General features: G+C 44.0%; 3 protein-coding genes across 3 annotated transcripts; 1 reads left to right on the top strand and 2 right to left on the bottom strand.

Moving 5' to 3' along the window:
* Positions 1-9,575: 9,575 nt before the first annotated feature.
* Positions 9,576-13,414, bottom strand: LOC139367706 (vesicular inhibitory amino acid transporter-like). Its single transcript, XM_071106004.1, has 2 exons — positions 12,572-13,414; positions 9,576-11,629 (listed from the first exon to the last, which is right to left on the bottom strand). Exons 1-2 carry the CDS (start codon positions 12,968-12,970, stop codon positions 10,442-10,444), a joined length of 1,587 nt encoding a protein of 528 aa, XP_070962105.1. The 5' UTR covers positions 12,971-13,414; the 3' UTR covers positions 9,576-10,441.
* Positions 13,415-18,806: 5,392 nt separating this feature from the next.
* LOC139367708 (actin-related protein 5-like) lies at positions 18,807-40,700 on the top strand. The gene is made up of 6 exons (XM_071106005.1): positions 18,807-19,120; positions 19,267-19,432; positions 20,017-20,171; positions 20,278-20,495; positions 37,580-37,741; positions 40,195-40,700. The coding sequence occupies exons 1-4, from the start codon at positions 19,025-19,027 to the stop codon at positions 20,368-20,370; spliced, it is 510 nt and encodes a 169-aa protein (XP_070962106.1). The 5' UTR covers positions 18,807-19,024; the 3' UTR covers positions 20,371-20,495; positions 37,580-37,741; positions 40,195-40,700.
* A 2,306-nt stretch (positions 40,701-43,006) lies between these two features.
* Positions 43,007-45,551, bottom strand: LOC139367709 (B-cell receptor CD22-like). Its single transcript, XM_071106006.1, has 3 exons — positions 45,497-45,551; positions 43,638-45,302; positions 43,007-43,577 (listed from the first exon to the last, which is right to left on the bottom strand). The coding sequence occupies exons 1-3, from the start codon at positions 45,549-45,551 to the stop codon at positions 43,357-43,359; spliced, it is 1,941 nt and encodes a 646-aa protein (XP_070962107.1). The 3' UTR covers positions 43,007-43,356.
* Positions 45,552-51,181: the final 5,630 nt, after the last annotated feature.

The following is a 51,181-nucleotide window of genomic DNA, read 5'->3' on the forward strand; positions in this document are numbered from 1 at the left end:
TGATGCCCTCAATCTCACACAAAATATCAATGAACCTAACAGGTACCACCCCAAAGCCGTAAACACGGGCACCTTCATAGATATCATCCTAACCAACTTGCCCTCTAAATACACCTCTGCTGTTTTCAACCAAGATCAGCGATCACTGCCTCATTGCCTGCATCCGTAATGGGTCAGCGGTCAAACGACGTCCACTCATCACTGTCAAACGCTCTCTAAAACACTTCAGCGAGCAGGCCTTTCTAATCGACCTGGCCAGGGTATCCTGGATGGAGATTGACCTCATCCCGTCAGTAGAGGATGCCTGGTTATTATTTTTTTAATGCCTTCCTCACCATCTTAAATAAGCATGCCCCATTCAAGAAATTTAGAACCAGGAACAGGTATAGCCCTTGGTTCTCTCCAGACCTGACTACCCTTAACCAACACAAAAACATCCTATGGCGTTCTGCATTAGCATCAAACAGCCCCCGTGATATGCAACTTTTCAGGGGAGCTAGAAACCAATACACACAGGCAGTTAGAAAAGCCAAGGCTAGCTTTTTCAAGCAGAAATTTGCTTCCTGCAACACAAACTCAGTAAAGTTCTGGGACACTGAAAAGTCCTTGGAGAATATGACCACCTCCTCCCAGCTGCCCACTGCACTGAGGATAGGAAACACTGTCACCACCGATAAATCCACTATAATTAAGAATTTCAATAAGCATTTTTCTATGGCTGGCCATGCTTTCCACCTGGCTACCCCTACCCCGGTCAACAGCACTGCACCCCCCACAGCAACTCGCCCAAGCCTTCCACATTTCTCCTTCTCCCAAATCCAGTCAGGTGATGTTCTGAAAGAGCTGCAAAATCTGGACCCCTACAAATCCGCCGGGCTAGACAATCTGGACCCTTTCTTTCTAAAATGATCTGCCGAAATTATTGCAACCCCTATTACTAGCCTGTTCAACCTCTCTTTTGTGTCTTCTGAGATTCCCAAAGATTGGAAAGCAGCTGCAGTCATCCCCCTCTTCAAAGGGGGGAACACTCTTGACCCAAACTGCTACAGACCTATATCTATCCTACCCTGCCTTTCTAACGTCTTTGAAAGCCAAGTCAACAAACAGATTACCGACCATTTCGAATCCCACCATACCTTCTCCGCTATGCAATCTGGTTTCAGAGCTGAAACCATACTGTGCAGCCGTATTCATTGACCTGGCCAAGGCTTTCGACTGTCAATCACCACATCCTCATCGGCAGACTCGATAGCCTTGGATTCTCAAATGATTGCCTCGCCTGGTTCTCTTTCCCTGATAGAGTTCAGTGTGTCAAATCGGAGGGCCTGTTGTCCGGGCCTCTGGCAGTCTCTATGGGGGTGCCACAGGGTTCAATTCTTGGACCGACTCTCTTCTCTGTATACATCAATGATGTCTCTCTTGCTGCTGGTGAGTCTCTGATCCACCTCTACGCAGACAACACCATTCTGTATACTTCTGGCCCTTCTTTGGACTCTGTTAACAACCCTCCAGACGAGCTCCAATGCCATACAACTCTCCTTACGTGGCCTCCAATTGCTCTTAAATACAAGTAAAACTAAATGCATGTCCTTCAACTGATCGTTGCCTGCACCTGCCTGCCCGTCCAACATCACTATTCTGGACGGTTCTGTCTTAGAATATGTGGACAACTACAAATACCTAGGTGTCTGGTTAGACTGTAACCTCTCCTTCAAGACTCAAATCAAACATCTCCAATCCAAAGTTAAATCTAGAATTGGCTTCCTATTTCGCAACAAAGCCTTCTTCACTCATGCTGCCAAACATACCCTTTTAAAACTGACCATCCTACCGATCCTCGACTTCGGCGATGTCATTTACAAAATAGCCTCCAATACCCTACTCAATAAATTGGATGCAGTCTATCACAGTGCCATCCGTTTTGTCACCAAAGCCCCATATACTACCCACCACTGCGACCTGTACGCTCTCGTTGGCTGGCCCTCGCTTCATACTCGTCGCCGAACCCACTGGCTCCAGGTCATCTACAAGACCCTGCTAGGTAAAGTCCCCCCTTATCTCATATCGCTGGTCACCATAGCAGCACCCACCTGTAGCACGCGCTCCAGCAGGTATATCTCTCTGGTCGCCCCCAAAACCAATTCTTACTTTGGCCGCCTCGCCTTCCAGTTCTCTGCTGCCAATGACTGGAACAAACTGCAAAAATCTCTGAAACTGGAAACACTTATTCCCCTCACTAGCTTTAAGCACCAGCTGTCAGAGCAGCTCACAGATTACTGCACCTGTACATAGCCCATCTATAATTTAGCCCAAACAACTACCTCTCCCCCTACTGTATTTATTTATTTTGCCCCCCATTATTTCTATCTCTACTTTGCACATTCTTCCACTGCAAATCTACCATTCCAGTGTTTATTTGTTATTTTATTTTTTACTTGCTTACTTCGCCACCTTACTTCGCCACCATGGCCTTTTTTGCCTTTACCTCCTGTTACGAATCCCTTTTTGGCCCGACAGTCTAGGGGGATGGTAGTGAGACGCGTAACATAACTCATGTAAAGTATAATTGTGACAAAGTACGTGTGAACGAAATAACCAGGACAACTGAAATAATACCGTCAAACTCAGGGTTTATTGTAAAACACACGGTAATGGGGGGAGCAGGAAAAGGGGCTGAGCTGGACCCAAGGAAAGAAACAAATATGCAAAAACACCCCTAAACTAGACTAGCCTACTTTAACAACAGCTAACTAACTAACCAAAATACAGTGGGTGGTCCGCCCAGTTCTAACTAGTGTGTGTTAACAAAGTTTACCCACGGGTAGTGTATGCCCATGGGCGACTTGTCTTGGTTTCCCCTTTTCCCACCAGCAACAAACAAACACCATAACCAAAACAATACTCACAGGTGATGACAAAGTGCTATGGAGGTGCTCAAACAAAAGAGAGGTTAATTAATACACAGAGAGCACGTGCAAAACAGAGGTCTATAAACATGGCATTTACAAAGAGATTAAGCTAGAAATCTATATAGAGCAGAGTTCTACCAACTTGGCATTACAAAGATTGAGCTCTCCTGAAATCTACAAGAACAGCGATCTACCAACATAGCATTACAAAGATTGAGCTCTTGAACAAACAAATGATGGGGTTTTTAAACCATGGGGAAGGAACTGTGATAGGGTAGGAAACAGGAGGAGGTGTGTCTTCTGATTGATGGGTTGATTGTTGACTGATTGGGGAGTAATGATTTTCACCTGTGAGGGGAGAAGGAGAGAAAAGAAACACACACAGGATACACACAGACACAGGATACCTGTATCCGTAACACCTCCCTTATCTCACCTCATTTGCTCACATTGTATATAGACTCATTTTTCTACTGTATTATTGACTGTATGTTTGTTTTACACCATGTGTGACTCTGTGTTGTTGTACGTGTCGAACTGCTTTGCTTTATCTTGGCCAGGTCGCAATTGTAAATGAGAACTTGTTCTCAACTTGCCTACCTGGTTAAATAAAGGTGAAATAAAAAACTCCTCGGGATGACTCCTTGGGATGACTCCTTGGGATGACTTCTTGGGATGACTCCTTGGGTATCCACTGCTGGCCCCTTATGAGACCATCAGAAGTCCACTTTAACAAGCAACATGTGGGATCCATATCAAAACATCGACATTCTGAGAAGAATTGTTATTTACTAGAACTTGAAAATCAGGAACTGAAAGAGGTGGGGCAGAATAATGCAGAATAAATACTTATTTTCCACCATAATTTGCAAATAAATTCATTACAAATCCTACAATGTGATTTTCTGGATTTTTTTTCTCATTTTGTCTGTCATAGTTGAAGTGTACCTATGATGAAAATTACAGGCCTCTCTCATCTTTTTAAGTGGGAGAATTTGCACAATTGGTGGCTGACTAAATACTTTTTTGCCCTACTGTATATACACATACATATATATATGTATATATATATATATACTGCTCAAAAAAATAAAGGGAACACTAAGATAACACATCCTAGATCTGAATGAATGAAATATTCGTATGAAATACTTTTTTCTTTACATAGTTGAATGTCCTGACAACAAAATCACACAAAAATGATCAATGGAAATCAAATTTATCAACCCATGGAGGTCAGGATTTGGAGTCACACTCAAAATTAAAGTGAAAAACCACACTACAGGCTGATCCAACTTTGATGTAATGTCCTTAAAACAAGTCAAAATAAGGCTCAGTAGTGTGTGTGGCCTCCACGTGCCTGTATGACCTCCCTACAACGCCTGGGCATGCTCCTGATGAGGTGGTGGATGGTCTCCTGAGGGATCTCCTCCCAGACCTGGACTAAAGCATCCGCCAACTCCTGGACAGTCTGTGGTGCAACGTGGCGTTGGTGGATGGAGCGAGACATGATGTCCCAGATGTGCTCAATTGGATTCAGGTCTGGGGAATGGGCGGGCCAGTCCATAGCATCAATCCCTTCCTCTTGCAGGAACTGCTGACACACTCCAGCCACATGAGGTCTAGCATTGTCTTGCATTAGGAGGAACCCAGGGCCAACCGCACCAGCATATGGTCTCACAAGGGGCTTGAGGATCTCATCTCGGTACCTAATGGCAGTCAGGCTACCTCTGGCGAGCACATGGAGGGCTATGCAGCCCCCCAAAGAAATGCCACCCCACACCATGACTGACCCACCGCCAAACCTGTCATGCTGGAGGATGTTGCAGGCAGCAGAACGTTCTCCACGGCGTCTCCAGACTGTCACGTCTGTCACATGTGCTCAGTGTGAACCTGCTTTCAACTGTGAAGAGCACAGGGCGCCAGTGGCGAATTTGCCAATCTTGGTGTTCTCTGGCAAATGAAAAACGTCCTGCACGGTGTTGGGCTGTAAGCACAACCCCCACCTGTGGACGTCGGGCCCTCATACCACCCTCATGGAGTCTGTTTCTGACCGTTTGAGCAGACACATGCACATTTGTGGCCTGCTGGAGGTCATTTTGCAGGGCTCTGGCAGTGCTCCTCCTGCTCCTCCTTGCACAAAGGCAGAAGTAGCGGTCCTGCTGCTGGGTTGTTGCCCTCCTACGGCCTCCTCCACATCTCCTGATGTACTGGTCTGTCTCCTGGTAGCGCCTCCATGCTCTGGACACTACGCTGACAGACACAGCAAACCTTCTTGCCACAACTTGCATTGATGTTCCATCCTGGATGAGCTGCACTACCTGAGCCACTTGTGTGGGTTGTAGACTCTGTCTCATGCTACCACTAGAGTGAAAGCACCGCCAGCATTCAAAAGTGACCAAAACATCAGCCAGGAAGCATAGGAACTGAGAAGTGGTCTGTGGTCACCACCTGCAGAACCACTCCTTTATTGGGGGTGTCTTGCTAATTGCCTATAATTTCCACCTGTTGTCTATTCCATTTGCACAACAGCATGTGAAATGTATTGTCAATCAGTGTTGCTTCCTAAGTGGACAGTTTGATTTCACAGAAGTGTGATTGACTTGGAGTTACATTGTGTTGTTTAAGTGTTCCCTTTATTTTTTTGAGCAGTGATATATATATATATATATATATATATATATATATATTTGTAATATATATATATACACACATACATACATACACATACACATATACACATACATACACACACACAGTACCAGTCAAAAGTTTGGACACACCTACTCATTCCAGGATTTTTCTCAATTTTTACTATTTTCTACATTGTAGAATAATAGTGAAGACATCAAACTATGAAATAACACATATGGAATTATGTAGTAACCAAAATAGTGTTAAACAAATAAAAATCCTTTGCCTTGATGACAGCTTTGCACACTCTTGGCATTCTCTCAACCAGCTTCATGAAGAATGCTTTTCCAACAGACTTGCAGAAGTTCCCACATATACTGAGCACTTGTTGTCTGCTTTTCCTTCACTCTGCAGTCCAACTCATCGCAAACCATCTCATTTGGTTTGAGGACAGGTGATGGTGGAGGTCAGGTCATCTGATGCAGTATTCCGTCCCTCTCCTTGGTCAAATAGCCCTTAGAAATCAAATCAAAATGTTATTTGTAACATGCGCCGAATACAACAGGTGTAGGTTGACCTTACATTGAAATGCTTACTTACAAGCCCTTAACCAACAATGCAGTTTTAAGAAAAATACCCCAAAAATATAAGAACAAAAGCAACAAATAACTAAAGAGCAGCAGTAAAATACCAATAGAGGCTATATACAGGGCAATGCAAATAGTCTGGGTAGCCATTTGATTAGACATTCAGGAGTCTTATGGCTTTGGGGTATGACCTGTTAAGAAGCCTCTTGAACCTAGCCTTGGCGCTCTGGTACCGCTTGCCATGCGGTAGCAGAGAGAACAGTCTATTACTAGGGTTGGAGTCTTTGACAATTTTTAGGGCCGTCCTCTGACACCGCCTGGTATAGAGGTCCTGGATGGCAGGAAGCTTGGCCCAGTGATGTACTGGGCAGTACGCACTACCCTCTACCGGAGGCCGAGCAGTTGCCATACCAGGCAGTGATGCAACCCGTCAGGATGCTTTCGAGGGTGCAGCTGTAGAACCTTTTGGGGATCTGAGGACCCATGCCAAATCTTTTCAGTCTCCTGAGGGTGAATAGGTTTTGTTGTGCCCTCTTCACGACTGTCTTGGTGTGCTTGGACCATGTTAATTTGTTGGTGATGTGGAAGGCAAGGAACTTGAAGCTCTCATCCTGCTCCACTACAGCCCAATTGAATGGGGGCGTGCTCGGTCCTCCTTTTCCTGTAGTCCACAATCATCTCCTTTGTCTTGATCACATTGAGGGAGAGGTTGCTGTCCTTGCACAACACGGTCAGGTGTCTGACCTCCTCCCTATAGGCTGTCTCAGCGTTGTCAATGATCAGGCCTACCACTGTTGTGTCATCGGCAAACTTAATGATGGTGTTGGATTCGTGCCTGGCCGTGCAGTCAGGAGTGAACAGGGAGTACAAGAGGGGACTGAGTACGCACCCCAGAGGGGCCCCCGTGATGAGGATCAGCGTGGCGGTTGTGTTGTTACCTACCCTTACCACCTGGGGGAGGCCCGTCAGGAAGTCCAGGATCCAGTTGCAGAGGGAGGAGTTTAGTCCCAGGGTTCTTAGCTTAGTGATGAGCTTTGATGGCACTATGGTGTTGAATGCTGAGCTGTAGTCAATGAATAGCATTCTCACATGGGTGTTCCTTTTGTCCAGGTGTGAAAGGGCAGTGTGGCGTGCAATAGAGATTGCATCATCTGTGGATCTGTTGGGGCGATATGCAAATGGGATTGGGTCTAGGGTTTCTGGGATAATGGTGTTGATGTGAGCCAAGACCAGCCTTTTCAAAGCACTTCATGGCTACATACGTGAGTGCTACAGTAGTCGGTAGTCAGTTAGGCAGGTTACCTTAGGGTTCTTGGGCACAGGGACTATGGTGGTCTGCTTGAAACATGTTGGTATTACAGACTCAGACAGGGAGAGGTTGAAAATGTCAGTGAAGACACTTGCCATTTGGTCAGCGCATGTTCGGACTACACGTCCTGGTAATTTGTCTGGTCCTGCGGCCTTGTGAATGTTGACCTGTTTAAAAGGTCTTACTCATATCGGCTGCGAAAAGTGTGACCACACATTCGTCCGGAACAGCTGATGCTCTCATGCATGTTTCAGTGTTACTTGCCTCGAAGCAAACATAGAAGTAATTTAGCTCGTCTGGTAGGCTTGTGTCACTGGGCAGCTCTCGGCGGTGTTTCCCTTTGTAGTCTGTAATAGTTTGCAAGCCCTGCCACATCCGACGAGCGTTGGAGCCGGTGTAGTACGATTTGATCTTAGTCCTGTATTGACGCTTTGCCTGTTTGAATGATCATTGGAGGGCATAGCGGGATTTCTTATAAACTTCCGGGTTAGAGTCCCATTCCTTGAAAGCGGCAGCTCTACCCTTTAGCTCAGTGCGGATGTTGCTGCCTGGAAGTGTGTTTTAGGTCCTTGTCCTGTTGAAAAACAAATTATACTCCCACTAAGCGCAAACCAGATGGGATGGTGTATCGCTACAGATTGTTGTGTTAGCCATGTTGGTTAAGTGTGCTTTGAATTCTAAATAAATCACAGACAGTGTCACCAGCAAAGCACCCCCACACCATCACACCTCCTACTCCATGTTTCACGTTGGGAACCAAACATGCGGAGATCATCCGTTCATCTACTCTGCATCTCACAAAGACACGGCAGTTGGAACCAAAAATCTCAAATTTGGACTCATCAGACCAATGGACAGATTTCCACCAGTCTAATGTCCATTGCTCTTGTTTCTTGACCCAAACAAGTCTCTTCTTTTTATTGGTGTCCTTTAGTAGTGGTTTCTTTGCAGCAATTTGACCATGAAGGCCTGATTCACGCATTCTCCTCTTAACAGTTGATGTTGAGATGTGTCTGTTACTTGAACTCTGTGAAGCATTTATTTGGGCTGCAATCTGAGGTGCAGTTAACTCTAATGAACTTATCCTCTGCAGCAGAGGTAACTCTGGGTCTTCCTTTCCTGTGGCAGTTCTCATGAGAGACAGTTTTTTCGACTGCACTTTTATATATATTTTTTAATTTAACTAGGCAAGTCAGTTAAGAACAAATTCTTATTTATAATAACAGCCTACCCCGGCCAATCCCTAACCCGGACGACATTGGACCAATTGTGCACCGCCCTAAGCTGGACGACGCTGGGCCGTTGTGCGACGCTGGGACGTTGTGCGCCGCCCCACTTTAAGAAACTTTCAAAGGTCTTGAAATGTTTTGGATAGACTGACCTACATGTCTTAAAGTGATGATGGACTGTCATTTCTATTTGCTTATTCGAGCTGTTCTTGACATAATATGGACTTAGCCCTATTTGTAAAAGACTATCTTGTCACAATACAACTGATTGGCTCAAACACATTAAGAAGGAAAGAAATTCCACAAATGAACTTTTAACAAGGCATACCTGTTAATTGAAATGCATTCCAGGTGACTACCTCATGACGCTGGTTGAGAGAATGCCAAGAGTGTGCAAAGCTGTCATCAAGGCAAAGGGTGGCTACTTTCAGGAATCTCAAATATATATAAAATATATTTTATTTAACACATTTTTGGTTACTACATGATTCCACATGTTTAATTTCATAGTTAAGATATATTCACTATTATTCTACAACGTAGAAAATAGTATAATAAAGAAAAACCCTGGAATGAGTGTGTGTCCAAACTTTTGACTGGTACTGTATCTCACTGGTACTGTATATATTATTTGTACCTTTATTTTGACAGTGCTCATATGTCTCTTGGGCTGGCTATATAATTATTAAGTTAATTGGGAATTAGAATGTATGTGGAGTCTAAATTTATAGGCAGATAATTCGGATATGCAGGTGAGGTGAGTAAATCTATGATAATTTGCATAATACTTGCACACCATATCCGCATTCCTCATCCAGATTTCTGCTTCCATTTTTCCTGAAAGACCCCCAAACAACCACTGACTATATATTCATCCATAAAAACCTACATTTTATTCACCCATAGATTATTTTTTTCGCACATACATGAGCGTTCACAAATTCCAGATAGACATTTATTCCTTGGACAATGATATGAACATAATGCATAAAATATTCGATTTTTTAAATCTATTAATTCAACACATACTCGTTTATTACACGTCATGATTAATTCCATAAAAGCACAATTAATACGTTCAACAGGTAGGGAGACTATACAGAAGACAGATGGTTTCATATAAACACATAGGAGCCACTTGCTTGCACGGCAATAATTCACATCATCCATAATGACACTTGAAACACCAAAAACCAAATGTGTCGACAAGGAGTACGGTTGAAAACGGATCGAAATGTTCTGATTAATCCACTATATATGAGTTCCTTGTATGTTTACCCTACAGCACCAACCAACGTGGTTGCCCGAAGCGTGATTTCTCTGGTATGTCGACAGAACCTGCGTGAGATTATCTAATTCTATAGCAGCTCGATAATAAAACATTCACTTACGTATTTAAAAAAAAAAATCTTCATAAGGAAGCCAATTATCAATGCAGATATCAAGACATCCACACACTAAATTAGGCCTTATACACAGCTCATTTTCACATGCCTGACTTTGCCTGATCAGACCATGCATCATATTCAACGCTTCAGAAATAATCATTTTTCAAAGGACACTGCATTGCCCACTTCCTAATTAACATAACATTTCATTACTAAATACTGTACACTATGATTGTAAAGTCTATTATTGCACATTATCACGAAGGCAAAAAAACAAAGTACAGTTACACAGTCTCCCTTTTGCTCTGTCAATCAGTCTGTCATTCAGCGCCAATGATTGATGAGATGATGACCTATGGGCTACAGAGGTAGAATGTATACATTCTTATTCCTCGACTCCATATTTGAATGCCTCAATGAGCCCCTCTACTGAGTGAATAAACCCAGAAATGCTGCATATGCCTCCTATAACGAATATGGCGACGTCGAAGAACACGTGGTGCCATAAGAGTTTCCTCCACATCAGTTTTAGATGAAAGAGAGCCGGGAGAAGGAAGCACAACCCGGCGCCGGTAAGACTCCCGGTTAGGCCCATGAGGAGTGCGAAGTGCGGGACAAAGATGGCCATGATCAACGTGAACACCACCAGGAGGCACCGGAGGCCCAGTCCCCAGGACTTAATCCGTCCTCCCGGCCCGTAACAGTCAGGGAAAATAGCGCGCCCTCCATCCTGGAAAAAAGACTTCTCCAGGACCTCTACAGCAGCGAAGAACGGCAACGGATACGAAAGCAAGGCCTTGGCCACCAGGAACAGGTTGACCACCGCTCTGATGGTGGACGGCAGGTTGTCCGTGATAACCTCTTTGGTGGCATCTGCCCAAGTCAAGTAGGCCACCAGAGCGAACAGGCCCTTCAGAACGCAGGCTCCGATGTGAGTCCAGTCCATCATGCAGTGGAACTCCTTTGGCCTCTGCATGTTCCCCTCTAGCGAGGGCAGGAAGATCTGGGAAGTGTAGCTGAAGACGATGATGCCGATGGAGATGGGAAACTTCTTGACATCGATATAGAACTTGACTTTGTCCCAGGCCCAGTCGCGGGCTCTGGAGAGGCAGTAGGCTATCACCAGGATGTTGATGACAAAGTGCGCAATGGTGCAGAGCAAGCTGAACTTGGACACCGCCTTGAGGCTCTTGAGGAACGCGCAAGGCAGGAGGGCAGCCGTGGCGACTACAGACCAGGCCTTCTGCGAGACCGGAAGATTGGGGAAGCTGTTGACCATCAGGTTGCCGCTGACCACCACGTACAGGATACAGGTCATGACCAACTCAATGATCTGAGCAACGTTAACTATATGTCCGCCCAGAGACGGGAACCGTGGCTGGCAGCACGCGTTGGCGATGTCCACGTAGGAGTCCCTCACGCGCACCAGAATTCCATCCTCATTCTCTTCATACAGACACGCAATAAGAATCTTTCCGGTGTAACAACATACAACGGCGGCAAATATGATAAGAAAGAGTCCGAGGTATCCTCCGTGAAGAATGGCGTATGGTAACCCAAGGACGAACATCCCCTGTGGATACACAAGCACAGTTGAGTCGTAATGGAAATGGTCTTATCGAAGTGGCATGCCTCCCCACACCACACATGCAATAAATGTATCATATTTAAAGTTGTATAATAATAGCAAACGACATTCACATTTTCATAATCATACATGTGTGAAACCCCACATTTAACGACTGGAGTTGAGAGAAAAAAAGGGATAGGCAGTTCTCTGTCATCTGTCAGGTGACTAGCGTCCAGGCACAGAATCTAATATTTCTAAGATATTTCCTCATCAATACTGGATTTATTTTGTACAATCCACTGTAATAATACATATACCATTTAGGAGATGCTGATTTATGCTGCCGATTTACAGACATTCATGCATACATTTTAAGTATGGGTGGTCCCGGGAATCGAACATACTACCCTGGGTTACAAGCTCCATGCTCTACCAACTACAAAGGACCACTGAAATGTTATCAAGAATAAAGATGTAGGCCTAATGGTGCCTGAGGCTAATCCAAACCATTTTAGCCGTGATTCATTCCAGACGGAGAGGCAACCGGGGGTCTGTTTTTTGCTGATAAGAAATAGGCTATCTTGCATAAACCCCCATTTTTCTCTAAAATCTCAAATTATTATTATACACATGCTTAAAATTAAATTGACATTATCTTCTGATTAAATGAAGGCACATATATGCAGTTGTTTTTAAATAAAATATTTAGGTCACACTTGTTCTAAATTAAGGATTGTGAAATATGAAACCATACAATGTCTATTCAAAGTCTATTTTTACACGTCAATTAAAACATTTCTAAAGTCATTTTAAGGTCTGTTTCATTATTTTTGTAGGATGCAAATCAGTGTCCCTGAATGGGCGTATATTGCAAGCCTATCTTGACAATAGGCTTACATTGACATAGTGCCAATATGTTTGTGTGTTTCTTTAAATTATTTCTACCTGAATGGCATTGGTGACGTTCCACCCCGCATCCCAAGTGGTAATTTTGGGTTTGTCCTCTAATGCCAACTCGTTACACGCCCCAGTGTTCTTGAGGGAGGAAGAGGATGGTGGACCGGTTCCGTCTCTCTGGTAGTGGCTGTCCCCCACCATCAACTCGTCTCCTCCGTCCATATCTCCCCCTTCTTCGTCACCCTGCATGATGTCCATCTGCATCCCCTGTCTATAGTCAAAATCCAAGTCATCGCAGTCCACGAACCCCAGACCCTCTTCATCCGTAGCGGCCTGGAAGCCAAGCCTGGCAAACACTCCGCTTACCTTGGCCTGAGACTTATTGGACACTGTGTTGGCCGCATTGGTCAGCTTGTTGCCGATCTTGTGTCGAATTAAGTGAGCCATTGTTGTGAAATAAATGTGGATCTTCAGATATCAATTGGATCAAATATGGTTATTAGTTATTTTGGCTGTTGCTGCTGCTGTGAGAGAAAGATAACCATGCCTGTTGCCAATACGTTTTGACGTTTCTCTTAACGGCTGTCCAACCGTTACATCCACATAGGCTCTCCTTAAAATCCCGTCTGTTGGTCTTGATTATCCATGTCACTCTCAAACCCCTCCTGACACTTTCTTGGCTTCAGAAGAAATTATGCAAAACAATTCCTCCTCAAATTGGTTATTCTAAACTGCTGAATGTGATCGAATGTCCCTGTTTGTGACCTTTCCATTAAGTTGTCCGTTTTGGTTCGGATGTTGCAGTCAACTGTGGCGCAGCTGTGACAAGTGCAAACCACGAGCGATGGAATCTGTGTGTCACAGTCGGACTAGGCACGTGTCCTCGTATACTGCCAATGCAATGACTTGCTCAGCAGGCAAAAACCTCTCATGGTTCTGAAGCGGGCGTGTGTGCGTGTGTGAGAGCGAGAGAGACGCAGCCTACGACATAAGTATGACCCCCTCACTGGCGCAAATTCTCTGCAGTAGCCTAAGACCAAGGACAAAATTGTCAATTTATTACGTTTAGCAAATTGCTTTGAGATTTTAGAGGGAGAAAGGGGTGTAGTATTTCGTTACCAGAGGCATGGATGCTAGCTCTTACGCTTTATTTATACAAAAATATTTATGCTTTATTCGATTAAGATCATTTTGCATATTGAATTAGACCTAATTCTATTTTTATTTTTGATCGATCATTTGTTCCAATATTTTTCGTTATGATATGATGACACTAAACATATTCAGATCGTGTTGATCTTGCAGATGTATGATCAGTTTCATGAAGGTGTAGTTTATAATTGCAGACGCACATGTTCGTTGAAAAATGTGATTTAGACTGCCTACCATTCATAGGCCTATACCAATGTTTTGTGTTTGTCTTTTTATTCCTAATGCAAAAATACAAATGGATAAATAAGTACGACATATTTGAAGATCAAAATCGAACCTAGCTGTGACATCAATAGCATATTATTTGGATTTTTTTCCGTTTGTTTTTTTAGTTTATTCGCTATAAGAATTAGGAGACAATGTTTTGTTTTATGGCCCTTTGAGTATAGCCAGCACTTACACGTTTTTTAATTTGGTATAATATATATCAAAACAATCTTATTTTTTTGTATTCTTGTCTAATTTGTTTTCCGATTATTTTAATTGATTTGCGGATCTCTGTAGCCTAAGTCATTTTTGTTCTGCTCATGGGAGCAGATACTTTAAATTCAGCTGATAAATTAGAGAGACCACGAGCCGCATTCATCTTCATGAGAAAATTCTACTAATTTCAGCATTGCAGAACCTGGGACAGCGACTTGAATTTGCGCATGTTGGCTATAACCTTCAGTAACTGCCAAGTCATTTTTTAAATGTCCCCTGTTGTTTGACAAGCTATTTCCAATGTAGATCTTCACAGCATTAGCAAATTCCTCATGATTAGATCAACTATACATCTGGCATGGAAACCAAATGTAGGCCTAAATAGTATCATATCTTATGTTGGTTGTCCTTGAAAAGGCATGGCATTCTCGTCCTCATTAAACACATGCCCGTGTCATGTGCGTCTGCTTTAGAACTCCCAAATTACGACATGACATTAAAGAGCAGGAATGTGTTCGAAAATGCAGAAGAAAAAAATCACGGTAACATTTGATGCCTCCAACTGTAATCCCTCAGATGATAAGAGGCACCTTATCCTTTCTCTTCTAATCGGTTCCGACATGTCACGACGCATTACAGTATTACTGTCATCAGGTTTTGGTGCCTGCGTATGCAAGGCATTTCTAACATTTCCATCTGTCGGAATACATTATTAACATTAAAGGAAAGGCAGAAATACAGTTTACTCTTTCACAGAGTGAGAATAGCACATGGACAGACTGATGATACATTAATTACAGAATAATGTATGTTGAATTGTGCATTGGTCGAAGACTAAATGAGACAAAAACGTGAAAGACGACGAGAACTCAACATTTTGCATCAACCCAGAGAGAAAGTTCCTATATTTTTATGCTGGGCTTAGGTTGCTTTGCCAGCTGCCATTTGTGTTGAGGCATGCACAGTGTGCGTGTATGTGTATGCATGTGTGCTGGCATGAGTGTGTGTGTGTGTGTGTGTGTGTGTGTGAGGACAGTGAGGAAAGAATGTTCCCGGGAGAGTCCTTGGGGCATCTCAGTGACTAAACCTCCCTCCCCCATCGTGTGCAAAACCCTGGTCTTGGACAGAGGATAGGCTGGAAATGTTACACAAACACGAAACAGGGTTTTGAATTCCAGTGAAATGTACTTACTAATCTTCTGGACACAAAAATATGTTGTTCTCTATCTGTATTTGCACATTTGGAGCTTCATAAGAAATTGATTTTCAGACATATTATTATTGAGATGGCATCAAATTGCTTGCTGTGGTGACCAATTTAGCTTTGGGTTACAGAGGCAAATATTTATTCAGCAAAGATGAAAGAGGGATGTCTGAAGGGGGAGAGATACTGAAGGCCTGTAACCTGCTAACATGCACCAACTGGGGCAATAGACTCAGATAGTTGCCATGGCCACAATAATTGGTTGGCAAGACTCAAAGGAACACAGGTTGTCTGTCTGAAAGCCTCACTAGATGAAAAGGGAAGCCACTCAAGCCAATCTAGAGCCCTAACAATGGGAAGGGATCTAAGAAAATATAGCATCCTGGATTGAGAAAAAACGAGCATTTTGGTTTAGAATAGAGAAATGTAATCTGCTGCTTATACTAAATGGTCCACAAGGACATGCAATTTACATAGGAATAGATAAATAAACACACACACAATTTTGAAATCTTTCCTTGGATCCCCTATGAAACACAAACACAACTTACACATACACACAGACACTACACACCCAGGGATTCATGCAAAGTGACAGGTGCACAAACACATTAATAACTCTATGGCCCAAAAATATCGTTATGCTTACAGGGCTTAAGACTGAAGAGAGTGGTAGTGACAGTCTCTGTGTGTGAGGGGGCGGGGTAGTGTTTAGGGGTTGCAGGGCGTTTGGTTTGCTGCTGTGGCTCTGGTATTAGGCAGTCTAGCGGTTAAGAGCCTTGGGCCAGTAACTAAAAGGTCGCTGGTTTGAATCCCGAGCCAGCTAGGTGAAAAATCTGTCGATATGCCCTTGAGCAAGGCACTTAACCCTAGTTGCTCTGGTAAGAGCATCTGCTAAATTACTCAAATGTAAATATCAGAGGTAGCAGTAGGAATCTCAATGCATACCTCAGCCTATTATGTAAACGGTGTTCCCTTCCCCTCATTCATTTATGTCACAGATAGTTGGAGGTTGTCTTTTTATTTCACCAGTCCTGCATGCAAAGATTCAAACGGACATTTCACCATTTAATCTCATGATCAGCACAGAGAGAGCTGCAGCAGGAAAGATCAGTCTTTTAGGTACTGACAATCATAACATTGCTATTCTACTACCTCAACTAAATTATAAGAATGATAATATTAACAGAGTAGTAACATGACAATAACCCAATAAATGTCTTAAGAGTCTTGCAGGAACACTTGAATATGACAGCTGATGACAAGCTAATTAGGATCTCTCTACCCTGCTTCTACAAAATGGAGGAGCTACATGAAGGCAGTCCCAAAGCGCTTGTAGCCTAATTGTTCCTCTGTGGCTCATCACGGTATGACATGCACAACAAGCAAAGGTTCCCAGTGTTAGGGACAGAGGTACAATGTCACGTCTTGCCTTCTGGGAGCCTATGTGGGAGATGACCTAGATCTGCTTATTAACATTAGAGGAGGTCCCCTGACTAGAGCTTTGTGCCTGAGCAGTGAACTGTGCCTCTGATTCAATGACACAGCATCAAGCTACAACATTCCCTGCTCCCAAATCTGTGCCAACCCGCCAATCAAGTCCCTGGACTGAAATAAATATGGAATGTATCCACCATTTGTTTGATTACACAGGGCATATGCCTGTTGTCTCTAAATTAAAGTTTTTTATGATGCATGAATGATCTGATATGTAAGACCCTTGTGCTTAATTCTGTGGTTTTGTAACAATGGTGGCACAGAAAATGCATAGGTGAATGCCAAGTACTCCTCTTATTGACTAGCTCATGATACACTATTGATGAAAGGATGCAGCATGGAGGGCCCTGTTTTTTGGACAATCATGTCACATGACCTGGATTTGAACCTTTATTTAAACTTTTCCATCAAACTGTCATTATTTATTTTTATGTCAGATGGTCCAGCACCATCCTCAGATAATTATTGCTTTAATTTTTGGTGTAATTCTAATTTCTGGAAAGGCTTAAAATAAAAACTTAAAGGTGAAATATGCAGAAATTGCTCTGCAATTTCCTGGTTACTAACTTTCTAATAGTTCACCTAATTTCAGTTTATGTGACAAAAAAAAATACATTGTGTAGAGAGTTATTGTACCATCTAAACCACTGTGAAGTATATTTTCAATAACCAAAAATATTGTATTTTCAGCTGTTTGAAGTTGGTGTACAAAACCGAAAGTAAAAGACAAAAAAAAAACAGAACAGGAAGCATAGATATAGTGCACGTCAGAGGAGGCTGGTGGGATGAGCTATAGGAAGATGGGCTCATTGTAATAGCTGGAATGGAATAAATTGAATGGTATCAAACACATCAAACATATGGAAACCACGTTTGGCTCCGTTCCATTTATTCCACTCCAGCCATTACAATGAGCCCAACCTCCTATAGATCCTCCCATCAGCCTCCATTGCCACACATAGAACAGATATACCGCTTCTTAGATTTACTTTCAATGAGAATGACAGATCTATAACTCACATTTCTATGTGAATTTGGTTGTGGCACCCAGAAAGTTTAAAAATCTAGGTCATGTGACATGGTAGCCCAAAACACAGGATCCTAAATTGTGTTTCTGGTTATGGGCTGATACTCATATCAGAGGCGAAGAATAATAGATCATCTTCATTTGACCCCTTACCGACAGAGTGATAGGGGACAGACCGTTTGGTGGTGGAGTGTCTATTGTCAGTGCCAAAGGCACCCTATATATCACCAGCTGAGGCTCCACTTTGCCTAGTCAATTGACAGTAATACTGTAAGTGCCAGACCAGAATAAATCGAGACCTTTTCAGATATAGGGGTTGATAGGGATAGGATATCATATAACCATAAGAATAGATTGATAGGAGTAGCTCATCATTTCTTCCAGGACTTAATTCAGAATGCCCAAAAGATGAATTCATGCTTTGTTTGATGCATATTCATCTCAAATGCATGAGACCAGCTTTCATTGCCCCCTCTGTTGGCAAACACTCATTCATGGATGTGGTCTTTAATGCATTAGTCCTACTTTAAAAGGGTTCTGGGTCATACAGTAGGTTATCACACCCAGTCTGTACTCACATTAACATGTTCATTGAGGAAACAAAAAATATTGTAGATAAAGCCATGCATCGGTATAAAAACAATAATGGTAGTAAATGACACTGACAGATGCCAGTAAATAGACTACATAATGTATAAATACATAGTCATAAAACAATAGTTGTTAGGGGATCTACTATAATAGAGGATGTAATATATACAAATTTTAACATTGAACTACCTTCACCTTAATAAAATGATTGTTACCTTGTAAAAATGTTCTGAGCATCCCGGAACTTTTGGATGCTCACACAAGCCTTCGAGTCGCCCGTATTTTGTAGTAACACCCTTTCAAAATGACTTCCAAAACAGACACAACTTGCCAAATATTTTAATTTCAAGACTACAAATGGTAATAGATGGTACGATGGTAATAGATAACGGCTATTTTCAAAGGAGGGCCAGTTGAGCATGCAAAGGGGACTAACTACAGTAGGCGCTCCGCGGCTTCTGTTAAAATCCTTGGCGGCGAGGAACAGAGGGACAGCGCGCAGTGAATCCCAAATCCGTAATGACTTCTCCAACCTCGAGCCCTTGCGATGGCTCATAAAAAGCTGGTTCGACCGAAATGTGGTTGTAAACTTCGAGATACAGGAGCTGATGTTTCATTCAGCCACCTCGGAGATGGCGCTGATGTGAGGTGTTTAAGTTGTGTTCCACATTTACTTTGTTGCTTGTACTGTTGACTGTTGTACCTTCTCACTCTTGAATACAATTTAGCTAACTAGATAGCTGCTCGTTCAGGCACATCTGATGTGGTTTCTCTGTTTCCCTGTTTTAGGGCAGTGAAGAACATCCGATAGTTCTCACAGAGGCGCCCTGCAACCCGCTGCACAGTCGCCAGATGATGTCAGTGCTGCTCTTTGAGTGCTACAGAGTCCCAAATGCAGTGGTGGGGGACTCAAGTAAAAGTGAAAGTCACCCAATAAAATACTACTTCAAGAAAAGTATTTGGCTTTAAATATACTTAAGTATCAAAAGTAAATATAATTGCTAAAATATACTTAAGTATTAAAAGTAAAAGTATAAATAATTTCAAATGCATTATAAAGCAAACCAGACGGCATAATGATTTTTACATTTTTTATTTACAGATAGCCAGGGGCATGCTCTAACTCTCAGACATAATTTACAAACAAAGCATGTGTTGAGTGAGTCCACCAGATCAGAGGCAGTAGGGATGACCAGGGATGAGCACCACTGCCCTCATGTATCCTATGGGGGGGATTGCCTGCACAGCTTATATTATAACACCGCCCTCTGCCCCCCCCCCCCCCCACACACACACGGGCATTGTCCTGTCCTCCAGCTACCACTGCGCTCACATACTACCTGTTATCAATGGAAGGTAGACACAGTAACATGAGGTTTTAGGTGACTCCACTCATACTCAACCAGGTAGCCAGATCTGTCTTTTCTTTTGCCAAATCCTCTATTGTTTGTTTTCATGCTAGAGGAGTTGGGAAAAGAACCAACAGATGTCGCTGCCATCTCACCAGATGTAACATGCTGTCCTCTGGTGTTTCCCCAGGCTGGATGCATGTGAACGTGGGCAGGAGCCAGGCGGTGTCCTACCTCCAGCGTCTGCTCCAGCTGAAGTACACTGGTCACCTGGCGGCCGTCACCCTCTGCCTCATAGAGAGCTGCTCCACAAACACAGCTACACAGCCAATGACTACCACCAAGGTCTGTCTGCCATGGGGCCAGAGAGGTCTATTGAGATTGTATGAAACAGTATGTGGTGCTTTGCTTTATATGTGATTCATTGCCTGACTCTCTCTCTCTCCTTCAGAGCTGGAGAAGTGGCGCAGTGCAGAGTTCTATGAGCAGAAGGTGCACCGCATGTAGCTGCCCTTCTCTGCCAAGGTTCTGGGCGGCATGGTGATTGTGGAGGAGATGCAGGAGAGACGCGCCCAGCAGCTGCGCAGGCTACAGGAGATAAACTCCTGGCGCAGGGAGGAGATGCTGCAGCAGGACCAAGAGCGTCTGGATAAACTATTGGCCCTGCAGGCAAGAACCATTATCTTTTAACCACTTCGTCAACCATGACCCTTAACTGCTGTGCAATTCCACGGTCTTGGAATTACACAGAGAGTCCAATTTCTCACTTAAAATGTACTCCAAACAAAAGACATTGAATCCAAAGTTTACTAAACCGTACAACCCTATGCACAAGGACTATGTTTAACAATTTACACTGAACATTTTACAAAAACACATTTACTGGATAAACTATGCAGATGCAAAGTAAAATAGCCCTCAGTTTTTTTTATGAGTCCGCGTTTTCCAAAAGCTCTTACATATCCGCTCCAAATTAGGATTCAATAATTCCTGAGGAAAGAATGGGGTGTCAGCTATGGCATGACACAATGACTTTGAAAAAATATCTGTTGGTAAGTGAGGTGGACTTACACCTGGTAATGGAATTGCAGTATCACAGGTCCCTGATCTGTACTCCACAGAAATGGATATGAAGGTACACAAAAGGTACACAAAAGGTATAAATATGCAATATCCTATTTTGCATATTTGGGTATTATTGTACACAATGACTATTTTAATGAGCTTTGTCCCCAAACAAAACCACATTTGGTTGGTCAGGACCAGACAAAATCTGTACTAATAGAAGTCTGTTTCACAATTTTGAACATTAAAGTACAGCACAATAGAGCTCAGTAGAGTAGAGTTCAGAACATTATACAACGGGTGGGTCTAATCCTGAATGCTGATTAGTTAAAAGCGCATTTCAGCCGGTGTCTATTCCACAAATTACTACCGGCTAAATCTATGTCAAAATGCCTATTCATTCTGTTCCATCTGACTGCGCAATCCACTGTCTCGGTAACCCAGACAGGGAAGTTATAAACTTGATCTCCACTATAAAAATAATCGAGACATTATCTCATATTTTTGTATAAGATTTGTATAAACCAGTCTGTCTCTCCGACATTTGTAACATTGTTTCAATTTTCAAATTCGATTTCCAACTGTCCCATAGTAATGAACGTGTAATGGTCGAGAATCAGGACGAGAGAGAGAGAGGCAGGTAGCGTTACTCAGCCATTAGAAATCATGAATCAGCTGGATATATACAAAGAAATCTCAATTGGAAAAAGGTGAAACGAAGTGCAGCTAGTTTGCAGTCTTTCCAGCTTCAGTTTGAAGTTAATGTTAACTGTGTTTGTTGGCTAGCTCCTCTGAACAAGTGTCCTAATGAGAGAGCACATTTTCTATGCCAAGCGAAATCGTGCCTCATTAGCTCATTGTTATGGATGTATCCAAATAAATGTCACTAGAAAACAGCTTAAACAAATGCATCTCCTGTTGTTGTTTGGCGTGACTGTAAATTAACAGTAGTTGGCTAGCAAGCAAGGGATCAGAACGTTGCCAGTATGGCAATGGAACATTTAGAATGAATGACTGGGTCCATAGATACAGAACAAAAAGACTGAACATCTGGGTCGAGTCTCTGGCAACTGAACCAATAGAACGAAAGACCAGACGGCTTGGGTAGTAACCCTAGATATTATATTCAAATAATGATTGACATATTGTCATTAACTTTTTTTAAATTAATTTATTCATACTATTTCATCCTTCCACAATATATAGTCACGTAAAATATCTAGGGTTACTATCCAAGCCGGCTGGTCTTTCGTTCTATTGGTGCAGTTTCCAGAGACTCGACCCAGTTGTTCAATAAGAACAAATTCTTATTTTCAATAACGGCCTAGCAACAGTGGGTTAACTGCCTTGTTCAGAGGCAGAACGACAGATTTTTACCTTGTCAGCTCGGAGATTCGATCTTGCATCCTTTCAGTTACTAGTCCAACACTAGGCTACCCTGCAGCCCCAATATACCACGGCTGTCAGCCAAACAGCATTCAGGCCTCGAACCATCCAGTTTATAACAGACCGTATGACAAAACATTTATTTGTACTGCTCTAATTATGTTGGTAACCAGTTTATAATAGCAATAAGGCACCTCTGGGGTTTGTGGTATATGGCCAATATTCCTCGGCTAAGGGCTGTGTCCCCTTAGCCGTGGTATATTGGCCATACACCATACCCCCTTGTGCCTTATTGCTATTATATACTTATAATTCTATCCAAGATGGCGTAGCAGTCAGACATCTTTGTCCTTCGTCTTGTCGTGTCCTATGTATATCTTTTTATATATTTTTCGTCGCATATCTTTTCAAATATTTTTTCTAAACCTCAACTTCAAAATACTCCCCTGAAACCCGCCTCACCCAATGTGGTGTGGATCTGTTTTTTCTAAACCTCAACTTCAAAATAGTCTCCTGCAACCTGCCTCACCCAATGTGGTGTGGATCTGTTTTTTCTAAACCTCAACTTCAAAATAGTCTCCTGCAACCTGCCTCACCCAATGAGGTATGGATCTGTTTTTTCTAAAGTATTTTTATTTACCTCGGAACCGCAATCCCCCAACAGAATGCTAGCCAGCTCACTAGCTAGTAGTCAGCTAACCACTACTAGTAGTCATCAGTTAACCTTTAGCTCGGAAAGCTCTCGCCAGTTTGTACAATGCGACTCAAACCACAGCATACTGGACCTATTTTCTCTCCATATCCCCGGATTCCTACCGCCAGCTCTGAACCTTTTCACCTGGATCATCGCAGCTAGCTAGCTGCTATCCGAGTGACTACTCCTGGCTAACGTCGGTCCCAAAGCAAGCACCAATTAGCCCACTCTAGGCCCATTCTCCCGGCTAGCTGAAGTGGCCCATCAGCCACTCCTGGGCTACAATACCCGAACCCCTTCTACTGCCAGTACACGGCACGGAACCCCGCCGATCCTTCAAGACTGGACTACCGACGTAATCTCCTCAAGGGGGTACTCAACTGGCCCCTACGTCGTGACGTCCCCTTGAATGCCCATCTGCTAGCCACGGCCCGCTAGCTGTCTAGAGCTAATTGGACTGTTAGCTGAATAGATCCATTGGCCAATTTTTTGGGCCGCTATACCTATTTTGCCAATTGGACTTGGACCCCTCTGCTACTCGGAACCCTACTAATCCATCACAACTGGTCTATCAACGTCACCGCACGCCGAGCCGAGACTTTCCTCCATCGCGACGTCCCTCTAAGGCCCTTCTGCTAGCTTGCTAGCCTCGGCCTGTCTGAATCGCCGTGTCTCCAGCCAGCCCAACCACTCACTGGACCCCTACGATCACTCGGCTACACATGCCTCTCCCTAATATCAATATGCCTTGTCCATTACTGTCCTGGTTAGTGATTATTGTCTTATTTCACTGTAGAGCCTCTAGACCTGCTCAATATGTCTTAACCAACCATTCAGTTCCACCTCCCACATATGCGGTGACATCACCTGGTTTAAACGTCTCTAGAGGCAATCTCTCATCATTACTCAATGCCTAGGTTTACCTCCAATGTACTCGCATCCTACCATACCTTTGTCTGTACATTATGTATTGAATCTATTCTATCTCGCCAAGAAACCTGCTCCTTTTACTCTCTGTTCCGAATGTACTAGACGACAAGTTCTGATAGCCTTAAGCCGTACCCTTATCCTACTCCTCCTCTGTTCCTCTGGTGATGTAGAGGTTAATCCAGGCCCTGCAGTGCCTAGCGCCACTCCTACTCCCCAGGTGCTGTCATTTGTAGACTTCTGTAACCGTAAAAGCCTTGGTTTCATGCATGTTAACATTAGAAGCCTCCTCCCTAAGTTTGTTTTATTCCCTGCTTTAGCACACTCTGCCAACCTGGATGTCCTAGCTGTGTCTGAATCCTGGCTGAGGAAGACCACCAAAAACCCTGAAATTTCCATCCCTAGCTAGTAATATTTTCCGACAAGATAGAACTGCCAAACGGGGCGGTGTTGCAATCTACTGCAGAGATAGCCTGCAGAGGTCTGTCTTACTATCCAGGTCTGTACCCAAACATTTTGAGCTTCTACTTTTAAAAATCCACCTTTCAAGAAACAAATTTCTCACCATTGCCGCTTGCTATAGACCCCCCCTGCCCCCAGTTGTGCACTGGACACCATATGTGAATTGATTGCCCCCATCTATCTTCATAGCTCTTGCTGCTAGGTGACCTAAACTGGGACATGCTTAACACCCCGGCCATCCTACAATCTAAGCTTGATGCCCTCAATCTCACACAAATTATCAATGAACCTTCCAGGTACAACTCCAAATCCGTAAACACGGGCACCCTCATAGATATCATCCTAACCAACTTGCCCTCTAAATACACCTCTGCTGTTTTCAACCAAGATCTCAGCGATCACTGCCTCATTGCCTGCATCCGTAATGGGTCTGCGGTCAAACGACCATCACTGTCAAACGCTCCCTAAAACACTTCAGGGGGCAGGCCTTTCTAATCTACCTGGCCCGGGTATCCTGGAAGGATATTGACCTCATCCCGTCAGTAGAGGATGCCTGGTTATTCTTTAAAAGTGCCTTCCTCACCATCTTAAATAAGCATGCCCCGTTCAAGAAATTCAGAACCAGGAACAGATATAGCCCTTGGTTCTCTCCAGACCTGTCTGCCCTTGACCAGCACAAAAACATCCTGTGGCGTACTGCATTAGCATCGAATAGCCCCCGTGATATACAACTTTTCAAGGAAGTTAGGAACCAATATACACAAGCAGTTAGGAAAGCTAAGGCTAGCTTTTTCAAACAGAAATTTGCATCCTGTAGTACTAACTCAAAAAAGTTATGGGACACTAAAGTCCATGGAGAATAAGAGCACCTCCTCCCAACTGCCCACTGCACTGAGGCTAGGAAACATTGTCACCACCGATAAATCCACTATAATTGAGAATGTCAATAAGCATTTTTCTACGGCTGGCCTATGCTTTCAACCTGGCTACCCCGATCAACAGCCCTCCACCCCCCACAGCAACTCGCCCAAGCCTCCCCCATTTCTCCTTCACCCAAATAGCTGATGTTCTGAAAGAGCTGCAAAATCTGGACCCTTACAATTCAGCCGGGCTAGACAATCTGGACTCTCTCTTTCTAAAATGATCTGCCGAAATTGTTGCAACCCCTATTACTAGCCTGTTCAACCTCTTTCGTATTTTCTGAGATCGTATTTTCTGAGATTGGAAAAATGCCGCGGTCATCCCCCTCTTCAAAGGGGGAGATACTCTAGACCCAAACTGCTACAGACCTATCTCTATCCTACCCTGCCTTTCTAAGGTCTTTGAAAGCCAAGTTAACAAACAGATTTACCGACCATTTCAAATCCCACTGTACCTTCTCCGCTATGCAATCTGGTTTCAGAGCTGGTCATGGGTGCACCGCAGTCTCGCTCAAGGTCCTAAACAATATCATAACCGCCATCGATAAGAGACATTACTGTGCAGCCGTGTTCATCGATCTGGCCAAGGCTTTCGACTCTGTCAATCACCACATTCTTATCGGCAGACTCAACAGCCTTGGTTTCTCAAATGATTGCCTCGCCTGGTTCACAAACTACTTCTCAGATAGAGTTCAGTGTGTCAAATCGGATGGCCTGTTGTTCGGACCTTTGGCACTCTCTATGGGGGTGACACAGGGTTCAATTCTTGCTGCTGGTGATTCTCTGATCCGCCTCTACGCAGACGACACCATTCTGTATACTTCTGGCCCTTCTTTGGACACTGTTAACTAACCTCCAGACAAGCTTCAATGCCATACAACTCTCCTTCCGTGGCCTCCAACTGCTCTTAAATGCAAGTAAAACTGAATGCATGCTCTTCAACCGATCGCTGCCCGCACCTGCCCGCCCGTCCAGCACTACAAATACCTAGGTGTCTGGTTAGACTGTAAACTCTCCTTCCAGACTCACATTAAGCATCTCCAATTCAAAATGAAATCTAGAATCGGATTCCTATTTTGCAACAAAGCATCCTTCACTCATGCTGCCAAACATACCCTCGTAAAACTGACCATCCTACCGATCCTCGACTTCGGTGATATCATTTACAAAATAGCCTCCAATACCCTACTCAACAAATTGGATGCAGTCTATCACAGTGCCATCCGTTTTGTCACCAAAGCCCCATATACTACCCACCACTGCGACCTTTACGCTCTCGTTGGCTGGCCCTCGCGTCATACTCGTCGCCAAACCCACAGGCTCCAGGTCATCTGCAAGTCTCTGCTAGGTAAAGCCCCGCCTTATCTTAGCTCACTGGTCACCATAGCAGCACCCTAGTAGCACCACCACCCATAGTAGCACGCACTCCAGCAGGTATGTCTCACTGGTCACCCCCAAAGCCAATCCCTACTTTGGCCGCCTTTCCTTCCAGTTCTCTGCTGCCCATTACTGGAACAAACTGAAAGAAAAAAAAAATGTTAAAAAATATATTAAAAAAAATCGCTGGAGACTCATATCTCCCACAGATCACTGCACCTGTGCATAGCCCATCTGTAATATAGCCCATCCAACTACCTCATCCACATACTGTATTTATTTAATTATCTTACTCCTTTGCACCCCAGTATCTCTACTTGCACATTCATCTTCTAGACAATTCTAGACAATTCTGTGCTTCCAACTTTGTGGCAACAGTTTGGGGAAGGCCCTTTCCTGTTTCAGCATGACAATGCCCCCGTACACAAAGCGAGGTCCATACAGAAATGGTTTGTCGAGATCGGTGTGGGAGAACTTGACTGGCCTGCACAGAGCCCTGACATCAACCCCATCGAACACTTCTGGGATGAATTAGAACGCCGACTGCGAGCCAGGCCTAATCACCCAACATCAGTGCCCGACCTCACTAATGCTCGTGGCTGAATGGAAGCAAGTCCCTGCAGCAATGTTCCAACATCTAGTGTAAAGTCTTCCCAGAAGAGCGGAGGCTGTTACAGCAGAAAAGGGTGAACAAACTCCATATTAATGCCCATGATTTTGGAATGAGATGTTCGACAAGCAGGTGTCCATATACTTTTGGTCATGTAGTGGTTAAGGTTGGGATGAGGGTAGTGCAATAATATTATATACCAGCAGTATAAATACTCAGTGACTTGTACAAGTTTTAATTTAAACAATATGGTGCTAAGGAGAGGGCCATATTACACTTACTTGAGCAGCATAGTAAACCCCTGTTCTGACTCTCTCCTCTCCTTCTGACTCTCTCCTCCAAATGTTGGTACCCTTCCTCAGATCTGTAGCTCAACACAATCCTATCTCGGCGCTCTACAGACGATTCCTTTGACCTCATGGCTTTGGTTTTTGCTCTGACGTGCATTGTCAACTGTGGGACTTTATATCGACTGGTGTGTGCCTTTCCAAATCATGTCCAATCAATTGAATTTTCCACAGGTGGACTCTAATCAAGTTGTAGAAACATCTCAAGGATGATCAATGGAAACAGGATGCACCTGAACTCAATTTCGAGTCTCATCGCAAAAGTTCGGAATACTTATGTAAATAAGGTCTTTGTTTAAAAAAAAAACATTTCTAAAAAACGTTTTTCTCTTTGTCATGATGGGGTATTGTGTGTAGATTGAAGAAGAAATGTTTTATTTAATCAAATGTAGAATAAGGTTGTAACATAACAAAAGGTGGAAAAAGCCAAGGGGTATGAATACTTTCCGAATGCACTGTATATCATGGTGCTGTGCATTTTGGGATTTCATAGCAGCACAGATGATGATGGACCAATGGACCACTCTTATTGAATGGTTACTACAACAGACCTGTCTGAAGGCATTGGGCTGTTTGATTGTGTTAGTCCTTTTTTATACTTCATCACAAGTAAAATTGGTGGTTTTACTTGTGGCGTTTTTATAATGCAATCAAGCTTTGTTCAAGATTCATTCAAGGATATGTTGTAAAAAAAACATCTAGATGCCACAAGCAGGCATTTGCTGTCAAATATCACAAAAACACACTGTATATATAGGGACAATGTTCTGTGTAAGACTTTCAAGTTCCTCTTAATTGTATGTGCTATCTAGATTAAAGAGGTGCAGTACACCATTATGCCACAAGGTGGTATTACTCCACAGCTTTTTTGTTATAGAGATAAACACAGCAGTGCTAGTCTGCCCCAGCAGGTTTGGAACCTGTCGAAGGAGGAGAATAACGGAGATATGATTGATTGAATGGTTGCGGAAACTTTTGTGGTTATTGTACAGCTGGCAGCATCATAGGGCAACTCCATCTGTAAATACACTCACCACACAGGAGTGGCAGGAGGGCACAGCCAGCCATACATCTGTCTCAGCACAGGATTTACAGGCATTTGCAGACACCGAGTCTGACTTGGATGAACCCAACCCAATAAAGTGTCTAAATTATGATCAGATGCATTAACAAGCCCTCACAATTATCCCAGAGGACTGATCTACGGTGGAGAGGAACAAGTGCAATCACATGTATATCTTCTCAGAACACACGAGGAACAACCTCAGAACCAAAAACGATGGTTAACTAGTTGTTCAACAGGAAGTATTATGACCTTTGCAGCCGTAGAACCACAAGTCAAATAAATGGTTATTACAGCATGATAAACATCCAGTGATCCTTTACTGTACAAGGCTTTCAGCCAGTTCCAAAGGGGACGACAGGGAGCATTTTTTACCCCACAGATAGACAAAGGAGCAGGTCTAAAGGGGACGACAGGCAGCATTTTTTACCCCACAGATAGACAAAGGAGCAGGTCCAAAGGGGACGACAGGGAGCATTTTTTACCCCACAGATAGACAAAGGAGCAGGTCCAAAGGGGACGACAGGCAGCATTTTTTACCCCACAGATAGACAAAGGAGCAGGTCCAAAGGGGACGACAGGCAGCATTTTTTACCCCACAGATAGACAAAGGAGCAGGTCCAAAGGGGACGACAGGGAGCATTTTTTACCCCACAGATAGACAAAGGAGCAGGTCCAAAGGGGACGACAGGCAGCATTTTTTACCCCACAGATAGACAAAGGAGCAGGTCCAAAGGGGACGACAGGCAGCATTTTTTACCCCACAGATAGACAAAGGAGCAGGTCCAAAGGGGACGACAGGGAGCATTTTTTACCCCACAGATAGACAAAGGAGCAGGTCCAAAGGGGACGACAGGCAGCATTTTTTACCCCACAGATAGACAATGGAGCAGGTCCAAAGGGGACGACAGGGAGCATTTTTTACCCCACAGATAGACAATGGAGCAGGTCCAAAGGGGACGACAGGGAGCATTTTTTACCCCACAGATAGACAAAGGAGCAGGTCCAAAGGGGACGACAGGGAGCATTTTTTACCCCACAGATAGACAAAGGAGCAGGTCCAAAGGGGACGACAGGGAGCATTTTTTACCCCACAGATAGACAATGGAGCAGGTCCAAAGGGGACGACAGGGAGCATTTTTTACCCCACAGATAGACAATGGAGCAGTTCCAAAGGGGACGACAGGCAGCATTTTTTACCCCACAGATAGACAAAGGAGCAGGTCCAAAGGGGACGACAGGCAGCATTTTTTACCCCACAGATAGACAAAGGAGCAGTTCCAAAGGGGACGACAGGGAGCATTTTTTACCCCACAGATAGACAATGGAGCAGGTCCAAAGGGGACGACAGGGAGCATTTTTTACCCCACAGATAGACAATGGAGCAGGTCCAAAGGGGACGACAGGGAGCATTTTTTACCCCACAGATAGACAATTGAGCAGGTCCAAAGGGGACGACAGGGAGCATTTTTTACCCCACAGATAGACAATGGAGCAGTTCCAAAGGGGACGACAGGGAGCATTTTTTACCCCACAGATAGACAATGGAGCAGTTCCAAAGGGGACGACAGGGAGCATTTTTTACCCCACAGATAGACAATGGAGCAGTTCCAAAGGGGACGACAGGGAGCATTTTTTACCCCACAGATAGACAATGGAGCAGTTCCAAAGGGGACGACAGGGAGCATTTTTTACCCCACAGATAGACAATGGAGCAGTTCCAAAGGGTACGACAGGGAGCATTTTTTACCCCACAGATAGACAATGGAGCAGTTCCAAAGGGGACGACAGGGAGCATTTTTTTTTACCCCACAGATAAACAATGGAGCAGGTCCAAAGGGGACGACAGGGAGCATTTTTTACCCCACAGATAGACAAAGGAGCAGGTCCAAAGGGGACGACAGGGAGCATTTTTTACCCCACAGATAGACAATGGAGCAGTTCCAAAGGGGACGACAGGCAGCATTTTTTACCCCACAGATAGACAAAGGAGCAGGTCCAAAGGGGACGACAGGGAGCATTTTTTACCCCACAGATAGACAAAGGAGCAGGTCCAAAGGGGACGACAGGCAGCATTTTTTACCCCACAGATAGACAAAGGAGCAGGTCCAAAGGGGACGACAGGCAGCATTTTTTACCCCACAGATAGACAAAGGAGCAGGTCCAAAGGGGACGACAGGGAGCATTTTTTACCCCACAGATAGACAAAGGAGCAGGTCCAAAGGGGACGACAGGCAGCATTTTTTACCCCACAGATAGACAAAGGAGCAGGTCCAAAGGGGACGACAGGCAGCATTTTTTACCCCACAGATAGACAAAGGAGCAGGTCCAAAGGGGACGACAGGGAGCATTTTTTACCCCACAGATAGACAAAGGAGCAGGTCCAAAGGGGACGACAGGCAGCATTTTTTACCCCACAGATAGACAATGGAGCAGGTCCAAAGGGGACGACAGGGAGCATTTTTTACCCCACAGATAGACAATGGAGCAGGTCCAAAGGGGACGACAGGGAGCATTTTTTACCCCACAGATAGACAATGGAGCAGGTCCAAAGGGGACGACAGGGAGCATTTTTTACCCCACAGATAGACAATGGAGCAGGTCCAAAGGGGACGACAGGGAGCATTTTTTACCCCACAGATAGACAATGGAGCAGGTCCAAAGGGGACGACAGGGAGCATTTTTTACCCCACAGATAGACAATTGAGCAGGTCCAAAGGGGACGACAGGGAGCATTTTTTACCCCACAGATAGACAATGGAGCAGTTCCAAAGGGGACGACAGGGAGCATTTTTTACCCCACAGATAGACAATGGAGCAGTTCCAAAGGGGACGACAGGGAGCATTTTTTACCCCACAGATAGACAATGGAGCAGTTCCAAAGGGGACGACAGGGAGCATTTTTTACCCCACAGATAGACAATGGAGCAGTTCCAAAGGGGACGACAGGGAGCATTTTTTACCCCACAGATAGACAATGGAGCAGTTCCAAAGGGTACGACAGGGAGCATTTTTTACCCCACAGATAGACAATGGAGCAGTTCCAAAGGGGACGACAGGGAGCATTTTTTTTTACCCCACAGATAAACAATGGAGCAGGTCCAAAGGGGACGACAGGGAGCATTTTTTACCCCACAGATAGACAAAGGAGCAGGTCCAAAGGGGACGACAGGGAGCATTTTTTACCCCACAGATAGACAATGGAGCAGTTCCAAAGGGGACGACAGGCAGCATTTTTTACCCCACAGATAGACAAAGGAGCAGGTCCAAAGGGGACGACAGGGAGCATTTTTTACCCCACAGATAGACAAAGGAGCAGGTCCAAAGGGGACGACAGGCAGCATTTTTTACCCCACAGATAGACAAAGGAGCAGGTCCAAAGGGGACGACAGGCAGCATTTTTTACCCCACAGATAGACAAAGGAGCAGGTCCAAAGGGGACGACAGGGAGCATTTTTTACCCCACAGATAGACAAAGGAGCAGGTCCAAAGGGGACGACAGGCAGCATTTTTTACCCCACAGATAGACAAAGGAGCAGGTCCAAAGGGGACGACAGGCAGCATTTTTTACCCCACAGATAGACAAAGGAGCAGGTCCAAAGGGGACGACAGGGAGCATTTTTTACCCCACAGATAGACAAAGGAGCAGGTCCAAAGGGGACGACAGGCAGCATTTTTTACCCCACAGATAGACAATGGAGCAGGTCCAAAGGGGACGACAGGGAGCATTTTTTACCCCACAGATAGACAATGGAGCAGGTCCAAAGGGGACGACAGGGAGCATTTTTTACCCCACAGATAGACAAAGGAGCAGGTCCAAAGGGGACGACAGGGAGCATTTTTTACCCCACAGATAGACAATGGAGCAGTTCCAAAGGGGACGACAGGCAGCATTTTTTACCCCACAGATAGACAAAGGAGCAGGTCCAAAGGGGACGACAGGGAGCATTTTTTACCCCACAGATAGACAATGGAGCAGGTCCAAAGGGGACGACAGGGAGCATTTTTTACCCCACAGATAGACAATGGAGCAGTTCCAAAGGGGACGACAGGCAGCATTTTTTACCCCACAGATAGACAAAGGAGCAGGTCCAAAGGGGACGACAGGCAGCATTTTTTACCCCACAGATAGACAAAGGAGCAGTTCCAAAGGGGACGACAGGGAGCATTTTTTACCCCACAGATAGACAATGGAGCAGGTCCAAAGGGGACGACAGGGAGCATTTTTTACCCCACAGATAGACAATGGAGCAGGTCCAAAGGGGACGACAGGGAGCATTTTTTACCCCACAGATAGACAATTGAGCAGGTCCAAAGGGGACGACAGGGAGCATTTTTTACCCCACAGATAGACAATGGAGCAGTTCCAAAGGGGACGACAGGGAGCATTTTTTACCCCACAGATAGACAATGGAGCAGTTCCAAAGGGGACGACAGGGAGCATTTTTTACCCCACAGATAGACAATGGAGCAGTTCCAAAGGGGACGACAGGGAGCATTTTTTACCCCACAGATAGACAATGGAGCAGTTCCAAAGGGGACGACAGGGAGCATTTTTTACCCCACAGATAGACAATGGAGCAGTTCCAAAGGGTACGACAGGGAGCATTTTTTACCCCACAGATAGACAATGGAGCAGTTCCAAAGGGGACGACAGGGAGCATTTTTTTTTACCCCACAGATAAACAATGGAGCAGGTCCAAAGGGGACGACAGGGAGCATTTTTTACCCCACAGATAGACAAAGGAGCAGGTCCAAAGGGGACGACAGGGAGCATTTTTTACCCCACAGATAGACAATGGAGCAGTTCCAAAGGGGACGACAGGCAGCATTTTTTACCCCACAGATAGACAAAGGAGCAGGTCCAAAGGGGACGACAGGGAGCATTTTTTACCCCACAGATAGACAATGGAGCAGGTCCAAAGGGGACGACATGGAGCATTTTTTACCCCACAGATAGACAATGGAGCAGTTCCAAAGGGGACGACAGGCAGCATTTTTTACCCCACAGATAGACAAAGGAGCCGGTCCAAAGGGGACGACAGGCAGCATTTTTTACCCCACAGATAGACAAAGGAGCAGTTCCAAAGGGGACGACAGGGAGCATTTTTTACCCCACAGATAGACAATGGAGCAGGTCCAAAGGGGACGACAGGGAGCATTTTTTACCCCACAGATAGACAATGGAGCAGGTCCAAAGGGGACGACAGGGAGCATTTTTTACCCCACAGATAGACAATGGAGCAGGTCCAAAGGGGACGACAGGGAGCATTTTTTACCCCACAGATAGACAATGGAGCAGTTCCAAAGGGGACGACAGGGAGCATTTTTTACCCCACAGATAGACAATGGAGCAGTTCCAAAGGGGACGACAGGGAGCATTTTTTACCCCACAGATAGACAATGGAGCAGTTCCAAAGGGGACGACAGGGAGCATTTTTTACCCCACAGATAGACAATGGAGCAGTTCCAAAGGGGACGACAGGGAGCATTTTTTACCCCACAGATAGACAATGGAGCAGTTCCAAAGGGTACGACAGGGAGCATTTTTTTACCCCACAGATAGACAATGGAGCAGTTCCAAAGGGGACGACAGGGAGCATTTTTTTTACCCCACAGATAAACAATGGAGCAGGTCCAAAGGGGACGACAGGGAGCATTTTTTACCCCACAGATAGACAATGGAGCAGTTCCAAAGGGGACAACAGGGAAAAATTTTTACCCCACAGATAGACAATGGAGCAGTTCCAAAGGGGACGACAGGGAGCATTTTTTACCCCACAGATAGACAATGGAGCAGTTCCAAAGGGGACAACAGGGAGCATTTTTTTCCCCACAGATAGACAATGGAGCAGTTCCAAAGGGGACGACAGGGAGCATTTTCTACCCCACAGATAGACAATGGAGCAGTTCCAAAGGCAAACAAGACAATAATCACATCAGAGGACTATGATGCAGCGCATCAAAACAAAACACGTATTTCACTAAACTACTTGATATGACACAATCCAAAAATCTAACGTATAAAAGAGAGGGCATTCATTCTATTTTCCAGTCAAGTGGGGAACACCACAGGCTTTTAACCAAATACAATAACCAAATACCACCTGACAAATGCACCATCATCACAATTGAGAGAAAACATGCTTTTGTCCAACAACACCACTCCAGCATGTCCTGCTGTGATCCGGAGGACAAAAATCCATATTAAACCGTGCAGATGCAATGAACGAAGGCTTCACCTTCAGGTCTGTGTGGGAGGATGGTGAAGTGATGTTCTCATGATGATTTATGAACAATAAAAGGAAGGAATGACTTATTCCGTATGCTGTTATTCTTCCATGTTTTATTTCTGTGATTTGCAGTACTAGTATAATGAGGGCAGCTTCACCTTTTTAAAGGGGAAATTCACCCCAAAACACTTCTGGGCCCTTCATAACACTTGCCTGGCTGTTTTGTCAGTACCCCAGACAGTTTAGGTCCATTGTTTTGAGTAATGCTGACTTTCCGAAATGACCTAAAATGCATTAAAAACTGTGTATTTATTGTTACGTTAACAGTGATTGGTGTCTCTGCATTGAATTGCCAAATACATGTGTTGTTTAATAAAAAACAAAGACCTACTTTGGGATAGCGCAAAGATATTCCATAAAGTCTGTAATCTGGTAGATACTGTTCTTTGTGGTTCTAAAGTGGATAATTACAGGAGGCGGGACGAAGGAGTGTCTTATACTACTGGTCTTCAAGAAAGGAAATCAGAACGACAGGAAGTAAACAAAGAGATGGTAGCTAGCCATTAGTAATCTCTGAAGTAAAGTAAGGCAAATAACGTTAATAATCGAGTAGCTGAGTGACATTGGCCAAAATGAAGTGCAATAATGTTTGGGTCAGATACCAATACACTACATATTTCAACTCTTTTCATGACTGCGATGGAGCTTTGTGTCCGGCATGGCTGCAAGCTATCCAAAATCCTGCTTATGGTTTCGATATGACGCCTGAAGTAATTTACCAGCTGCGGTTGACCGTGTCCAGTGATCACTTCATGGCCACTGACTGCAATGGGGACACCTGCTTGTCAAATATCTCATTCCAAAATCATGGGCATTAATACTGAGTTGGTCCTTCCTTTGCTGCTATAATAGCCTCCACTCTTCTGGGAAGACTTTCCACCAGATGTTGAAACATTGCTGCGAGGACTTGCTTCCATTCAGCCACAAGAGTGTTAGTGAGGTCGGGCACTGATGTTGGGCGATTAGGCCTGGCTCGCACTCAGCGTTCCGATTCAGCTCAAAGGTCAGGGCTCTGTGCAGGCCAGTCAAGTTCTTCCACACTGATATCAACAAACTATTTCTGTATGGACCTCGCTTTGTGCACGGGGGCATTGTCATGCTGAAACAGGAAAGGGCCTTCCCCAAACTGTGGCCACAAAGTTGGAAGCACAGAATTGTCTAGAATGTCATTGTATGTTGTAGCATTAAGATTTATATTTACTGGAACAAAGGTGCCTAGCCCAAGCCATGAAAAACAGCCCTAGACCATTATTCCTCCTCCACCATACTTTACGTTTGGCACTATGTATTGGGTCAGGTAGCGTTCTCCTGGCTTTCGCCAAACCCAGATTCATCCGTTGGACTTCCAGATGGTGAAGCGGGAATCATCACTCCAGATAATACGTTTCCACTGCTCCAGGGTCCAATGGCGGCGAGCTTTACACCACTCCAGCAGACGCTTGGCATTGCGCATGGTGATCTTAAGCTTGTGTGCAGCTGCTCGGACATGGAAACCCATTTCACAAAGCTACCGAAGAACAGTGCTGACGTTGCTTCCAGATGATTTTTACGCGTTTCAGCACTCGGAGGTTCCATGAGCTTGTGTGGCCTACCACTTCCCTTCTGAGCCGTTGTTGCTTCTAGACGTTTCCACTTCACAATAACAGCACTTACAGTTGACCGGAGCAGTTCTTGCAGGGCAGACATTTGACGAACTGACTTGTTGGAAAGGTGGCATCCTATGACTGTGCCACCTTGAAAGTCATTGAGCTCTTCGGTAATGTCATTCTACTGCTAATGTTTGTCTATGGAGATTGCATTGCTGTTTGCTTGATTTTAAACACCCATCAGCAATGAGTGTGGCTGAAATAGCCGAATCCACTAATTTGAAGGGGTGTTCACATACTTATGTATATATAGTGTATGTTGCTAGCTAGCTAAGTTGCTAACACTTGTTGCTAGTCACCACAAAGTTATATATTATTTGTTTGCCATTCCTGGAACTAGATGGTGTTTTTAGCTTAGCTACTACTGTAATTGTTATAATATCCTGTCCTACGGTTTTGTTTGTTTTGCAATTCTGTTTTTCATTATAACGTTATGATGAGAAATAGTAGATTTTCCACACTTTTTTATAGTGCTATTGATTGCATAAAATGACTTGCCCTAGTTAAGGTCCATAAGTTGGACACAGCCCCAGCCAGAGACATATATATACATACATGTCTCTGGCCCTAGCTGGTGCATGAGTTGTAATGACAACAAACTGGCCCAACCTTTACAGTATTTACATTAAAACATTTAGAATATCAGATCTTGCCCTGAATTGACATGTAATGACTGACCCTTTTATTCCAGCCAACATCACCAATCACTCTCTGTTTATACAGTACCTGCCTGGGAGGGAATGGAAGAAAGTAAGGGGTGGTGGAACAGACATGAGGATAGGACAATCAACCATACTGTCACGGATTTTATCCTCGTTCAATTTCTCACATCTTTTATCTTTGTATCCTTTTCACACTCTTTTCAATGTTCCTCCACTCATGCCTCCTACAATGATACAAGGAGAGACTAAATTAGGACTCATTTAAATGTTTTGTTTTGTTATTCTGTTACACATCTTCCAGGAGATCCACGAAGCCATGTGGAGGATTCCAAACAGGCCAAGGACCGGGTAGAGAAGAGTGTCCAAACAGAAGACATTCAACTTTAGAACCCAACGGGTCCAGCAGACTGTCAAGCGGCGTGAAGATAAACAGATCATATACAAAGACTCAGACTTCGAGGAGGTAGCGTCAAAACTTCTCAGCCTAACTTTTTTTTTTTTTTTTTTTTTTTTAAACTCTGTTTATTAAGTTTTGAACATACACACATACAGACAAGACAAAGCAATATAAATAATATACTCAACTAGAAAAAAAAAATAAAAATACAAATAAAAAAATAACTTTAAAGATACCATACTTTAGACAAGTTAAACACACCGGGCAGAAGGCTACAGAGGTTAAAGGGCAATCTATAGTACAGGGACAGAGCAAGCACCTCACCATTGTTCCTGTAAACAGTCAAGGGATAAGGGTGGAGAAATGCAACCACTCACAGACAGTCATGGCCACAGACCGACCATCCACTGGACAAAAAAAAATAAGTTTACAATGCTTTAAAATAAAAAAAATAAAATGATTATTCATGTAGGCGTGAACAAAATGTAAAAATAACTGGGAAAAACAAGCTCACACTTCAGTCTCTGCCTGGGCAAGATGAACAAGGCATCTGCGGACCACAATCAATAAGCACATGGATCTTAATCCCCCCCCAGCAAAAACACAGAGAGAGACTCCCCCAACCCTTAAGTCACAGACTTATTTTAGTATTAATTGGAATGCCATCAGAGGATGGACTGTTTAAAGTAAGACCGGAATGGAGACCAAGCCTCATCAAACAGTTTGGGGTTCCCACGTGAATTGAATTTAATTTTTTCTAGTTTCAGAGAGCACAACACATCCCTCACCCAATATTTATAAGATGGGGGAGCTGCCATCTTCCAGTTCTGTAGTATTAGCCGTCTAGCTAAAAGAGTTGTATAAGCAACAGTGTCCGACTGGATTCTTGATAGGGGGGTACCCATGGGCAGTACTCCAAAAAGGGCTGTAAGGGGAGACGGATCTATAACAGTGTCATATATATCAGAGAAACATTTAAATATTAATTCCCAGAAACCTGGCAGTTTATGACAGCCCCAAAACATATGCAACAGTGTGGCTGGTTCCACCTTACATCTGACACAGGTAGGATCAAAATCAGAGAATATTCTTCCAAGTTTGGCCCCCGACCAGTGGATACGGTGAACCACCTTGAATTGAATGAGGCTGTGTCTAGTGCTAAAAGAGGACGAGTGCACCCTGTGCAGCACAGATTCCCAGGCGTCTTCCCCAAGTTCCTCCCCCAAATCATTTTCCCATCGAGTCTTTAAAGGCACCAAAGAAGGGTTCTGTAAGTCATGAATGATTGCATATACATCTGAAATTGCGCCCCTAGGAAGCTTGTTCAGCTCCAAGATGCTCTCTATAGCTGTATTCGCAGGCCTATTGGGAAATCCAGGTGTATTAGCCCTGACAAAGTTTCTAGTCTGGAGATAGCGGAAAAAGTGGGATTGGGGAGATTGAACTTTTCCTGCAGCTGAGAAAAAGAGGCAAATGTACCATCAAAGAATAATTGGGCTAGCGAGGAAAGGCCTAGTGAGTGCCAAATGCCAAAAGCCCCATCATTCAAAGATGGAGGAAATAAAATGTTCTGATTGATTGGGCCTGATAGAGAAAAGCCTCGGAGGTTAAAGGCTAAACGGAACTGATTCCAAATTTTAAGAGACTGCTTTACAATTGGGTTGGCACACCTTTTGCCTAGGGACACTGGGAGAGACGAGCACAGCACAGAGGAAAGTGCTGCAGGTTTACACGATTCAGACTCCATCTGGACCCAGAGTGGTCTAGGGCCAGTAGGATCAGTCTGCAGCCAGTACAGAACGGCTCTAAAATTTGCAGCCCAGTAGTATGTCTGAAAATTTGGTAGAGCTAAACCCCCCAATGACCTAGGCTTCTGTAAATGTTTTCTACCAATCCGTGGTACCTTGCCATGCCAAATAAAATGCATGAATGTTTGATCCAGTGAAATAAAAAAAGATTTTGGAATAAAAATGGGTAAACATTGAAATAAATATAGAAACTTGGGCAACACATTCATTTTAATGACATTAACCCTTCCGATAAGAGAAAGGGGTAGCGAATTCCAAAAAGTAAAAGATTGTTTCAATCTGTCTGCCTCAGCCTAACTTTTAACGAACTTTAGCTAGCCCTAATGATGGCATTGTTATGTTGTGGAACGCCATCGATAACATGTCATGCAATCATGACTATTCTATTAATAGGGCGCGTGTCCACTCGTTCTAGACACTGTTTACCTAGCCAGCAAGTCATCATTGTCTGACAAACTAGAAGGGGACTGCAATAGCCAGTTGCATTAGGGGGTGTAGGCAGGCTATTCAGATACAGTTGGTAGGCTATAGAGTACCACAGTATGAGTCATAATACCCATAAAACCTAGCAGTCAAACAGGGAAATGGGTCCAATCATTTTTCCATCATTCATTTTTCCTATAGGTGATTTTAGAAACACTTAAAATCGGGCTGTGTTTTGTGTAGGCTTACACTGGTGTGACGTTTTGATAACTGTGTAAATCTCTCTAGGACAAGCCCGGACTAGAACCCGATCGAACATCTATGGAGAGACCTGACAATAGCTGTGCGTGCGGTGACGCTCCCCATCCAACCTGACAGAGCTTGAGAAGGTCTGCAGAGAAGAATGGGAGAAACTCCCCAAATACAGGTCTACCAAGCTTGTAGCGTCATACCCAAGAAGACTCGAGGCTGTAAACCAGGGGTGGGCAACTCCAGCCCTTGAGGGCCTGATTGGTGTCACACTTTTTCTCCATCCCTAGCAAACACAGCTGATTAATCCAATTGCATTCTAAACTGAAGATCATGATTAGTTGATTATTGGAGTCAGGTGTGTTAGCTGGAGCTGGGGCAAAACTGTGACACCAATCAGGCCGTCGAGGACTGGAATTGCCCACCCTCGCTGTAAACACTGCCAAAGGTTCTTAAACAAAGTACTGAGTAAAGGGTCTGAATGCTTATGTAAATGTGATATTCCAGTTAAAAACATTTAATACATTTGCAAAAATGTCTAAAAACCTGTTTTTGCTTCGTCATTATGGGGTATGTGTGTAGATTGATGAGGAAAAAATACAATTTGATCTATTTTAGAATAAGGCTGTAACTGTGTAAAAAGTCAAGGGGTCTGAATACTTTCCGGATGTCTAAGAAGTCCAAGAAGCTGGCTATCATATCTGCAGCTGAGAAATGTTTTGGGCTCCCAAGACTTCACGGCAGATGCACTACAAGGCCTAGTGTATCTAGGAAATGTTCTGCCCTCACAGGAGGCGTCTGAGCCTGTTTTGAGACCTGATTACAATTAGGTTCTTACAGCAGATTGAATATGTTTAGTTAATTTCCTTTTTGGTAGTTTGTATGATATGTTATTTATTTTTACCCAAACGGGATCCTTTTTATCCACCCGCACAGTAGGTGGTGGAATGCACATCTAATTGTTGCGAACGCCATTATACCATAGAGGACGAAAAGCTTCCCATTTGGACCATCAGGTGTGGCACATCGTTTCCAGTTGATCCTGGGGATTTTGAAGAAAGTCTCCAACACCAGGATGTGATGACAGACAAGAAATCGGAGTGTTTAGTTACATACACGCCATCTTCCGCTGCATCATATCGGAGCAAGCTGGTCCCATTGTCGACAGCTGAGACATTCACTGTCTGTCGGTAGAGGTTGCCATGTCCTGCAACTGCACCACCAGTCACAGCGCGTTCTGGGAAGAGTCTGTGTTTCCTCAACATCTAGCCGTTCTCGTCTCTCGAGCTCTTTTCTTTCTGTCAGCCCGCAAATGGAACAACTCAGTCTTAGTAAGCTCCGGCTCAAACCGATATGGCACAAAAAAAGGCAGGGCTCCAGTTTCCTCTTCGTTCTTGATCTGACATTCTTTACTCTATTTCATTTTGACGAGGGCAGCAAATACTGAGAGGGAGTGAAAACAGAAACATATTGTTTACAACCTTCAACCACGACCGCTTCAGAAGTCCCAAATCGCGACGCACATTCTTATACTTCCTGGATTTCAATATGAAAATAACAAAATGCATTGGTAAAAATGTGCCTACGGAAACAAGTTAGCTGAAAAATTGTACAGAGAAAGTCATTATGAGGACTATTGTGGTCATGGGAGGCCAGAGCAGTGTGTTTGGGAGGTATTTACGATGGACTTTAACGTTGCATGGGGTTTCTATGGGGAAGGCGCGGGTATTACCTACATCTAAATACTTAAGCAATGGACCTAAAAAACTGTCTGGGGTACTGACAAACGACCAGGCTAGTGTTTTATAAAGGGCCCAGAAGTGTTAAGGAAATCGTTCTTCTTGCAAATCATGAAAATGTTTTGAACAAACTATTATATTAATCTGACTATCCACAATACTCATATTATTGTGTGTGTGTAACCGTGTTCATTGATAGCAGTACTATTCTCACTGTCAGTTACTTTTCCACTACTAATACTATCACTACTACAGCTACTAGAACATCTACTATCTGTAGTACTTACAGAGATGGAGCCTCCCTGTATGTAAGAATACTACAGCACCTGCCAAGCAGTCTGGATCTTTATATCACAGAAAGTGCCCTTGTCGTGTAAATGCAGGGTTGCTGGTTCAAGTCCCATTTCAGCTGTCCCTTCTCAATTTGTGTAATACTTCTAATACCCTGTGAACAAAACGTTGTCTAGGTTGTCCACAGCGTCAGGAAATTGTCATGGTCCCCTGTTTGCTGGGTACTACCACACGTTTTTGATTATTTTATTACATTTAGTAAAGAAACACAATTTAGACAATATAAGAAAATATTTGTTCCCTTCAAACATTTTGTCAGACCCATACCCTTCACAAACACGTAAGCTCTGAGGTTACATGTCTATTATACACTGAGTGCACAAAACATTAGGAACACCCTCCTAATATTGAGTTACATCCCTCAGAACAGCCTCAATTCATTGCGGCATGGACTCTACAAGGTGTCAAAAGCATTCCACAGGGATGCTGGCCCATGTTGACTCCAATGCTTCCCACAGTTTTGTCAAGTTGGCTGGGTGTCCATTGGGTGGTGGACACACGGAAATCTATTGAGTCTGAAAAACCCAGCAGCGGTGCAGTTCTTGACACAGTCAAAGCGGTGCGTGTGGCACCATTACCATAACCTGTTCAAAGGCACTTGCATTTTTTGTCTTGCACATCACCCTCTGAATGGAACACTCACACAATCCATATCTAAATTGTCTCAAGTCTTAAAAATCCCTCTTTAACCTCTCCTCCCCTTCATCTACACTGATTGAAGCGTTACACAGGTGATATCAATAAGAGATCAAAGCTTTCATCTGGATTCACCTGGTCAGTCTGTCGTTTAAATAGCAGATGTTCCTAATGTTTTGTACACTCAGTGTACAGTCTCACGGAGATGCATTTTTCAAAAGCTTTTAATGCGTAACAATATCACCATACCTATCATGAGTCACATCTTACACTACACTAGAATTGTTGCTGTATTGTCTTGTACAGCCATATGGTCACAGCAGGCTCTTTCTAATCTATACTTTATACATCAAAATATTGTGTGACCCTCCAAATAAACAAGACAATGTTTTTAAATTCAGCTCAGTAGGATTACAGCGACCCAGTAGGAGGCCTGGGAAACTGGATAAGAGGATAAGAATGTACCTTCTTGTGTTCAGGTTCTGGGTTTGTTGACTGTGCTATAGGTTGCAGAGGGATCTTCAGCTGCGTGTGCTGCAGGATGGGGGGCAACACCTAGGCGATTTAATTTCAATACAGCATACTGGACTTTGTCCTGTTTCTCAGGGTTAGGCAGTTGGACAGTGGAGTAAAGAGGTTCTTCATGGTTTCTGGAGTGAGAGAGGTGGACATTGGCATAGATCCTGACGTCCTCATCTGTGTCCGCATTCTGTGCTGCAGTTGGGGCTGTCCTCAGGATGGTTTCGTACAGGTGACTAGAGCCTCCCTGTCCATCCTCGTCTGTGTCCACTCTCTGTACTGCAGGAGGGGTCATGGCCATGCCTGAGATGTTGTCATACAGGTGACTAGAGCCTCCCTGTCCATCCTCTGCTGTGTCCCGTGTGTCAGTTGATTTGGGAGCCCTCTTTCTGAACCACAGAAAGCTAAATAGGAGAATGAGAACCAGAACAACCACTGTGATTCCTACAGCTATGTTAATACTCGTTTTTTCTCCTGATACTATGATCAATCTAACTGTGAAGTTCTTAGCTCCCATTTCATTCTGTGCCTCACAGTAATATTCTCCACTGTCCTCCGATCTGATGTTGATGATGCGATAGATCTGACCGGATTCTTTTGATGTGTTAAGGTTCCTCTTGTACCAGGTGTATTTCTGAACTGGTGGGTTGGCATCACTGTGGCAGGTCAGAATAACTGAACTGCCCTCCACTATTTCACCAGAGGGACCGATTGACACTGAGATGTTCTTTGGTTTGTATCTGACAGTTAGAGTCACTTCAGGAGAGTGGAGATTCTCATGCCCTTCTACAGCACAGGAGTAGTTGCCTGCATCCTCACTGCTGACTTGGCACAGGTGCAGGCTGTTGGAGTAGTTGTGGCTGTTTGGTATAGCCTGTGTGTTCTTATACCAAATGAAGGCTGTGTTGTCACCCAGTCTACAGTTGGCTGTACATGTCAGTTTGGCCATTTCCCTCTCAGAGACAGACATAGGGTTAATCTCCAACCGGACATATGTGACAGTCAGGTATACACCGGGTGAACTGACATATTTCCCTTCTGCAGTTACTAATCTGAATTTGTACTCAGCTGAGTCACTGTCTTTAAGGTCTTTGATTCTCAGGGTGCAATCGCTGTCCTCATTTCCATGGTACTCCAGACGATCCAAATAGTTTGGGTCCTTCTTCAGATCTGTAGGCTCCTTTGTAGACTTTCCTTGAGTAAACCAGAATGTGTCTTTGGGTATATGACCATGGGGATATGTGTAAGTGCAGGATATGTCCACTGATGACCCCTTCAAGGCACAGATACTCCTTTTGGCATAAATCACTCTCCAACAGTTCTGGCCCACGGCACACACTGCAGGAGAGCGGTGGTCCTCGTAACCTTTTACAGCACAGGAGTAACTGTCTTCATCAGAACTCAAGACACTGTAATTTTGTGACACATATTCATGTTGAGGCTTTCCATTTTTGTACCAGATGTAGTCAGGATTGGGGTTGTCACTCAGAGTACAGGTGGTGCTGCAATTCAGTATCACCCATGACCCCTTTGTCACATAGGTAGTCACCTTCAGGTCTGTCACGGAAATGAATACATCTCTCTGATATATCCAGCCGTGTATGTTGGTTTTAAATCCGAAGCAATACTCCGCTGTGTCATTCTCTCTCAGGTCTGTGATTTTCAGAGTGCAGTCATTGTGATTATTCCCAAGGTACTCAACACGACCTGCAAACGCTTGTTGTTCCATGATGTTATAAGTATACCCCACTGTGACGTTCCACCATTTATACCATTCTGTTTCTATGATCTCATGCCCACTGGGATATCTGTAAGTGCAAGAAACATCTACTGATAATCCCTTCAACGCACATATTCTTGTCCTGGTGAAAGTCACATCCCAGCCATACTGTCCCAGTACTCCTGAGAAACAAACACAGGAAAACTATCAAAATGAGCATGAAAATGTACCATATACACCAGAACAACCTTCAAACGCTTCTTGTCCTGATCATCTTTTATGACATTTTAGATGTTTCTCAAAAGTGAAACCCGAAAATTATACTTTTGAGAAGTACTTTAGAGAAAAGTGAAAGAGTATTGATAAAAATCTATACCTGCTACAGATAACAGGAAAACCCCAAACACACTTCCTGCTGCTCTCAGGGCCATTGCTGCATTTCCCTCCCTGAGGTATCAAAAACATTGAAATAGTTTAAAAAACACTCTTTATCTGTTCAATACCTAAATGGTGGTGTAAATAATATCTTATTGAACATATAAAAAGCACTGTAATACACAATATTGCTCTAAGCCTGTTTTTTTCTCACAGAAGCCAAATACATTGGGCGGCAACATACACATTTTACTGAATCATATAAATATTTTTTAAATGTTCTTGACATTTTAAGAAATGTTAAGAAATAAACTAAACTAAATGAATTAAACTACAGTCCAGATGTATGTCTTACAGTCAGATACCAAAACATACTAACAGAAACATTCTTTCACTTAAAGTTATCACATCAAATAGCATGACTGTGTCCAGAAGAATATGGTTAAAAGCGCATGACGAGATCATTGGGAGAAAAATATATTTTAAGATATATTCAATCATACTTACAGAGGTGGAGAGGTCTGGTGAATGTAGAGCTCTCTGGCAGTGCATGGAATGAAATGGAAGAGTAGGCGTGGGGTCTGTGGTTATATTAATTACCAAGAAAAAAAATAGACTAAACGATGATGCAAAACTGACTCAACTTTGATGCATTTCTTGTTTTCAAATCAAATCAAATGTTATTTGTCACATACACATGGTTAGCAGATGTTAATGTGAGTGTAGAGAAATGCTTGTGCTTCTAGTTCCGACAATGCAGTAATAACTAACGAGTAAACTAACCTAACAATTCCACAACTACTACCTTATACACACAAGTGTAAAAGGGATAAAGAATATGTACATAAATATGTATGAATGAGTGATGGTACAGAACAGCATAGGCACGATGCAGTAGATGGTATAGAGTACAGTATATGAGATGAGTAATGTAGGGTATATAAACATAAAGTGGCATAGTTTAAAGTGGCTAGTGATACATTTTTACATCAATTTCCATCAATTTCCATTATTAAAGTGGCTGGAGTTGAGTCAGTATGTTGGCAGCAGCCACTCAATGTTAGTGGTGGCTGTTTAACAGTCTGATGGCCTTGAGATAGAAGCTGTTTTTCAGTCTCTCGGTCCCTGCTTTGATGCACCTGTACTCCTGTACTTTTGATGACCTCGCCTTCTGGATGATAGCGGGGTGAACAGGCAGTGGCTCGGGTGGTTGTTGTCCTTGATGATATTTATGGCCTTCCTGTGACATCGGGTGGTGTAGGTGTCCTGGGGGGCAGGTAGTGTGCCCCCGGTGATGCATTGTTCAGACCTTACTACCCTCTGGAGAGCCTTGCGGTTGTGGGCGGAGCAGTTGCCGTACCAGGCGGTGATACAGCCCGACAGGATGCTCTCGATTGTGCATCTGTAGAAGTTTGTGAGTGCTTTTGGTGACAAGCCAAATTTCTTCAGCCTCCTGAGGTTGAAGAGGCGCTGCTGTGCCTTCTTCACAACGCTGTCTGTGTGGGTGGACCAATTCAGTTTGTCCGTGATGTGTACGCTGAGGAACTTAAAACTTACTACCCTCCCCACTACTGTCCCGTTGATGTGGATAGGGTGCTCCCTCTGCAGTTTCCTGAAGTCCACAATCATCTCCTTTGTTTTGTTGACGTTGAGTGTGAGGTTATTTTCCTGACACCACACTCCGAGGGCCTTCACCTCCTCCCTGTAGGCCGTCTCGTCGTTGTTGGTAATCAAGCTTACCACTGTAGTGTTGTACGCTAACTTGATGATTGAGTTGGAGGTGTGCATGGCCACGCAGTCGTGGGTGAATAGGGAGTACAGGAGAGGGCTCAGAACACACCCTTGTGGGGCCCCAGTGTTGAGGATCAGCGGGGTAGAGATGTTGTTACCTACCCTCACCACCTGGGGGCGGCCCGTCAGGAAGTCCAGTACCCAGTTGCACAGGACGGGGTCGAGACCCAGGGTCTCGAGCTTGATGACGAGTTTCGAGGGTACTATGGTGTTAAATGCTGAGCTGTAGTCGATGAACAGCATTCTCACATAGGTATTCCTCTTGTCCAGATGGGTTAGGGCAGTGTGCAGTGTGATTGCGATTGCGTCGTCTGTGGACCTATTGGAGCGGTAAGCAAATTGGAGTGGGTCTAGGGTGTCAGGTAGGGGGGAGGTGATATGGACCTTGACTAGTCTCTCAAAGCACTTCATGATGACGGAAGTGAGTGCTACGGGGCGGTAGTCGTTTTCTCAGTTACCTTAGCTTTTTTGGGAACAGGTACAATGGTGGCCCTCTTGAAGCATGTGGGAACAGCAGACTGGGATAAGGATGAATTGAATATGTGCGTAAACACACCAGCTAGCTGGTCTGCGCATCCTCTGAGGACGCAGCTGGGGATGCCGTCTGGGACGGCAGCCTTGCGAGGGTTATCATGTTTAAATGTTTTACTCACGTCGGCTGCAGTGAAGGAGAGCCCGCAGGTTTTGATAGCGGGCCGTGTCAGTGGCACTGTATTGTCCTCAAAGCGAGCAAAAAAGTTATTTAGTCTGTCTGGGAGCAAGACATCCTGGTCCGCGACGGGGCTGGTTTTCTTTTTGTAATCCGTGATTGACTGTAGACCCTGCCACATAGCTCTTGTGTCTGAGCCGTTGAATTGCGACTCTACTTTGTCTCTATACTGACACTTAGCTTGTTTGATTGCCTTGCAGAGGGAATAGCTACACTGTTTGTATTCGGTCATGTTTTCGGTCACCTTGCCCTTGTTAAAAGCAGTGGTTTGCGCATCAATCCACAGTTTCTGGTTTGGGAATGTTTTAATCGTTGCTGTGGGTATAACGTCGCCGATGCACTTTCTAATAAACTCGCTTACCGAATCAGCATATTCGTCAATGTTGTTGTTGGATGCAATGCGGAACATATCCCAATCCACGTGATCGAAGCAGTCTTGAAATGTGGAATCAGATTGGTCGAACCAGCGTTGAACAGACCTGAGCGCGGAAGCTTCTTGTTTTAGTTTTTAATCCACCAACCAGAAGACAATTTATTTTTAAAACATTTTGATTACTATTAAATATAGTCTACACATTTTCATTATGAGGAACATAGTTCATAAATGTCAGTTTTGATCATTATAGGTCAAAGAGGTCCATATTGCTTGTCTCTCTAATCTGCTCCTCAAGGGTGTAAGGACAACCACTTGGTTGACCTTTGACCCCAGTGTATGGACGGTGCCCGGGCGGAGTGGGTACTGGATCTTGTGTTCATAACCGGCAAAAAGAACACCTGCCTAGATGACAAGAGTGCTCTCACCCCAGGAGGACTCGGGCTAGGTACGGCATTACATGAGAAGAACTTACTGTACTGTGGCATGTGTTAGTTTAGTGGTGTTCATTTACTAAAGGGACTAAACAACTTATAACCTCACTCCTGAATTGTTTTATGTCAAGATCTAATTTATTGATTGCTGTACAGATGTAGTATCTTAATTTGAGTCAGTTTTCTACAGCAGGAAAATAATCGTGCAGCAACAGGAAATGTGAATTATAATTAAACTATAGTTTTTGTAGTGATTGGTAAATTTTTCAGAAGGGGAAATCAAGTCTGAAATTTCAAAGTGGAAATTACAAACTTCAGAAGCCTTTTTAAACGTTGAATATACTACAAGTTTTAAATGTCCTGCATTGCAGGAAAGTTCTCGTGATCAAATTAATATCCTACATCTGTAGGAGCCCCTGCCTTGACATTGAGGCAGTTCAAGGAATCGGACTTTAAGAAGGTGGTGGAGTTTATGATAAGGGGATCCACATTGACCAGGATGTGAAGAAGAAGACCAGTAAGAAGGGATACATGCACATAGCTGACACAGGCCATGTGGACTGGCCAGACATAGCTTATTATCCCATTGCAAACTTGTACCAAACTATAACACTTCAGTTCACTTTATTATGGGTTCAGCTTAGAGCAAGTCCAGAATGGGAGATAAAGGGAAAAGCTTGTGAAACCAAAACAGTTTTGAGGACTATTAAAACATTTAGAGAGAATGACAGTAATATATAGTATAAATACTTGACCACTCTGTAAGCTAACCATGGTATATCCCTATCCTCCGCAGGTAGCTTCCAGGACTTTAAGTCCTTCTTGCTGCAGGATCCAGGGACAGTGGCCCGTATCACTGACCTGTGCCAGAGGGTGGAGGAGTTCACACGGCTGTTCCCCATGCCTGGCTTCACTGAGAGAGACACAGGGAGACTGGACTTTAGGCCCAGGTTATGATCCCGTCCTTCAGCCAGATAGTGCAGTAGTTGTGTAGATGAACAAAAGTACAATCATCTAATCTGTTAAGTCTTTCCAGGAGAAGAACCTTTGTTCTAATTCTGCCAGACATTGATAGCTGCTTAATGGTTCATAAGGAGATTTTTGTATTCCAATTTTGCTCAATATTTAATCGTATCAAGTTACTGTGATATTACGTTGTAAATAGTGCAATTCTTGTTATACTCCTATTCACCTGATGTGTAGAGAATTGACATAGAGATGTTTTCTCCTTCACATTTCTCTCTGTGCGAATTGAGCATGTGTATATGTCTTGTTTAGAAGAGAGGAAGAGAGGGGGCTCTGAGATTTCCTAAACAGAGCAGCATTTCCTCTGAGCGTTTCCTCTCGCTGTAGACTAGTAGTGTAGTAATGGACAAGGGGTTGCTAGAATTAGAGCAAACAGAGGATCTCTTAGAGTCCCTGTTAGAGATCCCCACACACATGAACACAAAGTGAATATTAGTTTGTTAACCTAAACGTGTCAACCACTTTGTTTGTGGAATCTTCTGGTGGTTGTGAGAGTATGACAAATTGAACGGCTAAATGTTGTCTGTTTTTCAGTACTATCTCTTTCTCACTTTCCCACATTCCTCCATTATTCATCAGGGAAATAGAGCCTTTTCAGCTCCCTATTACTTCTTACTGCAATGCTTTATCCCAGTGCTGTTAAATGTCCCACAGGGCAGAATATAAGCCTGAGTGGAAGGGTTTGCAAATTCTCAGTCATGCCTGTTATGTGTCAATCATGTTGGATGGTTATTTAACATACGTGATATGTATAAGTGTGTTTGCCTGTTTGTGTTTGCATGTTTTGGTGCACAACTGCACATACAGAACATCCATACAGTGTGTGTGTGTGTGTGTGTGTGTGTGTGTGTGTGTGTGTGTGTGTGTGTGTGTGTGTGTGTGTGTGTGTGTGTGTGTGTGTGTGTGTGTGTGTGTGTGTGTGTGTGTGTGTGTGTCTTCTCTCTATGCTTGTGCCAGAGGATTGTGCTTCCACAGTAACAGGCCACAGTCCAGCTGTCATAAAGGTCAGAGAAACGTTCAACTCTGCTGACAGAAAAACAAACATCTGCTCATCCTGCACTCAGCTCCATCTCTTCGCCAGTTTCTCACGACCTGACAACTCTGACGCACTCTCCTCTGTTTGGTTGTGTGTGTTTGTTTACTTTGTGGCTCCCCCCCCCCCCCCCCCCCCCCCCTGTTTTGTGGCTTTTAACCGTCCTATGGGAACTAATTTGTTCCCTTGTGTTCTTTGCTACAAGGGTCATCAGCCTGCCTATTTTGTGTTCCATCCATTCCATCCAAAACAGATCAAAGTGTTTTATATGTGGACATTAACCCGTTGTATGTATGCCTCTGGATCGTCTGAGTGAGGGT

Source organism: Oncorhynchus clarkii, chromosome 16 (genome assembly GCF_045791955.1).
Source record: "Oncorhynchus clarkii lewisi isolate Uvic-CL-2024 chromosome 16, UVic_Ocla_1.0, whole genome shotgun sequence".
NCBI lineage: Eukaryota > Metazoa > Chordata > Actinopteri > Salmoniformes > Salmonidae > Oncorhynchus > Oncorhynchus clarkii.

Excerpts from the sequence above, each read along its gene's own strand:
- LOC139367706 (XM_071106004.1), bottom strand. The coding sequence starts at position 12,970 with ATGGCTCACTTAATTCGACACAAGATCGGCAACAAGCTGACCAATGCG. Across the intron at positions 11,630-12,571 it reads ACGTCACCAATGCCATTCAG|GGGATGTTCGTCCTTGGGTT; the intron begins GTAGAAATAATT and ends GTGTATCCACAG.
- LOC139367709 (XM_071106006.1), bottom strand. The coding sequence starts at position 45,551 with ATGGCCCTGAGAGCAGCAGGAAGTGTGTTTGGGGTTTTCCTGTTATCT. Across the intron at positions 45,303-45,496 it reads TTTCCTGTTATCTGTAGCAG|GAGTACTGGGACAGTATGGC; the intron begins GTATAGATTTTT and ends TTTGTTTCTCAG. Across the intron at positions 43,578-43,637 it reads GGATGGACAGGGAGGCTCTA|ATGAGGACGTCAGGATCTAT; the intron begins GTCACCTGTACG and ends ATGCGGACACAG.
- LOC139367708 (XM_071106005.1), top strand. The coding sequence starts at position 19,025 with ATGGCTCATAAAAAGCTGGTTCGACCGAAATGTGGTTGTAAACTTCGA. Across the intron at positions 19,433-20,016 it reads AAAATACTACTTCAAGAAAA|GCTGGATGCATGTGAACGTG; the intron begins GTATTTGGCTTT and ends GTGTTTCCCCAG. Across the intron at positions 20,172-20,277 it reads AGCCAATGACTACCACCAAG|AGCTGGAGAAGTGGCGCAGT; the intron begins GTCTGTCTGCCA and ends TCTCTCCTTCAG.